Below are 72,089 nucleotides of genomic sequence, written 5' to 3'. Positions count from 1 at the left end.
GTCCAACGTTACACCACGTTGCAACAGGCCCAAACCACTGTCGAACGTTACACCACGTAGCGACAGGGTCAACCCTCTGCCCAACGTTAAATCACGTTGCGACAGACCCAAACCACTGCCAACGTTACACCACATTGCGCAGGGTCAAACCAGTTCCAACATTAATAAAATTATTAAAGAGGTTCAACTAATCCCAGTGAGTCTATCAGTTCGCCCAATAACCGCGGGCACGGCTATTCGAATAGTTTTACTCTGCAGAGGTGTACAACTTTACCCACAAGACATGGCTGCCAAGCATGTTACCATGCCCCAACGTATCACCACGATACCTCAGTACGGAAACCATGATAAGACCTTTCACCCAGCCCTCCCTAGACAATCACACCACACTTCAGGTTTCATCCCCTCCTTTACACCAAGTCGGGCAGTCCCCTCTTGTGCCTTGGTAGATCCGGAAGCAGAAGAAGCTTTCGTTACACCACGATTGCCCGTCCATACTCCATCACGCCTACCCTTGCCTGGGTACGTCGAATAGGGACAAGCTAGATTACGAGTCTCACCGTTGCCCATTCTGGCTTGTGGTTAGTACGTGTAAGACCTTCAGGGATTCCTGAGAACCGGTCCTGAATTGCCATGGGCACGACTCTCAAAACCATGCACCCACAGCCCACCAAGCAATATTTTAGTTGTATTAATCCTCAACGGGAAATTAATAATGATATAACCATTAAAGGTCTATCAAAGTTTAATCAATAATTAAATAAGAATTGGTGAGCTAGTTGAACTAAGCATGGCTAAGCATCGACTAACCCTAATTCTAGTCAAATTAACCCTGGGATGACAATAATAATGAATGAGGATCAACGGATATATAGGTAATTGCCCAATAGATAAATACAATAAATAGATTTGCATAAAACAATGCATGTTTGAATGTAAAAGCGGGGGATTTTATAAACATAGGTTCAATATGATCAAAGAAGGGTGCCACTTGCCTTGCTTAGACCCACGAGGAACTTCGGCGACGACTTCGAGAACGAACGGCGCTGCGACGGGGTCAAAACCTACGACAAACAAGGCAAAACAAACAAAACAGGCTATAAAACTACTGAAACAGAGAAAGAAACTATTTTTAATGGATTCTTGGCATTTTTGTGGATTTAATGAAACTTGAATGGACCTAAACGGAGACTAGATGAATTACTTATGAATTTTAGAAGTTTTCTGGGTTTTTTAGCTAAACAGAAAAGTCCTAAATCAATTATTGCGCAATTAATGGGGCTGCTGACGTCAGCGAGGAGAGAGGAGGCTGACGGCTGACAGGTGGGGGCCACTTGTCAGTGGGAGAGAGGGGAAGTGGGCGGCTGACACGCGGGCCCGGGGAGGAGAGAGAGGAAGGGAGGGCGTGGCGGCGGCTGACGGGTAGGACCCGCTCGTCAGCGAGGCTGGAACAGAGAGGGGGGGAGCGGGGTCCGGCCGGGAGAGGGAGAGGGGCGGCAATGCCCGGGCGGCGGTGGACGGCGACCGGCGGGGGACGGCGCCCGGCGACGAGCGGCGCGAACCGGCGGGCGGCGGCAGATGGCGACGGCAGCCGGGAAGCGGGAACGTTGGCGATGCGAGCAGCGGCGGCGGGAGCGGCGGAGACGGCGAGGGCCGAGTAGAAAGGGGAGGTGGCGATGGCGATGACCGGCGGTGCGAGGGCATCTACGTCGGCGACTTCGACCGGCGACCGAAGGGCGACCGACGGTGGTGCCGAGAACGGCGACCACGAGTCGGCGCGGAGGAGGCGGAGACAGCGACGGGGTGGCGCGGCTCGGAGCGGCGACGAGCGGCGGGAGGGAAAGACGGTGACGGACGCCGGCAGCGGGGCTTGGCGACCGTGCGACGATAGTGACGAAGGGCGGGGGTGCGACGACGAGCGCCGGCAGCGCATGACACCCAGCGACGGCGCGCGGGATCGGGTGGCGGCGGAGCGGAGCGGAGGAAGGAGAGGGCGGCTGAGCGGCGGCGGAGTCGAGCGGAGCGGGCGCGGCGGTGCTTCGACGGTGGCGGGCGCGGGGAGCGGCCATGCGGGAAGGCGCGGGTGGCGCGAGGACAGCGTGACGACGGCGGAGCTGGGCGACGGTCTGGCAGGGGCCGCCGGCGACCGGCGGAGTCCGACAACGACGGCGCGGGGGTGAGCTCGGCGGCGATGATGGAGGAAACGGGAGAGGGAGAGGGGAAACGCTCACCGGCGGCGACAGAGAAGGCGGCGCGTCGGCGAGGGCGAGGCGGAGGTGATGACGTAGACGCGCGGCGGCTGGCGACGCGCGGTGACGAGATCGGCCGACGGCGTCGAGACAACGGGCATGGCGGCGGGAGTGACGAAGGGGCGGCGACGACGCTCGGGTGCACACCGGCAGCGACGGAGGCCGGCGGGAGATCAGCGAGGTAGGGGCGGCAGTGGTGACGCGGGTGCGCGGCGACGTCCGACGGCCGGCGAGGAGATCGGCGGCTGGCGGCGACGGAGGGAAGCTTCGGGCGGAGAGGGAAAAAGTGGCGGCGGGGCGGCGGCGCGGGGATTTTATAGGGTGGCGGCGCCGGCTAGGGCGGAGCGGCCGGTGGAGACCGAGTCGACGACGCGGCGAACTCGGCGGCGGCGGTTGCGGCGGTGGTTGCAGCGGCGGCGCGGCGTCTGGAGGGGTCGGGGCGGAGGCGGACTCGGCCGGCGCGACGCGGCGCGGGCGCGGGCTGGCGCGGAGGCGGTCGCTGACAGGTGGGACCCGCCTGTCAGTGGCGCAAGGAAGGAGGGAGGCGAGGCGGACTTCGCTGCGGCGCGGGCGCGAGCGGGCGAGCTGGCGAGCTGGGCCGGGCGGCGGCACAGGCGGAGGCGCGCGCGGGCGGAGGAGGCCGGAGCCGGTCGGCTGGGCCGGCCGAGAGGAAGTGGGCCGGCCCGGGAAGGGGAAAATGAGAATGAAAAAGGAAAAAAGAAAAGGGAGGGAGGAAAATTGGACTTCGGCCCAATTTGAGAAGGAAGGGAAAAAGAAAGGAAAAAGGAGGGAAAAAGGAAAACCCCACTTTTGCCGAGTTTTAAATTAATTTGTTTGGCCAAATTTTATACTTCTGCAATTTAAATTTAAATCCAGCTAGTCGATTTGCGAACCTCGATTTAGTTAAATTAAGTTCTTTTAGAGGGATTTTTCCTGAGTTAATTAAGCCAATTGTTATTTACGAATTTCTTTTACAATTTTAGGCCTGGGATAAAACTCCGGGCGTGACAGCGTCGATGCCGCATCTCCGCCCGGCGTCGCCATCACCCCGCGGTCGCGAAGCCATCGCTGCCGGTGCCCGCTACCACCTCCACCTCCCGGCGCCATCGCCGTCGCCCCGGACCGTGCGATGCCGCCCGTCGCCTTGCGTCGCTCGTCGCCGTCACCCCTCCACCTGCCATCTTCGTCGTCGTGGTGGCTCCGCCGCCGCTGGAGCGCCGCCGAGCCCGGAGCGTTGTCGCCGCCTCTTCCCCGTGCCGGCGCCGTCCTCCGTTGCCCTCCTCTTGGTGCGGCCGCCTTCTCCGTCGTCGCCCCCGGTCGCGCCGTCGCCGTCGCGCTCGTCGCGTCGTGGCCGTGGCCGAGCCGCGCCGTCGCCGCCTGCCACCGCCGTTCGCTCATCGCCGGCGCCGCTCCCCCTCCTCTCCCCGGCCATGCTCGACGCCACCCCGGTCTCCCCTCTCCTCTTTTTCCCCGACCCTCGCGACGCCGTCACTAAGCTCCCTCCGCCCACCACCACCTTCGCCTCCGCCGACCACCAACCACCGCCCTGTTGCCGAGCCGTCGCCGGCCGTCGCTGCCCCCGCGCCGCCGTCAAGGCCGCCTCTCCTCTCCTCTGTCGCTGCCGCTTGGCCGCTCCACTTGTCTCCGCCACTGCTCAGCCGCCCTCTCCCTCCTCCGCTCCGGCCGAAGCCGTCGCCCTCCCGTCGCGCCGTCGTCGTCGTCCTCCCCGAGCCGCCGTTGTTCTCCCTTCGGCGTCGCCGCTCTTAGCGCCGTCGCCAGCTCTCGCATGGCCACCCACTGGGTCGGCGCCGTCCGCTGCATACCCGCCGGTCCGCGCCGCCGTCCGCCGGTCGTTGCCCTTCGCCATCTCCGCTGCGCCGTCGCGCCGCTCGCTGCCAGCCGCGCCCTCCTCCCCCTCTCTGTTTCCCTCTCACTGGCCAGCGGGTCCCACCCGTCAGCCCCTCCCTCTCTGTCGGGCCCGCGTGTCAGCCGCCCCCTTCCCCTCCGTCCCACCGACAGGTGGCCCCCACCTGTCAGCCGTCAGCCTCCTCTCTCCTCGCTGACGTCAGCAGCCCCATTAATTGCGCAATAAATCAATAAGGTTTTCTGTTTAGTTTAAAAACACAGTTAATCTTCTAAAATTCATAAGTAATTCATCTAGTCTCCGTTTAGGTCCATTCAAGTTTCATTAAATCCAGAAAAATGCCAAGAATCCATTAAAAATAGTTTCTTTCTCTGTTTCAGTAGTTTTATAGCCTGTTTTTCTTGTTTTGCCTTGTTTGTCGTAGGTTTTGACCCCGTCGCAGCGTCGTTCGTTCTCGAAGTCGTCGCCGAAGTTCCTCGTGGGTCTAAGCAAGGCAAGTGGCACCCTTTTTGATCATATTGAACCTATGATTATAAAATCCCCCGCTTTTACATTCAAACATGCATTGTTTTATGCAAATGTATTTATTTTATTTATCTATTGGGCATTTACCTATATACCCGTTGATCCCTGTTTATTATTATTGTCATCCCAGGGTTAATTTGACTAGAATTAGGGTTAGTCAATGCTTAGCCATGCTTAGTTCAACTAGCTCACCAATTATTACTTAATTATTGCTACAGTTTAATAGACCTTTAATGGTTGTAATCATTATTAATATCCCGTTGAGGATTAATTCAACTAAAATATTGCTTATGGTGGGCTGTGGGTGCATGGTTTTGAGAGTCGTGCCCATGGCAATTAAGGACCGGTTCTCAGGAAACCCTGAAGGTCTTACACGTACTAACCACAAGCCAGAGTGGGCAACGGTGAGACTCGTAATCTAGCTTGTCCCTATTCGACGTACCGAGGCAAGGGTAGGCGTGATGGAGTATGGACGGGCAATCGTGGTGTAACGAAAGCCTCTGCTGCTTCCGGATCTACCAAGGCACAAGAGGGGACTGCCCGACTTGGTGTAAAGGAGGGGGTGAAACCTGAAGTGTGGTGCGATTGTCTAGGGAGGGTTAGGTGAAAGGTCTTATCATGGTTTCCGTACTGAGGTATCGTGGTGATACGTTGGGGCATGGTAACATGCTTGGCAGCCATGTCTTGTGGGTAAAGTTGTACACCTCTGCAGAGTAAAACTATTCGAATAGCCATGCCCGCGGTTATTGGGCGAACTGACAGACTCACTGGGATTAGTTGAACCCCTTTAATAATTTTATTAATCTTGGAACTGGTTTGACCCTGCGCAATGTGGTGTAACGTTGGCAGTGGTTTGGGTCTGTCGCAACGTGGTTTAACGTTGGGCAGAGGGTTGACCCTGTTGCTACATGGTGTAACGTTCGACAGTGGTTTGGGCCTGTTGCAACGTGGTGTAATGTTGGACAGTGGATGTTTATTTTAAATGCTTACTTTACTTTTAGTTCAGTCTATTTTATCTTCTATTTCGCTAAATTACTGCAGCTTTGTGCAATTTAACCTGAGACTATCCTTGTTACCCTATTGCATTCATTATTCTCCCTCTCTTGGGTGTTACTTGTTGAGTACGGTGGTTTGTACTCAGCCTTGCTTACTTTTTCCTCCACCAGAGCAAGTGCCAGAGCCTGAGTTAGAAGGTTGTTCCGAAGGTTGAAGTAAGGTTCAGTCCGCCGTCGAGAGTGCCTATGGTGTGGAGCCGTCTTCGCCAGCTGAAGCTGAAGACTAGATGGTTTAGTTTGTTTTCCTTTTCCGCTGAGTTTCGATAGATAATTGTTTTTATTTATTTTTAAGTCATGGAACTGTGTATTAATTTGTCATAGTGTGTACTCGGGCTGATGCCTGGACCGAGATTTAATACATGCTATTGTTCAGAAAATTTGGTGTAAATTTCTGGGCGTGACACCAACTCGCATATTTTTCTTTAGCTCGGCTATCTCCGGATCATTTGCTTGGGATTGGCGAACTTGGTCCACCAAAGTGGGTTGTGCTTCTAGGGCTGCCACAAAACCTTCTTCTACTAAACCCAAATTTAGTCGTTCAAACTCCTGCTGTAACTGCTCACAAACTTCCGTTGATACCGCAGCATTGCAGTAATTCTTCCGGCTCAAAGCATCTGCAACTACATTTGCTTTGCCTGGATGGTAATGGAAACTTAAATCATAATCCTTGATCAATTCCAACCATCTTCGCTGGCGGAGGTTCAAATCCGGTTGTGTAAAGATATACTTTAAACTCTTATGATCCGTATACACTTCACACTTGTTACCAATTAAGTAGTGTCGCCAGCTTTTTAGGGCATGCACCACAGCTGCTAGATCCAAATCATGAGTCGGGTAGTTACCCTCATGTGGTCTCAACTAACGAGAGGCATAAGCAACCACCTTCCCTTCTTGCATTAGCACACATCCAAGTCCTGATCTTGATGCATCACAGTAAACCTGGAAGTCTTTCGTCTGATCTGGCAAAATCAACACGAGTGCTGAAACCAACCTTTGCTTGAGCTCTTCAAAACCCTTATCGCACTCTTTTGACCATTTGAACTTCTCTTCCTTTTTCAACAGCTGTGTCATTGGCTTGGCTATCTTTGAAAAATTCTCAATGAACCGGCGGTAATAGCCCGCAAGTCCTAAGAAACTCCTGATTTGGGAAACCGTCTTAGGCGGGGTCCACTTGATTACTGACTCCACATTACTGGGGTCCACTGCTACACCATGGGCATTGATCACGTGACCAAGGAACTTCACTTCGTACAGCCAGAAATCACACTTGCTGAACATGGCATACAACTAGTGTTTTCTTAGCTTCTCTAGCACAATCCGCAAATGTTGCTCCTGCTCTTCTTCTGACTTCGAGTAGATAAGAATGTCATCAATGAAGACAACCACAAACTTATCCAGGTATTCCATGAACACCTTATTCATGAGATTCATGAAGAATGTCGTGGCATTAGTAAGTCCAAACGACATTACTGTACAGTCATACAAGCCATAGCGAGTAGTGAATGCCGTCTTGGGAATATCTTCTTCCCGAATTCTCAACTGGTGATACCCTGATCTCAAATCGATCTTGGAGAAAACTTTGGCTCCCTTCAACTGATGAAACAGATCATCAATCCTTGGCAGAGGGTACATATTATTGATGGTAACATCGTTCAAAGCACGATAGTCCACACACATTCTCTTAGTTTTGTCCTTCTTCTCAACAAAAATAACCGGGGCACCCCAAGGCGAGGTACTCGGTCAGATGTAACCTTTCTGGAGCTGTTCATCCACTTGCTTCTTCACTTCTGCCATCTCATTAGCTGCCATCCTGTAGGGTCTCTTATAGATCGGTGCAGTTCCTAGTACCAAGTCGATACGGAACTCGATCTCTCTTTTTGGCGGCATTGTTGTGAGATCATCTGGAAACACCTCTGAATATTCGCAAACCACTGGTATGTCTACCAACTTCTTCGGATCTTTGACTGTTTCCGAGGGTTGCTCTTCAACTTCCATCTGATTCAAACAAGTCCTAATTGTTACTGACTCCGGTGACTGATAAGTCACCACTTCACCACCTTCACTGGTCAAGGTGACTGTACGCTTGGCACAATCAATCACCCCTTGATGCTTGGTAAGCCAGTCCATTCCCAAAATGACATCTAGGTCTTTAGATTCGAGAAGGATGAGATTGGCTAGAAAGGATGTCCCTTGGATTTCTATGGGCACATTAGGGCTATAAAGGTCCGAAAACATACTATGCCCTGGAGTACTAACCCACATCGGGTCTCTTAACTTTTCCCTTCTTAACCCAAGCAATCCCACAAACTTTCTTGAAATAAAAGTGTGTAGCACCAGAATCAAAAGTACTGTAGCAGGTACGGAGTTGACAGGAAACGTACCCAGTATTACTTCTGGCGCAGCCTGTGCTTCTTCTGCAGTGACGTGGTTAACACGAGCTTGCACAAACCTCTGTCCGCTGCGCTTCGGCTTCGGGCACTTGTCGGCAAAGTGACCTGGGTCGCCACAGTTGTAGCACACTCCTGGCTTTGCACCTGCATCCTTCCTGGCTGGGGGAGGTTGAGCTGTTGGTGGAGGAGCGTTCTGTTGTCGGGGAGCTGGTGTAGGGAGAGCACGCTGAGGTGGAGCACGCTGAGACGAGCCACCACTGTAGAAGTTGTTGGGGTTGTAGGGACGGTGTTGGTGGACAATAAAGGTCGATTGCCCGTGCTGCTGATTCTGAGGATGGGGGCTGGTGTGGAACCGAGGCTTCTGAGGAGGCGGTTGGTTAGACCTGAACTGTGAGGCCTTCCTCTTCTTATCCATCTGGAGGTGCTGGTCCTTCTGACGGATGGCCTTGGCTACCAGCCTCTCAAAATCAGCATAGTCGCCCGAAAGCAACTACTTCTTCAACTCGTCATCCAAACCTCCGAGGAATTTTTCTTGTCTTTCGGCGTCAGTGCGAACGTCCTCGGGGGCATATCGCGCTAGGCGATTGAACTCATGAAGGTACTCTGTCACCGTCTTGGTACCTTGCTGCAAAACGCGAACTCACGCTTCTTCTGGGTGACTATCCCATCAGGGATATGGGCCTTGCGGAAGTTAAGACAGAACTCTGCCCAAGTTACTTCCATGGTAGCGGTGCGGGTAACCAGGAAATTATCCCACCAAGCAGAGGCGGGACCCATCAGTTGATGTGCGGCGAAGGAGACTTTCTCTTGGTCGGTGCACTGCAGTAAGTTGAGCTTCTTCTCGATAGCATGGAGCCAACCACTTGCCTCCATGGGGTTGGTAGTGCTTGAGAAGGTCGGGGGACGAACACGGAGAAACTCTGGTAACTTGGACTGCACTTGGGGTGGTCCATGCTGTTGTTGGTTGTTCTGATTCTGGTTTAAGAGCTGCTGTAGCACTTGCTGGTGTTGCTGCTGCTGTTGTTGCAACTGCTGCATCATCCAAGCGAGCATTTGGGTCTGGCTAGCAAGAATCTGAGCAAGTGACGGGTTCTCTGGTGGAGGCGGTGGGGGCGGTCCTCCGGTGCTGGACTGGTCAGTGTCGCGGTTGCCATGGCGAGTGTTCACCATCTGCAAGAGCGGGAGGGAACAGAAAGAGAAAGAAGAAAAAGAAACGACTAAGCAAACATGGCTTTATTTAATTAATGAGCTGTAATTGTCTTGCTTAAGAAACACACTTAAAAACCACACAACTCCTGGCGGTACAACCATAACCCCACTACTGCTATGGTTCACCACTAGCCCCAAGCGAAGCAAACCTAACACACCAAAGCTAGCACACAACGACTAAGAACGAAGCTAAAGGCGACGTCTAGGGCTGTCACGCCCAGAAATTTACACCAAATTTCTGAACAATAGCATGTATTAAATCTCGGTCCAGGCATCAGCCCGAGTACACACTATAACAAATTAATACACAGTTCCACGACTTAAAAACAAATAAAAACAATTATCTATCGAAATGCAGCGGAAAAGGAAAACAAACTAAACCATCTACTCTTCAGCTTCAGCTAGCGAAGACGGCTCCACACCACAGGCATTCTTGACGGCGGACTGAACCTTACTTCAACCTTCGGAAAAACCTTCTTCTGACACAGGCTCTGGCACTTGCTCTGGTGGGGGAAAAATTAAGCAAGGCTGAGTACAAACCACCGTACTCAACAAGTAACACCCAAGAGAGGGAGAATAATGAATGCAACAGGGTATCAAGGATAGGCTAAGGTTAACTTGCACAAAAGCTGCAGTAATTTAGCAAAACAGTAAATAAAATAGACTGAAATAAAAGTAAAGTAAACATTTAAAATAATCATCCACTGTCCAACGTTACCCCACGTTGCAACAGGCCCAAACCACTGTCCAACGTTACACCACACTGCAGCAGGGTCAACCCTCTGTCCAACGTTAAACCACGTTACGACAGATCCAAACCACTGCCAACGTTACACCACGTTGCGCAGGGTCAAACCAGTTCCAACATTAATAAAATTATTAAAGAGGTTCAACTAATCCAGTGAGTCTGTCGGTTCGCCCAATAACCGCGGGCACGGCTATTCGAATAGTTTTACTCTGCAGAGGTGTACAACTTTACCCACAAGACATGGCTGCCAAGCATGTTACCATGCCCCAACGTATCACCACGATACCTCAGTACGGAAACCATGATAAGACCTTTCACCTAACCCTCCCTAGACAATCGCACCACACTTCAGGTTTCACCCCCTCCTTTACACCAAGTCGGGCAGTCCCTTCTTGTGCCTCGGTAGATCCGGAAGCAGCAGAGGCTTTCGTTACATCACGATTGCCCGTCCATACTCCATCACGCCTACCCTTGCCTGGGTACGTCGAATAGGGACAAGCTAGATTACGAGTCTCACCGTTGCCCATTCTGGCTTGTGGTTAGTACGTGTAAGACCTTCAGGGTTTCCTGAGAACCGGTCCTTAATTGCCATGGGCACGACTCTCAAAACCATGCACCCACAGCCCACCATAAGCAATATTTTAGTCGTATTAATCCACCTCGGGAAATGAATAATGATAACAACCATCGAAGGTGTACCAAAGTGCAACAATAATTAAATAATAATTGGTGAGCTAGTTGAACTAAGCATGGCTAAGCATTGACTAACCCTAATTCTAGTCAAATTAACCCTGGGATGACAATAATAAATGGGAATCAACGAATATATTGGTAAATACCCAATAGATAAATACAATAAATAGATTTGCATAAAACAATGCATGTTTGAATGTAAAAGCGGGGGATTTTATAATCATAGGTTCAATATGATCAAAGAAGGGTGCCACTTGCCTTGCTTAGACCCACGAGGAACTTCGGCGACGACTTCGAGAACGAACAGCGCTGCGACGGGGTCAAAACCTACGACAAACAAGGCAAAACAAGAAAAACGAACGGCGCTGCTGCAGGAGGGGCGAGCTTCGCACTCGTCCGGCGACGGCGCGCGACTCGGCGGCGGTCGGCCAGAAAGGGGTAGAGAGAGGGGAGGAGGGTGCGGGTGCTCACCGGCGGTGGCGCGAGCGCGGGCGGGTCGGCGAGGGCGAGGCGGAGGTGGCGACGCGGGTGGGAGCGGGAGATCGGCAACAGCGGCGGAGATCGACGGGTGACGGCGACGGGCGAGACGCGGCGGCAGAGAGGTGGGAGGAGCTACGGCGGGCGCGAGGCGTCCACCGGCGACGACGGGAGCCCGGGAAAGGTCAGCGACACCGAGGCGGAGACGATGACGCGGCTAGGCGGCGACGACCGGCGACTGGTGGCAAGATTGCGCGGCGGCGGCGAGAGGCGGCAGCGCGGTGGCGACACGAGCGACGGCGGAAAGTGGGCGACGGCGCGCGGCGGCTCGGGATTTATAGGGTGGCGGCGCCGGCTAGGACGGGCGGAGGTTGGAGACCGAGTCGGGGACGACGCGGTCTCGGCGGCGGCGGTTGCGGCGGCGGTGGTTGCGGTGGCGGCGCGGAGTCGGACTCGGCCGGCGCGGCGCGGGCGCGGGCTGGCACGGAGGCGGCGAAACGGTCACTGACAGGTGGGCCCCACCTGTCAGTGGCGCGAGAGGGGAGGGAGGCGGCGCGGACTCGCGGCGCGGGCGCGGCGCGGGAGCTGGGCCGGAGCCGCGGCCCAGGCGAGGGCGCGCGCGGACGGAGGGGAGCGGCCGGTCGGCTGGGCCGGCCGAGGGGGAGGCGGTGGGCCGGCTCGGCTGGGCCGGCCCGGGAAGGAAAAGAAAAAGAAAAAGAAAAAGAAAGAGGGAGGAAAATTGGACTTCGGCCCAATTTGAGAAGGTAGGGATAAAGAAAGGAAAAAGGAGGGAAAAAGGAAAACCCCACTTTTGCCGAGTTTTAAATTAATTGATTGGCCAATTTTTATACTTCTGCAATTTGAATTTAAGTCCTGTTAGTCGATTTGCGAGCCTCGATTTAATTGAATTAATTCCTTTTAGAGGGATTCTTCCTGAGTTAATTAAGCCAATTGTTATTTACGGATTTCTTCTTACGATTTAGGCTTAGGACGAAACTCCGGGTGTGACAGGGTTTCCCGTGAACCGGTCCTTGATTGCCATGGGTGCGACTCTCAAAACCATGCACCCACAGCCCACCATTATCAATATTTTAGTTGACATTAGCTCGAACCGGGTAATGAATCAATATCTCCACTATTCAGAACTAAGCATGATTTAATGTGATCCCATGAGCTACTTGTTCTAAGCACGGCGAAGCATTAACCTAGGCCTAACTCTAATCAAGTTACCCCTGGTCTAGCAATGAATAAAGTTGGACAAACAACGGCGTAGTAATAAGGTTTACCCGAAAATAACATACAGTAAATACTTTAATTAAAACAATGCATATTTGAATTAATAAAGCGGGGAATTTGCAATAATGGGTTCAATATGATCAAAGATGAGTGTCACTTGCCTTGCTCTGGCCCCTGGGGAACTTCGGCGACGATCTCGAAGTAAACCGGCTCTTCGGCGGGTCCGAATCTAAGCGACAAAGCACAACAATAAATAAAACAGGCACAAACTCTACGGAAACAGCAAAAGAAAGTATTTCTAATGGATTCTTGACAATTTTATGAATTTAATGAAATTTGAATGGACCTAAACGGAGACTAGATGAATTACTTATGAATTTTAGAAGTTTTCTGGGTTTTTTAGCTAAACAGAAAAGTCCTAAATCAATTATTGCGCAACTAATGGGGCTGCTGACGTCAGCGAGGAGAGAGGAAGCGCTGACGGCTGACAGGTGGGGACCATCAGTCGGTGGGAGAGAGGGGAGAGGAGAGACTGACACGCGGGTCCCACGGGAGGAGAGGCGCGGGGCAACTGACGGGTGGGTCCCGCTCGTCAGCGAGGGGGGAAACAGAGTGGGGGAGGAGAGCGCGGCCGGCGGCAAGAGCGGCGGGCGGCGCGGCGGCGGCCGAGGGACGGCGGCGCGACAGCGGCGCTAGCGGATGGCGGCGGTGCCACAACGATGGCGACCCTGCGACGCGGCGACGACCGCGCACGAATCGGCGACGCAAGGGCGCGACCGGGAGGGGAAGCGGTGGCCGGCCAACACGACGGCGACGAGCGCGCGACAGCGGCGGCACGGCGACCGCGTGGTGAAGGCGGCGACGAGGGAAATACAGCGACGGCGGAGAGGTGGCGCACGATGCCCGGTGACGGCGCGGGTGGTCCGACGGTGACGGCGAGGACAAAGGAGAGGAGGAGAGGGAGGTGGGGACGCTCACCGGCGGAGGCGAACGCGGCAGAGGGTCGCCGACGTCGATGCGGGGGTGGTGACGCAGACGAGCGGCGGCTGGCGACGCGCGGTGACGAGGTCGGCAGACAGCAGCGGGGCGACGAGGCACGGCGGTGGAGAGGATGAAGGAGCGGCGAAGGGCGCGAGGTGCCCACCGGCGGCGACGGGAGCCGGAGGAAGGTTGGCGACGTCGAGGCGGAGGCGATGACGCGGCTGGACGGCGACGACGGGCGACCGACAGCGAGATCGAACGGCGACGGCGAACGGTGGGGCACAGCGGCGGCTTGGGCGGAGAGGAAAAAGTGGGCGACGGCGCGGCGGTGGTGGCGCCGGCTAGGGCGTGGCGGAGGTTGGAGACCGAGTCAGGCGCGGCGAGGTCTCGGCGGTGGCCGTTGCGGCGGCGGCGGTTGCGGCGGCAGCGCGGACTCGGACTCGGCGCGGCGCGGCGCGGGCTGGCGAGGGCTCGGTCGCTGACAGGTGGGCCCCACCTATCAGTGACGCGAGGGAGGAGGGAGGCGGCGCGGACTACGCGGGCGAGCGCGGCGCGAGCTGCACCGGGCGGCGGCCCAGGCGGAGGGAGGAGGCGCGCGCGGGAAGAGGCCGGCTCGGCTGGGCCGGCCTGGAGGGAGTGGTGGGCCAGCTCGGCTGGGCCGGCCCGGGAAGGAGGAGAGGAAAAAGAAAATGGAAAAAGAAAAGGAAAGGGAGGAAAATTGGACTTCGGCCCAATTTTAGAAGGAAGGGAAAAGGAAAGGAAAAAGGAGGGAAAGAGGAAAACCCCACTTTTGCCGAGTTTTAAATTAATTTGTTTGGCCAAATTTTATACTTCTGCGATTTGAATTTAAATCCAGTTAGTCGATTTGCGAGCCACGATTTAATTAAATTAGGTTCTTTTAGAGGAATTCTTCCTGAGTTAATTAAGCCGATTGTTATTTACGAACTTCTTTTTACGATTTTAGGCTTAGGACAAAACTCCGGGTGTGACACCCTCGTGGTCTTGTAATAGCCTATGTCAGCTTGTTAGACCTCTTTGGATGTTTTATAACTCTTATGGTTAAATGGCTATTATTGTGAACTTATGCTATGATGGATGGTGGATGTGAGATTTATATATGTGTGACCATCTTATGCTCTTGATATCTATTGAAGTTCACATTGAATATTTATTCATGTGATTATGCTTGTTGAAATTAAGATATGCTTTAGCTCCCTATTTGTTATTCGTGATTAATATGCACTTGTTGAGGGGGAGCCTTATTGCAAAATGTTCATATGTTCTATGTTTAATTTGTGGTGTTTGTCATCAATTACCAAAAAGGGGGAGATTGAAGCATCTAGGCCCCCGTTGTTAATTTTGGTAATTAATGACAAGCGTTAATTGTGAACTAACCATTACACTTGAGATATGTGTCTCAGTTTAGATTCACTCATGTGTACCCATGGATGATTATTGATGGATTATTTTTGATGGCGCAAAGCAAAATGGAAGGAGTCGGTAAAACTAGCGTTTAAGTTTAAATTGATCGAGGTGAAGGGGCGATCAAATACTTCCTAGTTCATCTTTAGCTTTGCCGTACTATTAAGAGGGGTAATGACCTAGCAAAGAGATGATTTTAATTGCCACATTAGGTCATTTGCATAAACACTTGAAACATATTGTGATTCATGCAAAATAAATTGAAGTCGGCCTGACCAAGGTCGGTCAAACCGGGAACTGTCGGCCGGTCTGACCGCAGGCCTAATCCCGGGCTGACCGGCCACCTAGGGGCGGTCTAACCGGCCAGTAAGGCCGGTCTGACCGTGGTTCAACAGGCGGTCTGACTGGCCCCCTGGACGCCGATTTTTGGCCCCTCGGGGTGGCCGATACAGAACCGATGGAGCCGCAGTCGGTCAGACCGAGCTGATGGCGGTCTGACCGAGCTGAGGTCGGTCTGACCGGCCACTCAACACTGGTCTGACCGGCCAGGCCCCTGACACCACCTTTCAGAGCTCCAACGGCTAGTTTTCTAGCCGTTGCATAGTAGCACGGTCTGACCGGCCACGTACCTCCGGTCAGACCGGAAGTACACAGAATTGGGGCATTTCGACCCCAATGGTTAGAATTTGGTGGTAGGGGTATAAATACCGTCCCACCAGCCGCAAGGGAGCCCTCTTAGCTGCCATTTCATTTGCTCACACCCCTTGCATCTCTCTCAGACTTATTTGAGCTTATGGTTCATCCATTTAGTGTGTTTGAGGGAGTTCTAGCCAAGAGTCAAGTGCATTGCTTAATTGTAGAGCTAGTGTGGCATTTGATCATCTCCACACCGGGTTATCTCTTGTTACTCTTGGAGGTTGCCGCCTCCTAGACAGCTTGTGGAGGAGTTGCCCGGTGATCTCTCCAAGAAGTTGTGGAAGAGGCCCGGCGCCGGCTTGTGAGTGGCATGGTGTTCGCCATCTCTAGAGTGAAAGAAAAACAACCGTAGTGATTGAGGCTTGGGTAGTCCTCTCCTTGAGCTGGCTCCCGCTTTGCCCACCCCTTGACGAGGGGGGCGTGTGGTGGCTTTGTGGTTGAGTGGTGGAGTTGGACTCGCCTCAACGGGGAGTAGGAAACCGGCGAGTTTCCAAACCTCGATGAAAAATTGCTTGTCTCATTATTTCTCTTGCTTGCCACATTTATATTTGTGCGATTAACATTCCTAGAGATATACTTGTGAGCATTTCACCCTAGGAATGCAAAACAAGACTTAGGAAGTGTGTTTTACTTTTCTAGTAATATAATTGAGCCACTATCACCCTAGGATTGCAAAACTTAACTTAGTTGCGTGTGTAGTCTTGCTCCCCACCAAGCCTAGCAACTTAGGTTAGTTTTGTTTAGAGGTGATTTAATTTCAATTACCTATTCACCCCTCTAGTCGACATCTTGATCCTATAGTCGCTCGTCAAGTTGTCATCATCAGCGGCTTAGCGCACGGCGCCGGTGCTGCAGCCTGCAGCTGCAGGACTGCTGCTCGCTCTCTCCTCTCTGCCTGGCTGGCTAACTTCCTAGTGCCTCCCAGTCCCTGGTATGTACTCCATTACCTCTTGTGCTGTACTGCTGACTGCTGCGATCCCTCTCCCTCCTCTTCACTTCATGCGTTCTATCTAATCAACCTTCTTAATGATTTTATAGGAGAGACAATGGACAAGTTTTTGATTAAAAATACAGCAGCTATGAACACCACGGGAGAAAGTTCTAGTCCAAATGCATCTAGACCAATACTGAGAGAAAATTTTGCAGTGCCTCAACACATTGATTTGGACAAGCTTCCTCGGGATCCTAGTAAAAGAAATAGAATGGCAGATTATCATCCCAATCATCATGAAGATATAAGGAGAAAGTATTTAGTTTGGGGACCATATCAGCCACGTGGTGATTTTCAGTATCCATATAGGTTGATTGGGAATAAGAAGAGGCGGTTCAATCCGTCTTGGTTTGATAAATATGTTAATTGGCTAGAGTGTAGTGAAAAGGATGACAAAGCATATTGTTTATGTTGCTATTTGTTTAGGGACCACATAAAAGATAATCACCAAGGACATAATCCGAGAAGAGCTAGGGGCACGGAAGAGGTTAGGAGGCACAGGGGTGGATCTGGCATTGGGAGGGATTGTAGATGAAGGAGGGCTAAAAGTGCATCTGGGTCCCTGTAGTTTCGGACAATTGATGACAATACAAATATGGTACTAATGAACCTTAAAAGATATAAGCATAGGTTTTGTTCCAAAACATGAAAAGATGTTAGCATGGTGAACCCCAACAAGGAGAAATGGCCTTCAGGACTCAAGATGGTTTCAATTTATTTTGAATCTTTAGTTTCAATCCTAGGAAAGTTGATCTATTAAGTAGGGCTCCTAAATAGCTTAGAGGTTGTGCCAAAATGTTCTCAATAGAGTCCTTGATCCATAGTTGACAGACATAAGGCACTATACTCATAAGAAAAAATGGTTTTCACTATTTTCAGATGGTTCTGATCAATGTCATTGAAACCTCTGATCAGCCTCCTCTATCTGGCTGAAAAGCCTTACCAGAAGTTTCAGTCATGGTTGTCAGCTAATCAAAGAGGACTAATCAGAAGTTCTGATGGTTGTGATTGGAAGTTTCGATCACTCCTTAGAATCTTCCATGTCTAGTCAGAAATTCCAGTGGCCACCTTCAGAAGTTCTGCTATTTGGATCTATGAGTAATGACTAGTTTTTGAGGGGAGCAAGTATTAACTCTCCCTCTTTTGTGTTTTAGGGATTGGCTGTCACCTCATCCCAGCCTACTCCTTAGGTCATTTTCACCATTCCCACCATGACACTTGTGTCAAATCTTGTTTATGATACTAGTTTTGGGGATTTGGAGAGATTGTGAGGGTAGGTTTGTGTTGAGTACTTGGACATCAACCTCGGGGCAATGCATGGAGCCTATTACTCTTGGAGGTTGTCCTCTTAGCGGGCTAGACGTCACTCGTGAGCATCTGATTCGTTTGTGTATAGCCCTATTGAACTTCTTGTAATTTCTTCTTCCAATCCATAAGTACACGATGGAACTACAATGAATACTGCACGCACTCATATGAGATCGCTAGGTAGAGCGGATCACATTGAAGGTTAAGTGCAATGCTTGGGTTGGATCTTTAGTGCTCACATAAGAACGGCTTATATTGGTACGCATTTGAAAGACTTTCTTGTAGTTGCGAGCTCAGTAAAGCAGGGGATTGAGTGAGATCCGAATCCTTTGGACTTCCTCGATGAAGAGTAGGATATTTTATAATCCAATATTTGGTGAAAAAATCATATTTTTCCGCTCTCTCTCATGTTATCATGTGTCAGCACTATTATTTAGCTACTTCGTCCCTATCTTTGTGTATGGGTGTTGTCCTGGCTAAGTTCCTAAAGAGGAAATTAACATAGGAATCAATACTTCCGATCAGTCACGAAATGTCTATTCTATCCTTGCCGTTGATGAGGACATCACTACTTTAGATACGCACCAATACAGCTCAAGTTATTATGCAAGGTTCAATCACTGGAGCTCACACCCGCCAATCGAATTTACAGATGAGCTCGTTTGTTATTTTCATAGTTATGAGAATAGATTGCTAACTAATAATTAATATTATCATGCTTAGGAACATTGGAGATGATCATGAAGTACTTTGAGAAATTCTAGGGTACGAGAAGACCATCACACAACAGATTATAGGATTTCGTCCTATGGAATATTTTTTATGAATTGAACAAAAGCAATTGTATGCTCATATATATATGATAAAAATGAAACGGTGCATCATCCTTCCTTACTCATCTGAAGGTATGGAAGAAAAATATTTTAGGAATACACATTTTGGTCAAGCTATTGCAAAAGTACAACCAATCGATAGGTATAGTAGTCATGGTACAATTAATTTCCTCGTTCCTGACATGGCAGTGCAGATTGACTCTCTTTTCGCCTTCCGTGAACATCAAGGCTCTAGAAACTTTATGGCCAAAGCTTGTCCACATTTCGTCATGCCCCTTCATTGTGCTATGAAAATCAACCTCTACCTATCATTTCAGCAACAGAAGTCGTCAAGGCAGTTACAGCAAAGGGTTCTTTTTGGTGCAGTTAAGCCTAGTCTCTTAGCTTGTATTAAGCATAAACTAAATTGCTTATTGATGATTAAAAAGTAATTTATAGGTAAACCTTTAATATACATATTCTTACAATCTTGGTGATCTAAAAGTAATTTACTGAAAAAAATCTGAATCAACTCCAACTTTAAGTTTTAGTTAAAATTTAAAATTTATCTTTATAAGGTATAAGCGAATAGCCATTACTAAATATCAAGTGAATGGTACACTGACATACTTTTTTTTGGGGGGGGGGGGGCGTGTTATGTGCATAAGCTGAGATCTAGATCTTATCCTATAGCATATTCTTCCTCCTCTAATTGAAAGGAATGTGCATTTTGCATTGTAGAGAAACGTTGATCCAAAGTTTTTACTGTCATTATCAGTGCAAGCTTACCAAGAGTATCCGAATCTCTCATTTTAGTTTTGTTTCGTTTCAACACTTTATTTGTTAATTAGCTTCTTGTTATTTTCTGTAATTTTCTAATTTATTAATAAAACGTATTAGCTTGTTGTTATTTTCTGTAGTTTGGTTAAAAGAATTAATTGTACCAGAGTCCATGACTACTATCCCCATTAATTAGTTGTACTTGTGAGTACCTTGACTAGACTTTGTGTTCCTATTAGGATTTCTTGCATGATTTCAGACGATTAAAAAATGAGAGTACTATTTCTTTTAGTCTATAAACGTGCCCATGCAATTCAACCATGCCAATATTTGGGCATAGTTTTCCAGCGGGCAAGTATTGCACTCTCCGCACAAATAGGAACGGGAAGAAGATGTGTCTGCCTTTGGCCTCAAAGGCAGACTTTGCCGTTGCTTCAATCTGGCCACTCATTCAGCAATCCATGGCTGCATGTGTCGGCTGCATGTTAGTTTTGTATCTAAGAGGAATACCTGATTCTTCCGGTTAATTTAGTGCTAATCAATCAATTTGTTGGAGCCAACACATGCAGCCATGGATTGCTGAATGAGTGGCCAGATTGAAGCAACGGCAAAGTCTGCCTTTGAGGCCAAAGGCAGATGATACGGACCCGGGGACTTGTAGGCCTTGCCTAGTGAACACTGGTTAAACCACATGGCCCTTCCATTCCACACTCACTAGTCTCTCTCCCCCACCTGGTTGGGTGTTATCATCCTTCACACAATCAAAGCACAGACAGGACACGCGAAACTGTTCTTTTACCCTTGTGTGTATATATAATATACCATATAATGTATAGAGAGCAAGGCTATTGAATACCCCAATAGAATAACGTCAAATCTATTCGGTGCGTATGCACTGTTTAGTCTTATCACGAGACCCATTCCACAGCCGTCCGATGGTGGATCGTCCTTTGGAGTCATCCCATCATCGTCATTACCCTGCACCACAGCCCCCACTCCAAAAACAGTTTTCTCACATGATTACACCGTTAAAACTCCTAAAAATCATATGCTTAAAATACAATTTTTTCTTAAACTACTCATCCGATCTATGATTCGATTACACTGTTGTGTTCGTAACAACTAAATCTTTATAACAAGATCTCACATGATTATATTTTGATCAAAACTTACAAATTACTCTTATAATATATCTAAATTACTTTCAGATTTCAGTAAAAGTTACATTTTAAACATATAAAAATAAATTTAATACAACATAAAAGTAATTTACATATATTGTAGAAGTAACTTAAAACAAAAGAAAAGTAACTTGTCATGACATTAGAAGTACTCCGTTGTGGTTAACTATGATATGTTGATCAAATCTAATTTTTAGATAGACTTATGTTTTCACCCCACGATAGATTTCTTTTGATACCGTAAGAAGTTACTTTACTTTTATTTTAAGTTACTTCTATAATATATCTAAATTGCTTTGAGTCTTTATTAAGTTTACTTTTAGGACTAAAGAAGTAATTTAATGAAATCTAAAAGTAATTTAGATATATCATGTGATAGATAAAGTTGATTAAATTTTAAAATCTTAAGAATATCTATAGAAATTGTATAAGTATACACTAATGCTACGGCAAATAGTTATGTACTAACTTTGCAATTCCTACGTAGTAACGCTCTTGCGTTCTCGCAATCCATTGAAGCATGGTTCCGTATGGATGTCCATTAACACCAAAATATGGTAAAATTCTTTATTGGATTCGGATAAGAAAGGCGTAATTACCGATGAAATGTTATCCGGAAGAGTTCGAATCCAACAGGGAATCGTGAAGACCAAGGCATGGCAGCATAATTTTGTCTATTAATTTGAGTTGGTTTAGGATTTTTTTCCTTTATCTCTAAGAGAGTTAGAGTCCGATCACGACTTGTTTGTTTTCTTTTATCTACTAGGAAACGGTGCCGTATCTAATAGGGATTGTTTGTTTTCTTTTATCTACTAGGGAATGGTGTCGTATCTAATAGGGATTAGAGTCAGAGTCCAAATATGACTTGTTTGTTATTCCTTTTTATCTATTAGGAGTCGTATGTCATGTCCGACATGAACTACTATCCACCCGTGGGTATAAATATATATGTCCGGGGTCATTGTAAATCATCTACTTCTCAATAATATGGATCAATTACTTTTGGCACATCGCCACCCTCCTCGTTGAGGTTTCATCACCGGAGAAACTGTCACACCTGGAGTTTAATCCCAAGCCTAATTCGTAAAAGAAATCCGTAAATAATAATTGGCTTAATTAACTCAGGAAAAATCTCTCTAAAGGAATTAATTTAATTAAATCGAGGTTCCAAATTGATTAACTGGATGTAAACTCAAATTACAGAGTATAAAATTTTGCCAAACAAATTAACTTAAAATTCGGCAAAAGTGGGGCTTTCCTTTTTCCCTTCCTTCTCAAATTGGGCCGAAGTCCAATTTTCCTCCTTTCCTTTTCTTTTTCCTTTTCTCTTTTTACTCTCCTCCTCCTCGGGCCGGCCCAGCCGAGCCGGCCACCCCTCCCCACGCGCACGCACCACCCCTCCGCCTGGGCCGCTGCCACCGGCCTAGCCCGTCTGCTTCGCCTCGGCCCAGCCGCGTTCGCGCTCGCGCCCGCGCCGCCCGAAGTCCGCTCCACCTCCTTCTTGGCCGGACCAAGCCCGCGCCGCCGCCGTGGCCGAGCCAGACTCCACCGGCCGCCCGCAACCGCCGCCGCCAAATCCGCCGCCGGGGCCGACTCGGTCCCCAACTACATCCCCGCCCTAACCGCGCCACCTTCCCCTATAAATCCCCCTCTCCCGAGCACCGCCGCCATGCAGCATCACCTCGCCGCTGCCCCCCGAACTCGCGCCTCGCCGCCAGCCGCCACCGCGGAGCCCCATCACCACCGCCGCCTCGTCCTCGCCACACGACCACGCCCCTCTACCACCGGTGAGCGCCCAATCTTCCCCTCTCCCTCTCTTTCCCTTTTTCACCCGTGGCCGCCGGAGCCGTCGCCGTAGCCACCTCTTTGCGCATTCCGGCCATCGCCGGCGTGCGTCTGCCCGCCGTCACCCCCGCCTCGCCGACGCAAACGCAACCCCGCCGTCGCTGGATCGTCGCCATGCCGTCGCACTCGTCACGTCATCGTCGCCTCCCTGACCTGCCCAGCGTTCCTATCACGTCGCCGTGGTGCGCTGCGTTCCCCGCTGGGCGCTGCCCCGCTGTCACCGCCGCGCTCGTCGCGTCGTCGCCACCGCCCGCTCGTCGCCGGCGCCGTCTTCCCCTCATGGCCGAGGCCACCTCCTCTCCTCCTCTGCTTTGGGCCACTGACGAGCGGGCCCTACTCGTCAGCCGTCGGCCGCCCCTTCTCCTCTCTCCTCCCCGCGGGACCCACACGTCAGCCGCCTCCCCTATCTCCCCTCTCTCCTTCCCTCCTCGGGCCCGCGTGTCACCCTCTCTCCTTCCTCCCTCTCCTACCGATAGGGGGACCCCACCTGTCGGCGCCACCTCCCCTCCGCTGACGTCAGCGAGCTCCATTAATTGCTCAATAATTGATTTAGGACTTTTCTGTTGAGCTAAAAAAACCCAGAAAACTTCTAAAATTCATATCTAATTCATCTAGTGTTCGTTTAAGTCCATTCAAATAGCTGTTAATTGTAATTCATTACCCGATTCGGGTTAATGCCAACTAAAATGTTGATAATGGTGGGCTGTTGGTGCACGGTTTTGAGAGTTACACCCATGACAATTAAGGACCGGTTCACGGGAAAACCAGGAAGTAATTTAGCGCTAACCACATGCCGAATGGGTAAGGTGGGATTTGAAGCATGGCTTTGAACTATTTGACGTACCAAGGCAAGGGTAGGCGTGATGGAGTATGGACGGGCAATCGTGGTGTAACGAAAGCCTCTGCTGCTTCCGGATCTACCAAGGCACAAGACGGGACTGCCCGACTTGGTGTAAAGGAGGGGGTGAAACCTAAAGTACGGTGCGATTAAATAGGGACGGTTATGTGACGGGTCCTATCATGGTCTCCTTTCTGGTATGCCATGGTGGTATGTCGGCGCACGTTCAAGTGTAGTGGAGTCGTGTCTTCTAGGTACAGTAGTACACCTCTGATCAGAGTATAATCTATTCGAATAGCCGTGCCCACGGTTACGGGCGGACTCCCAGCTTCACTATGATTAGTGAACCTTTAATGACTTGGGTAAACTGGCTTTCACTTAGGACTACTGCAACGTGGTGTAATGTTGAGTAGTGGTTGGGCCTGTCGCAACGTGGTGTGACGTTGGACGGTGTTGTGGTATTTTTATAACTGTTATTTATTTACTCTTTTATTTATTTAATTATTTTTATTCAATTCAATCTCTGTTATTTATCTAAATGCCGCTTTATTGCAACTAACCCTAGCCTGTCCTTGTTCATCCTTATGCACCATTTATTGCCCTCTTTTCCATGCTGCTTGTTGAGTACGGTGGTTTGTACTCAGCCTTGCTCAATTTCCCCCTCTAGAGTTAGAAGTTGAGTCCAATGGAGGTGACTGTCAGGAGTGAGCTGGTCTGCGGTCGAAGCGCTGCCTATGGACTGGAGCCGTACCTACTAGAGCTAGTCTACCTATCTTTCCGCTGCATTTTTGTTAGAATAAGTGTTATTTTAAGTTGTTTCTAAGAACGATGGTTATGTAATCAACATTGTCTATTTGTGTACCCTGGCTGGTCCTGGACAAGGGTTTTAATACACGATTAAATTCAGAAATTCGTGTGAGGAATTTCTGGGCGTGATAGAAACTTGGCACCTGACGCGGGGTTGCATCGTCTCGATCTCCAACGAAGGGGTAAGTCGTACATTCCGCCGGCCAAGATAATCATGTCGGCTAGATTAGAACTGTCTCGGTTTAGTACAATCTTCTAATCTGGTTGTGTGGTTGCTAGTTATCGTATCAGTTTTAGCTTAGGTTACTCATGTATCTTGGGTTGATTTGGTCGACCACTTTGAGTAATTTACGTCAATTTGATATTTGTTGTTTGACATATTCAATCTCATACTGTCTCGGTTCAGTCCGATCTATTAGATTGCATTTATCAAAAAGATTATATCATATTGATGTATCTTGCTCATTGTTTATTGGAGTACCAGCCGATAAGTTATGAGCCATCGGCTCATCAGCTTGATAGCGATCTAGATCTGCTTAATATCTAGATCTCCTGATATTGCTAGGCATAATCTTAAACTGTCTCAGTTTGGTCCGATCTTCTAAGATTATTCTTAGTAAATTAGGCTAGATATTTTATAGATCATGGTCGATCGTCAGTTGTTTATAGTCGATGATCTTTGCTATTCTACATACTTATTGTTATACCAATAGAATAGCCGATTGCCTTATTTTACTACTTATATACCAATTGGCATTACTAATTTAGATCAATAGTTATTTATGTTGCATCGGCTTATGAGGATTACATGCAAGTTAGTTTTAGCCGATCGTAACAAAGTATTCATTGTTTATTTAATCATTATTCAAGTTTATTCACATTGGGTTTCTAGTCGATCCAAGCTTTCTATAGTCGATTGTTCAGCCTATCAGCTAAGTTACCTATTGGCTTGTTTTATTTTTTTATTGTCAGTTGCAGGATCAAACTGTCTAGCACACCCGCGCATTCTAAGAATTTAGGTTCTGCACTGGAGTGATCTAAGAAGGACTCTCATGCCTTCATGTGTGACATGTCAGCGTTCACATTTTGATGTCAACAATGTCACATCTACACTATCATGCATACCGAAGTAACATAATAAATTAACAATATAGTTGCTTTGATGTAATAATGCACTATACTAATATTATAATAAATTGCAGTAACACACTATGTTGACGTAAAATATGTGTATTGTTACAACATAATTGCAGTAACATCGTGATAGAATTGCAGTAACATGAGAATTGTGAATATGAGCATAACTCATTGCTAATAATACATTTTTTGCATCATATGTTACTACAAAACTTACAAGCTATTGAAGTAACACGCAGTGTGGCAGTACTAGTATGTATGGAGAACTAAAAGATTGTATCCCAATCTTTAGAGAGCAATATATCTCTTGTGTCCTATTTCATTTTTAAAACATTTTTTACCACAATGCTTAAAGAGTGTGATGTGGACTAGGGTTCCCGCCCGAAAGGTTCTGATAATCTCTTGATTTGGTGGAGTCGCGACACAACTCGATCTAGTTTATGAATGAACATGCCCATGAGCCCTGTAATCGCAACACCACGTCTCCACTGATTATCAACCGTGTCAAAACCTAGTTGACCTCGCCGAGAAGGCTAATCCCTGCTTGTGAATCGAAGAACACAAACTCATGACAAATTTGGACGTGGGTCTAGTACCAATGGAAATATTATCTTCTCAGCTTTCCGTCCGTAGAAAGAGTGCCCTAATCTGAGTTCGTATGCAACCTGGGCACCCATTTTAGTGTAGATTGATCCTGGACTCTGAACCATACACGATATGAACTTTGTTTGGCCTCCATGTTGATTTGTACGTCCTCACTAGTTCTCCATGCCTCTAAGTCCATCCCTAAGTGACTACTTGTCCTCTTCATTGCTCCTAATCATTAGATAATCATTAGAAAGCAATTTATTCTCAAAATCATACAAATTAGAAGTTAGGAATGAACTCACATGTAAATTCAATCTTCACACGCGTGCTCTTGTAATTGGACCTTGAATGGTTAATGGAGGATTGTCGTGTTTATCCGAAGGAGCGTTGTCCTCGTCAAAGTGATTTAAAAATTGTTTTCCGCTGCATTTTGGAAAGACACTATTACTTTACTTATTTCGTAAGACGATGATAATTGTTATTCAAATCTCATAATGTATATCTAGGATAGTCATGAACTAGGATTTAATTCATCGTATCGGGGATAGTCATGAAATTGGTTGAATTTCCGAGCATAACATCAATTTTACTCTATGTTATCTCGGTTCAAGTCATGAACTGGCACTGATATACCTGCCCGCTCCCTACTATTGTTGTTGGTTGAGGCCAATCAAAACCACCACTGATACTCAATGGACGGAGTAGTCTAGACCATGGTTAGGGCTGTCATGTCTAGTATTACTTAAATTACTGTTTCTTAACAAAGATAATATTTTTTCATATGAAGTCAAACATGTTAGTGATATGTCCTAGAGGTAATTATAGAGATGGTTATCACATACTATGTTTACATATTTATCATGCATTGTTATTTGAAATAGATAAGTCCTTATTAATTAATGGATATGTGATTCGTTTATGAGGCTCTTTATGTTGTAAGTTACTGTTTCACCATCGGTTCCCTGATTAAATATCAAATATGGAACAAATTTGATTAGATATTAGCACATGTATTGATTGATGATCATATCTCATGGATCATGGTATGGAGATACCAAATCGATCATATGGATACATGTTGGATACCAAGATGTTGGATAGATCCAATGGGAGACACTGCGAGAGCTATATATGATGTGCCATCAGTGTTCTAACTAAATGTTGATGTATAATCCTTTGACTTGAGATTATTATAATTGTCAACATGTGTAACGGATTGCTTGGGGACTACTTAACGCTATATCGTGATTGGATAGTTATAAAGGTAGTCTTCGAGCTTCAAACATGTAGTGAGATGTGAATAATCAATATAGAATTTTCTCCTACATTGGAGAGATATCTCTAAGCCCCTCGATGTGATAGATTATAGAAGTACATGGCCATGACAAAGGTGATTGAGGATGCAATCACAACTTAAGTAATCAATTACAGGATTGAGAGAATGATTAAGCTATTGAAAGGATGACACATGTCTAGCGTTGAGCTTAATTCATATTATGAGACAAAGGAATTAATACAGAGATACACTATAGGTTCAGCCGATGTGATATTTATGGATACTCGGTGGGTACATAAGTTCTGCTAGGGCCATTGTTGGCACGTGAGCCGAAAAGAAGCTTTTCGGTTACAGTCGAGTATCCGTAAACCTATGGATCACCCACTTGACGGGATGGAATATGGGAGTTTGATACTGATCCATATAAGCGTTGGACGCCTAATATTGAGTCTTATATATATATAAAGGCGGGTACCCAACGCCTAATATTGAGTCTTATATATATATAAAGGCGGGTAGGTTGGTTTGTGCGTGAAAACCGTAGCTATCCTCCAGTTCTCCTCTCGAGCCAAAACCCTAGTCATGCATGGATGCTAGCACATCTACGCACGATGTTCCTTCCTTATACGTGTGGATACAAAAACAGGTATCACCATATCACAGTGCTGATCGGCAAACCTGCATCATGAGGTGCATGCGTGTGGAAGAGAAGAACGAGCTGCAATGATCAACTACTTCCTCTATACCAGTGCACATCAGATCACAAATACTACTTCACCTATTTAGTGCATTCTTCCACTAGTCCAATATGCAGTGTGTCGTGCGGTAACAATCTATGAACTACTATGGTTCCTGGTTTACACGGTAGAAAAGTTCGTTTTATGCTATTGTAGCCTACCCGTATCCCATCAAGACATAGGTTAACTTTATATCAAAAGTATGGAGCTACAAGATCTTTAATTTTGTTCATATTTTTTTTATATTGTTTACATGCCTAAATATGTTTTACAAGTTCTCAAATCTATTTTGATATTTAAATTTTTTAAATTTCCGAATGAGCTTATAACAATTTTATTTTTTTATTAATTAAGAACATCCTGAGTCACAACAACATTAGGTGTTGTCACCTCCTTAGTACACGCAGTATCTTCGACTCCATGAAAGGACTATTAACACCAACTGGCTCATCCTCATTGTACACCGCATTTTGATCATCAAATTTGAGCATTCATACACCGATATTTGGCTATCTTATGTATTTCATTTGAAATTATATCTAGTTTCCTACTCCAATGAAGATATTGATTATAAAGAAATGAAACATGTATTACCGACAAGAGGAAATGACCAACCGATACAGGGACACCTGACATTCTCGTCGTATGATCCGGAAACACCATGAAACCAGTGAACTGGATGAGCACCACGCTAACTATGTGCTGCACCTTTCACAACATATTTGAAGAACCACACACTTTTGATAGATTGATCCACTTAACCACGCAAAAGTTGATCTATTGCCCCTTAATTACCTACAAGGAAAAGCAAGAACATAGAACTCCCAACCTCTCTAGTTTAGTGGCATAGGCATTGGATAAAAAAAATAGCAATAATCTGCAAATTACCTTATTAATAAATGTGGTCTAACTTCCTAGGTTGGGTACTAGAAATTGAATACAACAAACTATGGGACCTGTCTGAGGTGTGGTCGGTTTGGCATGGCCTATACGGTGAACCCTGAAGAAATTGCTTTTACGGGTCCTATCCATTGTGTCGGCCATGGTCCTTACCATAGTAGAACACCGCCCAAAACAGTCACAAAACCCATGTTCATGATTAGTGAAGTTACCTTGGCAACACCCCATAAAAAGGCGTGACATGTTTTAACTAGCAATTACCATTGATAGAGAGCTCCAAATGACGTGCAGTGGCAGGCCCTCCATTATTCGAGGGTATTCAGATGTATATCTATGATTTTCCGTCATAAGAATTTATATATACTACGTATTTCATATATGTATTTAATAAAATAGAAAAACATATATATTTCAGTCAAGAAAACCAAAAACTAGGCAGTGGGTTGTCTCCCTACTCCCTTTCCATTTGGCCCATTTCTTAACACCTAGCTAAAGCCCAATCTTTTCTACGACCTAGGGGATGATTGGGCATGGCGGAGCCGTGGTCTGAGAGATTTACAAACATGACATTCCAAACATGTGACATTTATAATTTTGACACTCGGAGTGGATGTCACGCCCGGAGTTTTATCCCAAGCCTAAAATCGTAAAAAGAAATTCGTAAATAACAATTGGCGTAATTAACTCAGGAAAAATCTCTCTAAAAGGAATTAATTTAATTAAATCGAGGTTCCAAATTAATTAACAGGATTTAAACTCAAATTGCAGAAGTATAAAATTTGGCCAAACAAATTAATTTAAAACTGGGCAAAAATGGGATTTTCCTTTTTCCCTCCTTTTTCCTTTCTTTTTCCCCTCCTTCTCAAATTAGGCCGAAGTCCAATTTTCCTCCCCTTCCTTTTCTTTTTCCTTTTTCTTTTTCCTCTCCCCCTTCCCGGGCCGGCCCAGCCGAGCCGGCCCAACCCCCCCGGCCGGCCCAGCCGAGCCAGGCCTCCCGCCCCTCCCGCGCGCGCTCCCCTCCGCCTGGGCCGTCGGCCCAACTCGCCCGCTCCCGTGCCCGCGCCGCGGCGAAGTCCGTCTCGCCTCCCTCCTCCCTTGTGCCACTGACAGGCGGGCCTCGCCTGTCAGCGACCGAACCCGGGCGCCGGCCTTCGTCGCCACCGGTGGTCGCCGAGCTTCCTCGCCCCCTCCTCGCCCTTTTCGCCGTCGTGCCCGACTTCATCGTCCACGCGTCGCCGTCCGCGCTCGCGACATCGCCGCCCCGCTCCGTTCGCCATCGCCCGTTCCTCCTCCTCGCCGTCGTGCTGCCGCCTTCCATCACCGCTGGTGAGCTCTCCTCTCCTCACTCCCTCTTTCTTCCCTCTTCGCCGCCGCTGCCGACCTCCCCGTGCCGTCGGTAAGCGCCAGGAGCCACGCGCCGCCGGGTCGCCGCCCGACGTCGTCGCCGTCACGCTGTCGTTGCCGAGCCGTTCGCCGTCACCGCCGTGCGCCACTGCTCCGGTTGCGCTGCCGTAGTGCGCCGCCGCTCCGGTCGCATCCGCCGCTCGGCTGCCAAGCTGCGTCGCTGCTTGGTCGACGCCACCTCGCTCCACCCTCGTGCTCCCGTCTAGCTCCTCTGGTCGCACCCATGGAAATTAAGGACCGGTTCACGGGAAACCCTGGAAGTAATTAAGTGCTAACCACATGCCGAAATGGGTAAGGTGGGATTTAAAGCATGACTTCGAACTATTTGACGTACCGAGGCAATGGTAGGCATGATGGAGTATGGACGGGCAATCGTGGTGTAACGAAAGCCTCTGCTGCTTCCGGATCTACCAAGGCACAAGAGGGGACTGCCCGACTTGGTGTAAAGGAGGGGGTGAAACCTGAAGTGTGGTGCGATTGTCTAGGGAGGGTTAGGTGAAAGGTCTTATCATGGTATCCGTACTGAGGTATCGTGGTGATACGTTGGAGCATGGTTACATGCTTGGCAGCCATGTCTTGTGGGTAAAGTTGTACACCTCTGTAGAGTAAAACTACTCGAATAGCCGTGCCCGCGGTTATTGGGCGAACTGACAGACTCACTGGGATTAGTTGAACCCCTTTATTAATTTTATTAATCTTGGAACTGGTTTGACCCTGCGCAACGTGGTGTAACGTTGGCAGTGGTTTGGGTCTGTCGCAATGTGGTTTAACGTTGGACAGAGGGTTGACCCTGTTGCAGTGTGGTGTAACGCTGGACAGTGGTTTGGGCCTGTTGCAACGTGGTGTAACGTTGGACAGCGGATGTTTATTTTAAATGTTTACTTTACTTTTATTTCAGTCTATTTTATTTACTATTTTGCTAAATTACTGCAGCTTTGTGCAATTTAATCTTAGCCTATCCTTGTTACCCCATTGCATTCATTATTCTCCCTCTCTTGGGTGTTACTTGTTGAGTACGGTGGTTTGTACTCAGTCTTGCTTAATTTTTCCCCCACCAGAGCAAGTGCCAGAGTTCCAGTCAGAAGGTTGTTCCCAAGGTTGAAGTGAGGTTCAGTCCGCCATCGAGAATGCCTGTGGTGTGGAGCCGTCATCGCCAGCTGAAGCTGAAGATTAGATGGTCTAGTCTTGTTTTTCTTTTTCCGCTGTATTTCGATAGATAATTGTTTTTATTTGTTCTTAAGTCGTGGAACTGTGTATTGATTTGTCATAGTGTGTACTCGGGCTGATGCCTGGACCGAGATTTAATACATACTATTGTTCAGAAATTTGGTGTAAATTTCTGGGCGTGACAAGTTGGTATCAGAGCCAATCTTGACCGTAGGATGAGCCAAATGGAGACCCTAGGAGCCTTCTGTCATATGCATTAGGTTTTGCAAAATTTGAGTTGTTTTGAAAAAAGAAAAAGGTGTCGAGTCTTTTGGGTTTAAAAATTTAGTCAAGCATACTTGCTTCTCAAACCTTGACCTCTCTATATGTGTGTCATCCCACCAACGAGCCCGTGCCTTCGTCGTAGCAGTCGTCAGCAACCCCTTCCGATCAAGCGTCAAGACCGAAGAGTCAAGCTTCGCTCTTCCGTCGTCGCTGTCGTTCCAAGCCGTAGACGTTACCCTAGCATCGTCTCTTAGTCGTTGCTTGGTAGTTTTTGTGTGTGTAGGTTTGTGTTGGGGTTAGCGGTTCATCATAACAAGTACTGGTGTTATGGTCGTACCACCAGGAGTTGAGTGCTCTTTTAAGTGTTTTAATCAAGATCAGAAAATTTCAATCGAGTAATTCAGAAAAGCCCTTTGCTTAGTTTTCTCCTCTGCCTTTGTTTTCTCCTTCTGCTCTGAAGATGGTGAACACAAGGAACGGTAACCGCAACAACATTGGAGCAACTGGAAGTCAAGAAAACCGTGAAGGTTTGCGCAATGGATCACCACCGTCGCAACAAGAGGACCCGACGATTGCCCAAGTTCTAGCCAACCAGGCTCAGATGATGACCATGATGATGCAACAGATGCAACAACAACACCAACAGATGATGCAGTTTTTGATGAATCAGCAGCAGAATCAACACCAAGGACCACCGCCAGCACAGTCAAAGTTATCAGAGTTTCTTCGAGTTCGACCGCCGACGTTTGCGAGCACAACCAACCCGATGGAAGCAAATGACTGGCTACATGCAATCGAAAAGAAGCTGAATCTTTTGGAGTGCAGTGATCAAGAGAAGGTCGCTTTCGCGACTCACCAACTGATGGGACCCGCCTCCGTTTGGTGGGATAACCTTTTGGCTACTCGGACTGCCACTACAGATATCACTTGGGACGAGTTCTGCAACAGTTTTCGGAAAGCCCATGTGCCAGATGGAATAGTGGCACAAAAGAAGCGTGAGTTTCGTGATCTAAAACAAGGGGACATGACAGTCACAGAGTATCTCCACGAGTTCAACCGCCTTGCACGTTATGCCCCGGAAGATGTGCGCACCGATGCTGAAAGACAAGAGAAGTTTCTTGAAGGATTGGATGATGACCTGACCAAGCAGCTGATCTCAAGAGATTTTACGGACTTTGAGAAGTTAGTAGACAAAGCAATCTGCTAGGAGGACCAATGCAACCAGATGGATCGCAAGAGAAAAGCGGAACAAGTCAACACAGGAAAGAACCAGAAGCCACGTTTGCACTTTGGACAACAGCAGGAGTCTTCGACACTGATTGTTCGTCAACACCGACCTTTCAACTGTCACGCCCAGAAATTTACACCAAATTTCTGAACAATAGCATGTATTAAATCTCGGTCCAGGCATCAGCCCGAGTACACACTATGACAAATTAATACACAGTTCCACGACTTAAAAACAAATAAAAACAATTATCTATCGAAATGCAGCGGAAAGAGGAAAACAAGACTAGACCATCTAATCTTCAGCTTCAGCTTGCGAAGACGGCTCCACACCACAGGCACTCTCGACGGCGGACTGAACCTTACTTCAACCTTCGGAACAACCTTCTTCTGACACCGGCTCTGGCGCTTGCTCTGGTGGGGGAAAATTAAGCAAGGCTGAGTACAAACCACCGTACTCAACAAGTAACACCCAAGAGAGGGAGAATAATGAATGCAACAGGGTATCAAGGATAGGCTAAGGTTAACTTGCACAAAAGCTGCAGTAATTTAGCAAAACAGTAGATAAAATAGACTGAAATAAAAGTAAAGTAACATTTAAAATAAACATCCACTGTCCAACGTTACACCACGCTGCAACAGGCCCAAACCACTGTCGAACGTTACACCACGTAGCGACAGGGTCAACCCTCTGTCCAACGTTAAACCACGTTGCGACAGACCCAAACCACTGCCAACGTTACACCACATTGCGCAGGGTCAAACCAATTCCAAGATTAATAAAATTATTAAAGGGGGTTCAACTAATCCCAGTGAGTCTGTCGGTTCGCCCAATAACCGCGGGCACGGCTATTCGAATAGTTTTACTCTGCAGAGGTGTACAACTTTACCCACAAGACATGGCTGCCAAGCATGTTACCATGCCCCAACGTATCACCACGATACCTCAGTACGGAAACCATGATAAGACCTTTCACCTAGCCCTCCCTAGACAATCGCACCACACTTCAGGTTTCACCCCCTCCTTTACACCAATTCGGGCAGTCCCCTCTTGTGCCTTGGTAGATCCGGAAGCAGGAGAAGCTTTCGTTACACCACGATTGCCCGTCCATACTCCATCACGCCTACCCTTGCCTGGGTACGTCGAATAGGGACAAGCTAGATTACGAGTCTCACCGTTGCCCATTCTGGCTTGTGGTTAGTACGTGTAAGACCTTCAGGGTTTCCTGAGAACCGGTCCTTAATTGCTATGGGTGCGACTCTCAAAACCATGCACCCACAGCCCACCATAAGCAATATTTTAGTTGTATTAATCCATCTCGGGAAATGAATAATGATAACAACCATTGAAGGTGTACCAAAGTGCAACAATAATTAAATAATAATTGGTGAGCTAGTTGAACTAAGCATGGCTAAGCATTGACTAATCCTAATTCTAGTCAAATTAACCCTGGGATGACAATAATAAATGGGAATCAACGGATATATAAGTAATTGCCCAATAGATAAATACAATAAATAGATTTGCATAAAACAATGCATGTTTGAATGTGAAAGCGGGGGATTTTATAAACATAGGTTCAATATGATCAATGAAGGGTGCCACTTGCCTTGCTTAGACCCACGAGGAACTTCGGCGACGACTTCGAGAACGAACGGCGCTGCGACGGGGTCAAAACCTACGACAAACAAGGCAAAACAAACAAAACAGGCTAAAAAACTACTGAAACAGAGAAAGAAACTATTTTTAATGGATTCTTGGCATTTTTGAAACTATTTTTAATGGATTCTTGGCATTTTTCTGGATTTAATGAAACTTGACTGGACCTAAACGGAGACTAGATGAATTACTTATGAATTTTAGAAGTTTTCTGGGTTTTTTAGCTAAACAGAAAAGTCCTAAATCAATTATTGCGCAATTAATGGGGCTGCTGACGTCAGCGAGGAGAGAGGGTACTGACGGCTGACAGGTGGGGACCACCTGTTAGTGGGAAAGAGAGGGGAATGGGCGGCTGACACGCGGGCCCGGGGAGGAGAGAGAGGAGGCGGCTGGCGGGGTGGCGACGGGCGGGTGGGACCCGTCGGTCGGCGACCGTGGAACAGAGAGGAGGGGAGCGGGGTCTGGCCGGGATAGGGAGAGGGGCGGCGACGTCCGACGGCGGTGGACGGCGACCGGCGGAGGACGGCGCCCGGCGACGAGCGGCGCGAACCGGCGGGCGGCGGCGAACGGCGACGGCAGCCGGGAAGCGGCGGAGACGGCGAGGGCCGAGGAGAAAGGGGAGGTGGCGATGGCGAACGGCACGGCAACAACGGCGTGACGACGACGATGAGAAGGCGACAAGGGGGCGACGCGGCGGACGGCGACCGGCACTTACCGATTGCACGGGGAGGTCGGCAGCGGCGGCGAAGAGGGAAGAAAGAGGGAGAGAGGAGCGGAGCGCTCACCAGTGGCGACGGGGAGCGGCAGCAGGTCGGCGAGGATGAGGCAGAGGTGGAGACGCGGACGAGCGACGGCTTGCGACGTTCGGGGGCGAGATCGGCCGACGGCGTCGAGACGACGGGGCACGGCGGCGGAAGGGACGAAGGGGCGGCGACGAAGCTCGGCGACCACCGGTGGCGACGAAGGCCGGCGGGAGGTCAGCGAAGACGAGGCGGAGGTGGTGACGCGGGTGGGCGGCGACGTCCAACGGCCGACGGGGAAATCGGCAGCTGACGGCGACGGAGGGGAGCTTCGGGCGGAGAGGGAGCGCGCGGCGCTGGGGATGTCCACCGGCGACGACGGGGGCGGCAATCCGACGGCGACGGCGGCGCGGAGATGGTGACGCAGCGGGACGGCGACGACCAGCGGCTGGCGGCGAGATTGCGCGGCGGCGGCGAACGGCGGCAGCGAGGCGGCGACTCGAGCGATGACGGAAAGCGAGCGACGGCGCGCGGCGGCTCGGGATTTATAGGGTGGCGGCACCGGCTAGGGCGGGCGGACGTTGGAGACCGAGTCGGCGACGGCGCGGTCTCGGCGGCGGCGGTTGCGGCGGCGGCGGTTGCGGCGCGGCGCGGCGGAGGACTCGGGGCGGCGGCGGACTCGGCTGGCGCGACGTGGCGCGGGCGCGGGCTAGCGCGGAGACGGGGTTTCGGTCGCTGACAGGTGGGCCCCACCTGTCAGTGGCGCGAGAGAGAGGAGGGAGGCGGCGCAGACTCGCGGCGAGCGCGGGCGCGGACGCGCGAGCGAGCTGGGCCGAGGCGGCCCGGCCGGGAGGAGGCGCGCGCGCGGGGACGGAGCGGAAGGCCGGCTCGGCTGGGCCGGCCGGGCGAGGAAAGGTGGGCCGGCTCGGCTGGGCCGGCCCGGGAAGGAGGAGAGGAAAAAGAAAAAGGAAAAAGAAAGGAAGGGAGGAAAATTGGACTTCGGCCCAATTTGGGAAGGAAGGGAAAAAGAAAGGAAAAAGGAGGGAAAAAGAGAAACCCCATTTTTGCCGAATTTTAAATTATTTTGTTTGGCCAAATTTTATACTTCTGCAATTTAAATATAAATCCTGTTAATCATTTAAAATGCTTTCGGGACATTTTTAGAATATCCGAAAAGCTTCCAATTAACTAAATTAATTTATTACACTGAGTTTTCTCCTGAACTTTAATTAATAAATTATTTTTAATGCATTATTTAATTATTTCTTGGCTAGGGTAAAACTCAGGGCGTGACAAATCTTCCCCCCTTAAACAGAATCTCGTCCCCGAGATTCGGAGGAGCTGTTAAAGAGGTGCAGACAAGCAGCCTAGAGTTGGAAGAACACCTTGGTTTTCTTCACTTCCAGTTGCACCGGTGTCGTTGCGGTCGTTGCCGTTCCTAGTGTTCACCATCTTCAGAGCAGAAGGAGAGAACAAAGGGAGAGGAGAAAATCAAAGGGGCTTTTCTTGAATTACTTGACTGTAATTTTCTGATCTGGATTAAAACACTTAAAAGAGCACTCAACTCCTGGTGGTACAACCATAACGCCTCCACTTGTTATGGTGAACCGCTAACCCCAAAACAAACCTACACACACAAAAACTACCAAGCAACGACTAAAAGACGATGCTAGGGTAACGTCTACGGCTCGAAACGGCTGCGACGACTGAAGAAGCAACGCTTGACTCTTGAACGACTTGTCTTCATCTTGAGAGCGACGCTTGGAGTAGCGCAGACCTGACTCCTCACTGCTGGAAGAACTTGACTCTTCGGTCTTGACACTTGATCGGCTGAAGTCGCTGACGACTGCTGCGACGAAGGCACGGGCTCGTCGGTGGGATGACACACATCTAGAGAGATCAAGGTTTGAGAAGCAAGTATGCTCACTAAGTTTTCAAAACCAAAAGACTCGACTCTTTTTTTTTTGCAAACGACTCAAATTTTTCAAAACCTAATGCATATGACAGAAGGCTCCTAGGGTTTCCATTTGGCTCATCCTACGGTCAAGATTGGCTCTGATACCAACTTGTCACGCCCAGAAATTTACACCAAATTTCTGAACAATAGCATGTATTAAATCTCGGTCCAGGCATCAGCCCGAGTACACACTATGACAAATTAATACACAGTTCCACGACTTAAAAACAAATAAAAACAATTATCTATCGAAATGCAGCGGAAAGAGGAAAACAAGACTAGACCATCTAATCTTCAGCTTCAGCTTGCGAAGACGGCTCCACACCACAGGCACTCTCGACGGCGGACTGAACCTTACTTCAACCTTCGGAACAACCTTCTTCTGACACCGGCTCTGGCGCTTGCTCTGGTGGGGGAAAATTAAGCAAGGCTGAGTACAAACCACCGTACTCAACAAGTAACACCCAAGAGAGGGAGAATAATGAATGCAACAGGGTATCAAGGATAGGCTAAGGTTAACTTGCACAAAAGCTGCAGTAATTTAGCAAAACAGTAGATAAAATAGACTGAAATAAAAGTAAAGTAACATTTAAAATAAACATCCACTGTCCAACGTTACACCACGCTGCAACAGGCCCAAACCACTGTCGAACGTTACACCACGTAGCGACAGGGTCAACCCTCTGTCCAACGTTAAACCACGTTGCGACAGACCCAAACCACTGCCAACGTTACACCACATTGCGCAGGATCAAACCAATTCCAAGATTAATAAAATTATTAAAGGGGGTTCAACTAATCCCAGTGAGTCTGTCGGTTCGCCCAATAACCGCGGGCACGACTATTCGAATAGTTTTACTCTGCAGAGGTGTACAACTTTACCCACAAGACATGGCTGCCAAGCATGTTACCATGCCCCAACGTATCACCACGATACCTCAGTACGGAAACCATGATAAGACCTTTCACCTAGCCCTCCCTAGACAATCGCACCACACTTCAGGTTTCACCCCCTCCTTTACACCAATTCGGGCAGTCCCCTCTTGTGCCTTGGTAGATCCGGAAGCAGGAGAAGCTTTCGTTACACCACGATTGCCCGTCCATACTCCATCACGCCTACCCTTGCCTGGGTACGTCGAATAGGGACAAGCTAGATTACGAGTCTCACCGTTGCCCATTCTGGCTTGTGGTTAGTACGTGTAAGACCTTCAGGGTTTCCTGAGAACCGGTCCTTAATTGCTATGGGTGCGACTCTCAAAACCATGCACCCACAGCCCACCATAAGCAATATTTTAGTTGTATTAATCCATCTCGGGAAATGAATAATGATAACAACCATTGAAGGTGTACCAAAGTGCAACAATAATTAAATAATAATTGGTGAGCTAGTTGAACTAAGCATGGCTAAGCATTGACTAATCCTAATTCTAGTCAAATTAACCCTGGGATGACAATAATAAATGGGAATCAACGGATATATAAGTAATTGCCCAATAGATAAATACAATAAATAGATTTGCATAAAACAATTCATGTTTGAATGTGAAAGCGGGGGATTTTATAAACATAGGTTCAATATGATCAATGAAGGGTGCCACTTGCCTTGCTTAGACCCACGAGGAACTTCGGCGACGACTTCGAGAACGAACGGCGCTGCGACGGGGTCAAAACCTACGACAAACAAGGCAAAACAAACAAAACAGGCTAAAAAACTACTGAAACAGAGAAAGAAACTATTTTTAATGGATTCTTGGCATTTTTCTGGATTTAATGAAACTTGACTGGACCTAAACGGAGACTAGATGAATTACTTATGAATTTTAGAAGTTTTCTGGGTTTTTTAGCTAAACAGAAAAGTCCTAAATCAATTATTGCGCAATTAATGGGGCTGCTGACGTCAGCGAGGAGAGAGGGTACTGACGGCTGACAGGTGGGGACCACCTGTCAGTGGGAGAGAGAGGGGAATGGGCGGCTGACACGCGGGCCCGGGGAGGAGAGAGAGGAGGCGGCTGGCGGGGTGGCGACGGGCGGGTGGGACCCGTCGGTCGGCGACCGTGGAACAGAGAGGAGGGGAGCGGGGTCTGGCCGGGAGAGGGAGAGGGGCGGCGACGTCCGACGGCGGTGGACGGCGACCGGCGGAGGACGGCGCCCGGCGACGAGCGGCGCGAACCGGCGGGCGGCGGCGAACGGCGACGGCAGCCGGGAAGCGGCGGAGACGGCGAGGGCCGAGGAGAAAGGGGAGGTGGCGATGGCGAACGGCACGGCAACAACGGCGTGACGACGACGATGAGAAGGCGACAAGGGGGCGACGCGGCGGACGGCGACCGGCACTTACCGATTGCACGGGGAGGTCGGCAGCGGCGGCGAAGAGGGAAGAAAGAGGGAGAGAGGAGCGGAGCGCTCACCAGTGGCGACGGGGAGCGGCAGCAGGTCGGCGAGGATGAGGCAGAGGTGGAGACGCGGACGAGCGACGGCTTGCGACGTTCGGGGGCGAGATCGGCCGACGGCGTCGAGACGACGGGGCACGGCGGCGGAAGGGACGAAGGGGCGGCGACGAAGCTCGGCGACCACCGGTGGCGACGAAGGCCGGCGGGAGGTCAGCGAAGACGAGGCGGAGGTGGTGACGCGGGTGGGCGGCGACGTCCAACGGCCGACGGGGAAATCGGCAGCTGACGGCGACGGAGGGGAGCTTCGGGCGGAGAGGGAGCGCGCGGCGCTGGGGATGTCCACCGGCGACGACGGGGGCGGCAATCCGACGGCGACGGCGGCGCGGAGATGGTGACACAGCGGGACGGCGACGACCAGCGGCTGGCGGCGAGATTGCGCGGCGGCGGCGAACGGCGGCAGCGAGGCGGCGACTCGAGCGACGACGGAAAGCGAGCGACGGCGCGCGGCGGCTCGGGATTTATAGGGTGGCGGCACCGGCTAGGGCGGGCGGACGTTGGAGACCGAGTCGGCGACGGCGCGGTCTCGGCGGCGGCGGTTGCGGCGGCGGCGGTTGCGGCGCGGCGCGGCGGAGGACTCGGGGCGGCGGCGGACTCGGCTGGCGCGACGTGGCGCGGGCGCGGGCTGGCGCGGAGACGGGGTTTCGGTCGCTGACAGGTGGGCCCCACCTATCAGTGGCGCGAGAGAGAGGAGGGAGGCGGCGCAGACTCGCGGCGAGCGCGGGCGCGGACGCGCGAGCGAGCTGGGCCGAGGCGGCCCGGCCGGGAGGAGGCGCGCGCGCGCGGGGACGGAGCGGAAGGCCGGCTCGGCTGGGCCGGCCGGGCGAGGAAAGGTGGGCCGGCTCGGCTGGGCCGGCCCGGGAAGGAGGAGAGGAAAAAGAAAAAGGAAAAAGAAAGGAAGGGAGGAAAATTGGACTTCGGCCCAATTTGGGAAGGAAGGGAAAAAGAAAGGAAAAAGGAGGGAAAAAGAGAAACCCCATTTTTGCCAAATTTTAAATTATTTTGTTTGGCCAAATTTTATACTTCTGCAATTTAAATATAAATCCTGTTAATCATTTAAAATGCTTTCGGGACATTTTTAGAATATCCGAAAAGCTTCCAATTAACTAAATTAATTTATTACACTGAGTTTTCTCCTGAACTTTAATTAATAAATTATTTTTAATGCATTATTTAATTATTTCTTGGCTAGGGTAAAACTCAGGGCGTGACATCAACCCAAGCAACTACAACCCCCATGACAACAACAATGGAGGACAACTGCAGCCCTTATCAGCACTGCCACCGCCAAGCCAGACAACACCAGCTCAGAAGCCAGGGGTTTGTTTCAACTGCAACAAACCGGGTCACTTCGCCAAGGAGTGTCCATAGCCAAGACGCAACAAACCAGGATTCATGCAAGCCCAAGTCAACCAAGTCTCAGCCAAGGAAACTCAAACCCCACCCGAGTTTGTTCCAGGTAAGTTCTGCCAACTCTAGGCTGCTTATCTGCACCTCTTTAACAGCTCCTCTGAATCTCGGGGACGAGATTCTGTTAAGGGGGGTGGATTTGTCACGCCCGGAGTTTTATCCCAAGCCTAAAATCGTAAAAAGAAATTCGTAAATAACAATTGGCGTAATTAACTCAGGAAAAATCCCTCTAAAAGGAATTAATTTAATTAAATCGAGGTTCCAAATCAATTAACAGGATTTAAACTCAAATTGCAGAAGTATAAAATTTGGCCAAACAAATTAATTTAAAACACGGCAAAAATGGGGTTTTCCTTTTTCCCTCCTTTTTCCTTTCTTTTTCCCCTCCTTCTCAAATTGGGCCGAAGTCCAATTTTCCTCCCCTTCCATTTCTTTTTCCTTTTTCTTTTTCCTCTCCTCCTTCCCGGGCCGGCCTAGCCGAGCCGGCCCACCCCCCCGGCCGGCCCAGCCGAGCCAGGCCTCCCGCCCCTCCCGCGCGCTCTCCCCTCCGCCTATGCCGTCGGTCCAGCTCGCCCGCTCCCGCGCCCGCGCCGCGGCGAAGTCCGTCTCGCCTCCCTCCTCCCTTGCGCCACTGACAGGCATGCCCCGCCTGTCAGCGACCGAACCCGGGCGCCGGCCGAGTCCGCCTCCGCCCCGACTCCTCCGGACACCGCGCCGCCGCTGCAACCACCGCCGCAACCGCCGCCGCCGAGTCCGCCGCGACGTCGACTCGGTCTCCACCGGCCGCTCCGCCCTAGCCGGCGCCGCCACCCTATAAAGCCCCTACCTCTCCGCCCCACCGCCACTTTTTGCCTCCTCCGTGCACCGCCGCTTCCTCGCCGCCGTCGATCAACTCCGCTCGCCGGACGCCATTCGTTGCCGCGGGACCGCGTCGCCACCGCCGCCTCGCCTTTGCCAACCTTCCGCTGGCCTTCGTCGCCACCGGTGGTCGCCGAGCTTCCTCGCCGCCTCCTCGCCCTTTTCGCCGTCATGCCTGACTTCGTCGTCCGCGCGTCGCCGTCCGCGCTCGCGACGTCGCCGCCCCGCTCCGTTCGCCATTGCCCATTCCTCCTCCTCGCCGTCGTGCTGCCACCTTCCATCTCCGCTGGTGAGCTCTCCTCTCCTCTCTCCCTCTTTCTTCCCTCTTCGCCGCCGCTGCCGACCTCCCCGTGCCATCGGTAAGCGCCAGGAGCCACGCGCCGCCGCCGCCGAGTCGCCGCTCAACGTCATCGCCGTCACGTTGTCGTTGCCGAGCCGTTCGCCGTCACCGCCGTGCGGCACTGCTCCGGTTGCGCCGCCGTCGTGCGCCGCCGCTCCGGTCGCGTCCGCCGCTCGGCTGCCAAGCTGCGTCGCTGCTTGGTCGACGCCACCTCGCTCCTCCCTCGTGCTCCCGTCTAGCTCCTCTGGTCGCACCCATGGAAATTAAGGACCGATTCACGGGAAACCCTGGAAGTAATTAAGTGCTAACCACATGCCGAAATGGGTAAGGTGGGATTTAAAGCATGACTTCGAACTATTTGACGTACCGAGGCAAGGGTAGGCGTGATGGAGTATGGACGGGCAATCGTGGTGTAACGAAAGCCTCTGCTGCTTCCGGATCTACCAAGGCACAAGAGGGGACTGCCCGACTTGGTGTAAAGGAGGGGGTGAAACCTGAAGTGTGGTGCGATTGTCTAGGGAGGGTTAGGTGAAAGGTCTTATCATGGTTTCCGTACTAAGGTATCGTGGTGATACGTTGGGGCGTGGTAACATGCTTGGCAGCCATGTCTTGTGGGTAAAGTTGTACACCTCTGCAGAGTAAAACTATTCGAATAGCCGTGCCCGCGGTTATTGGGCGAACTGACAGACTCACTAGGATTAGTTGAACCCCTTTAATAATTTTATTAATCTTGGAACTGGTTTGACCCTGCGCAACGTGGTGTAACGTTGCCAGTGGTTTGGGTTTGTCGCAACGTGGTTTAACGTTGGACAGAGGGTTGACCCTGTTGCAGTGTGTTGTAACGCTGGACAGTGGTTTGGGCATGTTGCAACGTGGTGTAATGTTGGACAGCGGATGTTTATTTTAAATGTTTACTTTACTTTTATTTCAGTCTATTTTATTTGCTAAATTACTATAGCTTTGTGCAATTTAACCTTAGCCTATCCTTGTTACCCTATTGCATTCATTATTCTCCCTCTCTTGGGTGTTACTTGTTGAGTACGGTGGTTTGTACTCAGCCTTGCTTAATTTTTCTTCCACCAGAGCAAGTGCCAGAGTTCCAGTCAGAAGGTTGTTCCCAAGGTTGAAGTGAGGTTCAGTCCGCCGTCGAGAATGGCTGTGGTGTGGAGCCGTCATCGCCAGCTGAAGCTGAAGATTAGATGGTCTAGTCTTGTTTTTCTTTTTCCGCTGCATTTCGATAGATAATTGTTTTTATTTGTTCTTAAGTCGTGGAACTGTGTATTGATTTGTCATAGTGTGTACTCGGGCTGATGCCTGGACCGAGATTTAATACATGCTATTGTTCAGAAATTTGGTGTAAATTTCTGGGCGTGACAGTGGATGACATGTCGGTCTATCTGTGTCTATAAAATATGGGCCTAGTGTCAAAATTGCCAAACACACGATTGGGAGTGTCATTTTTGCAATTTTCTCCCGACGGTGGCGGGGCCACGGTGCAAATGAGATTCTCCCTCACAAAAGTCAGAGGTGTATAGTACTGTGATTTTTGGAGTATTTTCAGTCATCCAATTTGCAACCAACAGATGAGATTGATCGCTACGGCACCGACGAACAGTGAATATGCTACCGTGCTTTTTACTGTTTTCATTGGTTTTCTACCGTGTTTATAGTCGCAGTACCGTGGCACAAGAATCATTTCACTAGGCATTGTTGTGACTTTTCTGTGAATGAAGACAATCCGGGTTGCACTGGGTGCGGCTGCCGGCGGGCCGCGTGCGGCTGGCTTGCCACCGATGATGTGGTGTTTGGTCCGTTCGAAAGCAAACTTGATTGTCTTACCAAATATGCAAGGCATGCATGCACGCTTTAAAGCCATTGAGTCAATGCAAAATTTGTCTTTAACTTCACCAATAGAATCAAAGCTGATCTTCACCGTGTCCGTGTGTGTCGCTATCTCCTGCTAGACCACATGTTTGTGCAAGACCAAAGTTATCAGTATACAAACTTGATTTACTCATTCGATACATTCAACTGCTGAAATCATTTGCATCAAATTGGACTGTCCACGTTCCATCTACCCTCGTATTTACCGACTCCCAAAATCACGCGCACTTTCCATCTATCAACGTGTCATCAAATTTAATGCATTAAATCTCGGTCAAATATACATACAAAATTCAACATATCATAAAGGCCGGAGGGAGTATTACAAATACCACCATGTCAGATCTCAGTCAAATCTTCATATAATCATTCGTGTTTTTCAAAGTTTTTATGCAAACATAGAATTTTATAAATCATTCTTATACTACATTTACTAATAATGAAACAAATTCATAAATAAATATGTTATATATATATATATATCAACATGAATAGTTAACCTTATACTCCTAAATCAATGGCGTTAAATAAAAATAGACCGGATATTAATTAAATGATGTATTATTTATATGTACGTTCAAGTTGATAATATTAAATAACGAGACTTTTTACAATGTGGTATTTGTAATATTCACTGGGTATTTTTTTTCATATGTATATATCAACAATGTCAGATGAATCAATAGTGTTAAATAAAAAAGAAATGAGTATAAAATAAATTTTGTAATATATACATACATATATTATTTAAATTATAAACATGTGTGTTTAGATTGACTCATAGGTAATTGTGGGAGCTATTTTTTTGGCACTGTAGTATTTGTTCTACTGTGTCTGGTTTTTTTAGACGCCGTTAAATTTTAGACCTATGGTATATTTTCCAAATTTTATTGCAAATATACAAAATCACAAGTCATTCATAAAATAACTAAACAAATTGTTTGGTTCCAAACTAAATTATTTATTTAATATATATGCGTATGTATCATCTAATCTACACTACAGTGATAAATTATATTAGAAACTTTTTATAAAATATAAACTTGTATTAGAAACTTTTGAAAGTGCATCTAGCCCCTAAACGAGGTATTAGATGATTAATGACAATGTTAGCCAAGCATGTGTGTGCTAATGAGTTGTGATTGCAGAGAAGTTAAAGGGATAAAAATTCAATTGCAGGATTACGCGACCCACTTGGAGCATGAGTGACCCGAAGCGAGAGTTTTAGGGAGATGAAATGTTCAAAGATAATTTCTACTTTTCATTTTGAGTCATAGGAACTCCGTACAATCAACAGGGGTCACTAAGAGCTCAGCATGCATCCAAGGGTATTACGGTTGAGTTTAAGTTAAGCGGAGGCTTGTTGCTGTTTTTCACAAGCAGCAGGGACCGGACGGTCCGGGCCCCTGGCCGGACAGTCCGGTGGCAGGATGGTCTGGAACTTGGTTCAGCCCCTGCTCTAAGTGAGTGTGCTAAGTGTCAGTCAGACGGTCCGGCCCCCTAGCCGGACAGTCCGGTTTGGTTTCTTTTCCAACTGCTAAGTGACGTCTGCCAGCCTATATAAGGCTCTCTTGAGATCTAGCTATTGGTGAGGCTTTCTGTTCAAATTCACTGGTTGCTAGGATAAGTTTAGCAGCGACTAGGACAGAATGCAGCACCGCAGAACGCCCTGGCAAAAGTCACCTCATACTGTTGACCTACTATAATTTACTAGGTCCTTCGGTAGGCACTCTCTATATATTTTTATATGACAAATATGACGTCGTTGACTTTTACATCACATTTGACTATTCATTTTATTTAAAATTTATATCCAAATATAAAAAATATAATGCATAATTAAAGTTTCTACAATAATAAATCATATTATAACAAAATAATTAATAATTATATAATTTTTTAATAAGACGAATGATTAAACGTGAATCTAAAAGTCAACAGCGTCACATAAAAAATATATGGAGAGTTCCTACCGAAGGACCCAGTAAAGTGGACGAATAATACCTACATAATGACCCACGACTTGAACGAGTGGTTAAAGCCGCAAATATCACCGGTCACGTGACGCACAAAACTGAGCCAGCAATTTTGCAAACATTTTTTACAAGATCATACATGCAGAAACAATAGATCTCTTAATGCATATCGCAAACCAAACATGTTCCTGCCATGCGTATGACCTAGACAAAACTCGTAGTTATAAGATACACCAGGTATGGATTCAGATAATGAAATCGTGTTAAGGCTATCTGTAGCAATTTAAGTTGATTAACTACAAACTATTCGGTACATGATAAACACATTCACGAGATCATGAATTTAGTGCTAAAATTTTCCTAACCTGACTAAGGAAATTATCTAATATTCCCAACTACTAATTACAATTATCTCACCTCTGAAGATAATACGTTTAGTCATGCCGTGTTCCCGACGAATTTCCATATTAGAATACACCAAGAATGCGTGCCAAGAAGATCTGTAATCCTTTCCGGCATTTCCCATTTTTGGCCCATACCAACAGCAATCAAAATGGAAGCAGAAAGGCAAGATAACGATGTCTTGAAAAGTTTAGTCAACTACTATAATTCAGAATACCTATTTATTCATCCACTTCAACTAGTCGCCCACGTACCCACCTCATTTTAGACTTCTGCTCTGGTGAGGTGCCATCTTCTTCTTCCTGTGGCTCATCGGGATAATTTTCTGCTGCTTCAGATGCAATTTGGTCAATTGTTATTGATTCATCCACCATTAATTGATGGGCATTAAAATCTTTAATCCTGCGATTTCCATTCACATCTTGAATAGCTGAAGAAGCGGAAGGAAGAAGATAGGCTCTTTCCATGGAATTTTCTATTCTCTGATAATCTCTAAGATGATTTGTTTCATTGAGAGTCGACACATCAAAATAGAAATCCGTGCCATTGATATTGCTTGGAGGAAGTTTCATCCCATTGATTGGTTTATTCTCTTGCTTGATCACGTCATTTTGATTTGCCAAGTCATGGTTGTGCAATTCACACATACCTGTGCCTTGTGATGCATCATCAGAAATATCTGCAGGACCTTCATCATCAACTTGTTGTAGAGATAATCTAGCCTCTGTAACAAGCTTTCTAGCTTCTATAAGTGATGCGTGAGCAAAAGGGCTTGTAGACGCGACAGTTTCAAGAGCATTTGCAGCCTTCTCAGCTTCTGCAATGAGTGACCTAATGGGAAAGAATGTAAACAGAAGTTACTTTAGTGACAGAATTAAATATTTCAAGAGCAACACAAATCCAAAATTAAGGCATTATCTATACTCGTTTAAAAAATAGTCATGGTGCTAAGTCGTGAATCTGCCACCACCCAACCATCAACTCCACAAAATTCGAACATATGGGACTACTGTCCATCCTCTCTCCAAATCAAACATACAGTAGAACAGTAATCATCCTTCCACGCTAACAATAAATCGAGGTTTTTCTGTACAGGACTGAAAATTAGCAAGCAAAAACCTATAATTAATTTTACAATCAAGCTCTAAAATTCAAAACAGATTTGCTCTTTCCAATGTGCCAATGTGATTGTTCAATTCCATAACAACATACCGGCATTTTGCCAGTGTCTCTAAAAACATATGCTTCAATGTACAGATAGCATGCATAGTTTTCTGCTCAGCAAATAGTATACTGAAATATATTCGAGTCTTAATTATCAGTAGCTTTAGATTTGTTAAGATATTTAGAGTCATTCGTTTTAGAGCTTTTGACTCTTTCCTAAACTACTTATCATGTGTATGTCTTTGTTATCACCTGCAAAAAATCATAATTGATGCATTTGAACAAGATGAGCAAACAAAAGAAAATACACTTTCTACGAAAAACTTTTTCCGCATAAGAGACAGTAAGCATCAATCGTCAGAGAAATAAGACAAAAGAAATACTACTATATTGCAAAAAATTCACCACGTGTGCAAAAATTTTGATCTCGCGTAAAGTTGAAGTGTTGAACTATGGAATAAGCTGAGGTACCTAGCCCTGTTAATAGCTTCTTTCCTTTCTATTTCCACTGCTGCCCTTTGAGCCCGAATCTTCGTTATCATCTCTAGTTTTTCAACAGCCATTGGATCTTTGTATGGAGTTGCACTCTTCTTTCTCTTAACTGTTGGAGCTATTACATATTCATCCTCTAACCCAGCAGATCTGGATTGAATAGGTTTCTTTCTCGTGGTATCTCTCTTAGCACCAGGTTCTCTGGAAGACCTTGGTTTTCGTGGTACTTTAGTTCCAGAAGATGATCCATGGTAGCTAGCAATTCCACTGCATACGCGTTCACGGTATTCCTACAAGAAAACAGAGAAGGCACTCAGAAAATCAGATGTTTCTCACATATGCCAAGCTGGTGTATAATCCATATATTCTTATCTATCTAGCAAGCTATATTGACTATTTATTCCATTTAGAAAACCTACATGGAACAGTGTAAGATCAGTTCAGTTCTGCAAACATTCAAAATGATATGATAAGAAACATGTACAAGGATTGTTACTCTTACTTTATCAAGCCACTTCGCAGCAATGGCTTCTGCAATTTTCCTCCTCTGTTCAGGAGATTTTGGTGCTCGTCTATTACCTGTTGGCCGAGGCATTGATCTCCTTTTCTGAAGCTTTTCCACCCACTCCTGCCGCATCTGCTCTGTCAAGATTTTATATGAATTCCATTGGAGGGAGATTCCACCAGCAAAGCCCTTCCTAGCTGCATCTGCTATCATGTCTCGCCACTCCACAAAGCAACCATCCTGAATCATTAACTTCTGTAAACGCAAATTCCATCCTCGCCTCACTCCCATAGATATCTTTATTCTTGTCTCCTCACTATATTAAGAAGAAACATAAATTATTAGGAATGCAGATATGATTCCCAAGAGCTATCACATATACAGGTTGATATGGTCAATGGAAAATTGCAGAACAGTACAAGCAAAGGACAGCTGTGTTAGAAAGCAGCAAACATAATGTGCAAACTGCCAAATAAATTTTGGGTTAATCAAACCATAAAATGTAGATTTACAAAAAGCATGCAATTAGTTGAGATCAAAATTTATCCTCCAATATAATGGGAGGGATATCTCTGGAGCTCTAAATGTGGTTTGAAGAGTAAACATAGTGATACATATCTCCTTTTGAGTTCAATGTCGTTTATGGTACAGTGATCGGTACCTAAATAACTTGTATATGTTCATCCGATATGATTCTTGTGTAACCATTATTAACCTATGGATCATGCTGTTTTTGAATCAAGTCTAAGAAAACATATAATCCATTAGGCCACATGCTTAATATTTTAGAACAAGTGATTCTACAGTCCTTAACAAAGGTAACAGGACTAGGTAACATTGGAATGCTTCCTGGTACCTCCAGTAAGAATGTTCAATATTAGCTCCTGGTACCCCAATATTACCAAGGTACCTTTCGATGCCTCATTATACACCATAAATAATCTCCTAGAACAACCTAGTTCCCATCTAATCTGTTTCTGACTTATCATAGTGCATGTTCAGTAACCTGTTAGAATGCTAATGTAGGTTCATCAAGAATAATTACATGCCAATAGGAATCAAAGAACCATAACAGTGTCAATTACTCAGGCATGTCCAGCATACGTTAATGCTTAGGCTTCTGCCCTTACATTGCCCAAAATCGAAAAATTAGTTTCTATGGTCCTCAAGATTTATATGGAACTCCCAAGTATCAAAATCTAGACCATGGAATGTAAGATTGGCTTCCACCGAGCAGCATGGGCCCCAAGAGAGGATTCATGTTGCCTCAGATGAAGAAATCCAGCTTGGTGCACTAGAATATGAGGTGTGTTGCGGTGGCCCAGTCATCCAAGCCAAAGTACGTGCACAGAGGCAATGTCATGGGCCCATAGGAGACAAGTAGGAAGTGCAGCCACCAGGACCCAGCCCAAGTTTAGGACGATAGAATAAGATATAAACTATTGGGAGAATAACGTAATGAAACTATTTGGATGAGTTGTTGGCTGGTGATTAATCTATAAAGCCTATCATAAAGTTGTCACAAAGGTAACAAAGAAAAAAAACAACCTAATTGTACCAAAAAAAAAAACATATACACACACATTATGGCTGACAGGCAAGCCCTAGCATTCCGCAAAAGAATAATGAAGCACAAGCAAGTAAAGTAGCAGGTGGCGACATTGCCAGTATGGCAGTGGCCAGCTGAGACAGACAAGCTAGATCTATACAAGAGTGGATTTGAAGTCTGGATGGGCGTATTCCTCAGTGTTGTCTAGATCAATAACATCCAAGCATTTAATGTGAGTAATCTGGCTGTATCACATTAGTGCAATTTGACATGTCCTTAATTTACCTTTGCATTTTATACTATCAATTGAGCTGTCCAAGTGTGGAATGTTGTTATACAGAATCCCAAAAATGTGTTGGACATGATCTCCTATTGTCAACTAGAGTTAATTATGTTTGATTATAATATGGCCAAGGTATAGCGGTACTGAAACTATCAGATGTAATAAATATTTAGCTGCTGTTGAAGTGTGGCGTAAGCTTCAGTAGTTACTGATTCTTCTACGTACTACCTTCTTCACATGTTTGCATACAGATTATAGTTGTTTGCTCCAATTAGTAACATGTGGTAATGTGCTTGTAATACAATACTTTGTTTATTCTGGCGAATCAACCAAACCTACAACCTAGTGCTCGGTTTGCCACTGGGTATTGCTATTTTCTACCAAATAGAACACGTGCTAAACAATGTAGTTATACTTACAGAAGAATAGTGAATCCTTCACATTGGTAGGTCGAAGTGTAATATAACTTCAGTTCAACAGTAATAGCTTTTCAAATTAAAAGGAACACATATAACTTAAAAATAGTATCCTACCTCTGTGCATGTCCCAGATTCATCAACTTTTTCTTAACCTGCACATCAAACTCTTTAGACAAGCTAAACCATTGAATAAACAATTTATGAAGAAATATAGTCAACTATAATAAATATACAAAAAATAAAATTGACAATAGTGATCCCAACAAACAGTCATATTGATAAGCATGGTTTAAAGCAGAACACAGGATTGTTGTTGGTGCACTCATGAATTGTACCACAGAAACTAATTTGGTATGAACCTTTGCACTTGGACTACTTATGTTCACTTATAATAACCCTGTTTGGGTGCATCACACTACGACATCTTTTGTCTGGGCACTCAACTAGCTACCCTTTCTTAAAAGGAAAAAAAAAATCCACTAACCTTGGAGGAACTAGGTGGTTTTTTTAATTAATAAAGTATTGGCACCCAAATTCACCTCAACAAAGACTTGAACTCAGGTGGTCTGTACGTACATTCATATAAATCTACACTCTGTTCCTGCCATCCTGCTACCCTTTCTTAAGAAATTGGAAATAATTGTGTTACTGCATTAAAAGACTATGGTATAAAATGTTTAGGGCCAATCTTCAGGATAAAATTTAATTTAGAGTAAAGTACATGACCGGTCCTTAAACTTGTGACACCGTACCAGTTAGGTCCATAAACTTAGAAAATACACGTTTAGGTCCATGAACTCGTTTTAACGTCTAAAATAATGGACCTAGATGGTACATTAAAACGAGTTAATGGACCTGAATGGTACATTAAAACAAGTTCATGAACCTGAATGATATATTAAAATAAGTTCATGAACCTAAACGTATATTCTCTAAGTTTATAAACCTAAGTGGTACCGCGCCACAAGTTTAAAAACCGACCATGTACTTTACTCTTTAATTTAACTACTTCACTCTAATTAATCACAGCCACACTGTGCTTAATATTACCTTCGTTTGTGATTTTCGTATGTAAAATAATCCAGATTGCCAAGTATCAGAAAATTAAACAGCAAAAAATTAGATAGGGGTGTTGTAGCCAGAGGGAATGTCAGATGGTGGGGTGGTATAGGCACAGGGAATATCAGATGGTGGGGTGGTGTAGGCCGAGGAAATGTCAGATGGAGGTGCAAGTACTGCAACTATGTTGGCTTTAATAGCTATAGACTTGCTAAGTTATATTTTCGTTGCTTGCAGCACATTATTTTTTTCATTTTGGTGACAAACAATTGAGAATTTGAAACAAAAATACATATGTACTATTTATATTAAAAATATGTAGCCATGTTGTCATATCGGCATTTTTTAGAAACTGACAAATCCCCGTATCCATGTCAGGATGCATCATGTTGACATATCCGTGTCTGTGCATCATAGATTCCTGCTACCCTTTCTTAAGAAATTGGAAATAATTGTAACGCTGCATTAGAAAACTACAATATAAAATGTCATATGGCCAATCTTCAGGTAAAATCTAATTTAACTACTTTACTCTAATTAACCACAGCCACATTGTGCTTAAAATTACCTTCGTTCGTGATTGCTGTCTGTAAAATATTCCAGATGCACCTAATCTGGCATCATATGTTAGTTGTATGCAACATAAGTTGCTTAGCATGGTAACCACTAGCAATGAAAAACCAAGCATTTTTAAATTTTAAAAGATTGAATGAAAACTTCCAGGCATTATCTATTCTACTCGGACCTTGGAAATTTAATAGTTGCTTAGCACCATAAGCCTAATAGTTACATAAAAGTCCAACAGCAGTCACTCACTACAGCACAATGTGAGAGAAACTCAACCGCAAGACTAGAAATGTTTTGCTTGTAAAATAATAACATAGTAGAAATTTGGACCTGTCAACCTCATTTGAGATATTTACAGCTAGAAGCCTAACTTGCTTTGGAATGGAATTATGTCGTCATATCTAATCAATCAAATATATGCTAATCATGTGTGCTCATAGGAAGTTAAGTCTTGTTTAGGCCAACCTTTTGTTAAGGTTACCATCAAAATTCCTAGATTTATGAAACTTTGTGCAATTACTGCAATTGTTATGTCAAGTCAACAATACAGTAAATGCATGACACTACTAAACAATAATAATAAAATCTTACATGACTTCACCTTGGGGTCCTGCATCGCAATCCTCGTTCTCTCCCGAATCCTCTGCAGCGTCTCTGCGCATGAAATTAAATTCAAATAAGACCAGTATAGTTTATTCAGTTAAACATCCACAGATAGCACTCTACGTGGAAAATTTCACTTGACTCCCACTCTATTTCATGACGCAACTTCGCCATTGTGAATCTCCCCTTTGTTATGAAAGGGGGTGGCATTGCAAATCTTCATCCTTGCAGTTATTTAGTTTTGTTTCTACAATAGTGCATCCCACCATATTAAGCCATGAACCACGTTTAAGACCTTACGTTGCTCACAAAGTGCATAGATTACGCCTATTCCGTACTCAGTTTGCTAACAATTCAATCAAGCATTCGTCGACAAACAAAAAAAGGACAGGGAATAAAGAGCACATAAGCTAATCTCGAGAGTGTAGAGGTATACCTGGGCTGTGCTTCCTGCCCTTGTTCCACGGCGTGTTCCCCTTGTTCGCCTTGGAGATCCGCATCCGCCTCAACCTCTCCCTCTCGTCCACAGCTTCCTCCTCATCCTCCTCCTGCCGCCGATGCCCCGGAACCCCCTCCAGATCCGCCGCAAAAAACCGCACGTGTTCCTTTGCCCCCGCGACGCGGCCCTCCGGGCCCAGGGCCAGGGACGGAGCAGCCTCCGCGACCACCCGGACAGCCACGCACCGGCGCTGCGGCGGCAGGAGGCGTAGCGCCCGTCGCCTCTGCGTGTGGGAGGAGTAGGAGGCGACGCAGGGCCAGGGGGGCAGCCGCGGGAGGCGGGGCCAGGAGGAGACCGCGTAGCAGCCGCCCTGCAGCTGCGGCGCCATTCGAGCGAGTGCCCCACGGATCGGACGCCGCCGGCGAGGTCGACGCGGAAGAGGTGGACGGTGGCGGCGAGGCGAGGCGAAGGGTTGGGCTCCTCCGGCGCCCGGGGAAGGGGTGAAAATGGTGGAATGTGGTGTGTGGGGCGCAGGTGGAGCGGAGCAGGGATAAGACGAGGGGAGAGAGAAGGGGGACTGTGAGGGTTTAACGCCTCTAAGCTGCTACTCGAAATCCACTGGATTTTACGCGAAAAAATCGGTTATGTTATCCACCGTTTTTTTTTCACTCGGAAAAAAAAAAGGACTGCAAGGGTTGGTTTTCTTTTTAACTGCTTGGTTGGTATCATGCCGTTTTATATTATAAGATTTTTTGAGTTTACCTATATTCATCTACTATCTCCGTTTCTTATCGTAAGATTTTCTAGACTTTTCTAAATTTATCAATTGATAAATGTATATAATTAATATATATGTCTAGATTCATTAGTATCCATATGAATATAGGCAACGCTAGAAAGTCTTATATTGGCAAACGAAGGAAATATGGCTCCCTTCTAGCATGCGAAGCGATGGAAAATTACGGTTTTGGTTTCTTAGACAATGGATTTGGGCGCCCCCTCCTCCTCGTGATGGTTAGGGAGTTTAGCTTCTACCGATCACCAAAACCGATCACCAAAAAGAGACTCCTCTTTATCTCTTATCTATTTTCATTTCTTATTAGGGAAGGACACGCTAATGTAACAGTCACGATGAATTTAATCTCCCTATCCCTGTCTACCTAAATTTTGTTTTATATGGTATTTTACCGAAAAATCAACCAGCTTGTTTCCCTCCATTTAAAGGTTTAGCAAATGAGTAAACTTAAACAAAATAGGTACCCAAGTCAATGGGTCACAAAAACATCTTGCGTTATTGAGACTACCAGAACAATAGTTTACTATATTGCTCAAATAAACTCAACCTTAGCTTAATAGGAGGTTGATTGAAAAAAATTATGCCCCTTATCTAGGATCTTATTATAGTATGGATTCATAATAATAACAACTTATTATTAATTATTATTAATTCGATACTAGAACATACATGTCTTTCACAACATGGTTCATATGTTGTTACTCGAAACATAAATCCTATATTATTACTCAATACATAGGAGTGTGGCTAAATAATGGCATAACTTAATAATCCTATTTAATCATCATATGCATTTATAATAATCATCACACAAACATTAAATATGATTTGTCGAAGGCAATACCGACAACTCAATTAAAATTAACTTAACATTGTTTCAAAAAAACAACCAACACAATAGACATTGTTTAACTCCGCTAATGTTCCTCTCTTAATAGTAGAGTGAATAAAGAATAAATATAATCTTCTATGGAGTCTAAACGTGAAGTCTTCAACATCCTTCACTTCAAAATCTACATTTGACTAGCTATTCATTGTTGTTTGGATTTTCACTCCCCTTCTTACTGCCACTTAGACATTGCTCAATTCTTGTGATGAGCCATTAAGATGCACAATGGTAATTGAATTAGCTCATCAAATATTAAGGGAAAAATAAATAGCTAATTAGGAAATCAAACAATATTAGTTATACATTTCTTAGCTAACCACGCCTTGAAGCATGATAAGCTCCTTTGCCGAACTTGCAGTATGGATTCTGATCAGAGGGGTCAGCTGAAGTAAAACCATTATTTTCTCCTTTCTTCTGAGAATTGTAAATGCCGCATCTCATGTTGTTGGAACTTTCTTTTGCCTTTATTAGAAGAACGAGTGAGGTTGACTTGGTCTTGAAACTTTTGCTTTTTAGTTTTCTAGCACTCTTATTCCTCCACATATGAGATGAGTTCTTCTATAGTCGACTTATCCTTCTGAGTATTGTAGTTAATCTTAAAGAGACCATAGTTAGGACCAAGGAATCTCGTAATAAAATGCACTAACAATAGGTTAGTTCCACACATATCCATAGACTTAAAGATGATATGCTATGTGACTCATCACCATTACGTGCTTACTTATACCACCTTTGCCATCATAATTGTTGATTGTTGGTGATCGTCTTACAAATTAATGCACTGGCATAAGCTTTAGAAGATGATTTAATTTTCTTCGATATTAGCTATGTATGTCTTAGCATTATCAGAGTTAATAATCACTCCAATAATTCCTAGAGCAATATTATTCTTAATATACATTAAGGACATTCTAGTCCCAAGCTTCTAATTTCTCTTCATAAACCCACTTAAGGTTGACATATTGCTCTTTAATCATTTGATCAGTCCATTCAAGCTCCTGGAAGAGTCCTCTCTTAAGGCTAAGCTTCTCCAATTAGTTCTAAGTTTATAAGTGAAAGTGCATCTAGCCCCTAAACGAAGTTTTGGATGATTAATGACAATACTAGCCAAGAATGTGTGCCCTAATGAGTTGTGATTGCAGAGAAGTTTAAGGGATCAATTCGATTGAAGGATTACGCGACTTATTGATGCATGTGTGACCCGGAGCGACGGTTCTATGAAGACAAAGGGGCTCGAAGAATATTTTATTTTTTCGTTTTGAGTCGTAGGAACTCCGTACTATGAAGAGGGGTCACTAGAAGCTCAGCATCCATCCAAGAGTAGTTAGGGTTGAGTCTAAGTCAAGCGAAGGCTCGCTGCTATTTTTCACAAGCAGCAGGGACCGGACGGTCTGGGCTCCTGGCCGGACAATCCGGTGGCAGGACGGTCCAGACCTTGGTCTGGCCCCCTAGCCGGATAGTCCGGTTAGGTTTCTTTTCCAACGGCTAAGTGACGTCTGCCAGCCTATATAAGGCCCCCTTGAGATCTAGCCGTTGGTGAGGCTTTCTGTTCGAATTCTCTAGTTGCTAGGGCAAGTTTAGCACCTCTCAAGCCTTACTAACCCAAAACACTTCCTAGAGAGATTAATCATTGGATCATGTCTTAGAGAGAGTTTAGGTTAGTGAGTGATAGAGTGTTCGTTCTTGGCGTTGATGGATGCATGCGGAGTTAAGGTGGCCTATTACTCTTGAAGATTGATCTCTTAGACTGATAGGCGTCATCCACGAGCCTCTGATTCTTGTGGATCGCCCGGGAGCAAGTTATGAAGGTTGGTGCCTGTCACGCCCAGAAATTTACACCAATTTCTGAACAATAGCATATATTAAATCTCGGTCCAGGAATCAGGCCGAGTACTGTCACGCCCGGAGTTTTGTCCTAAGCCTAAAATCGTAAGAAGAAATTCGTAAACAACAATTGGCTTAATTAACTCAGGAAAAATCCCTCTAAAAGAACTTAATTCAATTAAATCGAGGCTCGCAAATCGACTAACTAGATTTAAATTCAAATTGCAGAAGTATAAAATTTGGCCTAACAATTTAATTTAAAACTCGGCAAAAGTGGGGCTTTCCTTTTTCCCTCCTTTTTCCTTTCTTTTTCCCTTCCTTCTCAAATTGGGCCGAAGTCCAATTTTCCTCCCTTTCCTTTTCTTTTTCCTTTTTCTTTTACCCCTCCTCCTTCCCGGGCCGGCCCAGCCGAGCCAGCCCACCACCACCACCTCCTCCTCCGGGCCGGCCCCGCCCAGCCGACCGGCCTCCTCCTCGCGCGCGCGCCTTCCCTCCACCTGGGCCGCCGCTCGGCCCAGCTCGCGCGCCGCGCTCGCCCGAGCTCGCCCACGAAGTCCATTGTCGCTCCCTCCTCCCTCACGCCACTGACAGGTGAGGCCCACCTGTTAGCGACCGAGCCCCCGCCAGCTCGCGCACCTGCGCCACGCCGCGCCGCGCCGAGTCTGAGTCCGCGCCGCCGCCGTAACCGCCGCCGCCACAACGGCCGCCGCCGAGACCTCGCCGCGCCCGACTCGGTCTCCAACCTCCGCCCCGCCCTAGCCGGCGCCACCACCCTATAAATCCCTACCGCCGCCGCGCCGTCGCCCCCTTTTCCTCTCCGCCCTAGTCACCGTCGCGCCGTCGCCGTTCGCTGCCGCCGTTCGATCTCGCTGCCGGCCGCCTGTCGTCGCCGTCCAGCCGCGCCATCGCCTCCGCCTCGGCGTCGCCAACCCTCCTCCGGCTCCCGTCGCCGCCGGTGGACACCCCGCGCCCTTCGCCGCCCCTTTATCCCCACCGCCGCCGCGCCACGTCGCCTCGCCGCCGTCCGCGGATTTTGCCACCGCGCGTCGCCAGCCGCCGCTCGTCTGCGTCACCACCTCCGCCTTGACCTCGCCGACTCACCTGCTCGGTCGCCGCCGCTGGTGAGCGTCCCCTTCCTCCTCACCTCTCTCTTTTCCTTCCCGGTCTACCGCCACCGAGCCGCACGCTGTCGCTGGACGTGTGCGGAGCTCGTCGTTGCCGGCGCTCGCCGCTGTCGTCGTTGACTTCGTGCCGCCGTCATCAAGCCACCGTCACCCGCGCCCGTGCGTGCTCGCGCTCGTCGCCCGGTTGTCGTCGCCGCGCCAGTCCGTCGCCACCACTTTGCCCGGCTGCGCCGCGTGCGCCGCCGCCTCGGTCGCGCGCCGTCGCCGGACGTCGGTCGTCGCCGTCGCGCCGTCGTCGCTGTCGTCGTGCGCCGCCGCTGTCACCGCCGCCGGCTGCCGCCGTCCGCCCGAGCTGCTCTCCCCGCTCCCCTCTCTGTTTCCCCTCTCGCCGACCGACGGGTCCCACCCATCAGTTGCCTCGCACCCCTCCTCCCTCTCTCCTCCCGTGGGACCCGCGTGTCAGTCTCTCCTTCCCCCTCTCCCTCACCGACAGGTGGTCCCCACCTGTCAGCCGTCAGCGCCTCCTCTCTCCTTGCTGACGTCAGCAGCCCCATTAGTTGGGCAATAATTGATTTAGGACTTTTCTATTTAGCTAAAGAACCCAGAAAACTTCTAAAATTCATAAGTAATTCATCTAGTCTTCGTTTAGGTCCATTCAAATTTCATTAAATTCATAAAATTGTCAAGAATCCATTAAAAATAGTTTCTTTTGCTGTTTCAGTAGAGTTTGTGCCTGTTTTATTTATTTTTGTGCTTTGTCGCTTAGATTCGGACCCCGTCGAAGAGCCAGTTTACTTCGAGATCGTCGTCGAAGTTCCCCAGGGGCCAGAGCAAGGCAAGTGACACTCATCTTTGATCATATTGAACCCATAATTGCAAATTCCCCGCTTTGTTCATTCAAATATGCATTGTTTTAATTAAAGTATTTACTGTATGTCATTTTTCGGGTAAACCTCATTATTATGCCGTTGTTTATCCAACTTTATTCATGATGGACCAAGGGTAACTTGATTAATGTTAGGCCTAGGTTAATGCTTAGCCGTGCTTAGAACAAGTAGCTCATGGGATCACATTTAATCATGCTTAGTTCTGAATAGCTGAGATATTGGTTCATTACCCGGTTCGGGCTAATGTCAACTAAAATATTGATAATGGTGGGCTGTGGGTGCATGGTTTTGAGAGTCGCACCCATGGCAATTAAGGACCGGTTCACGGGAAACCCTGGAAGTAATTAAGTGCTAACCACATGCCGAAATGGGTAAGGTGGGATTTGGAGCATGACTTCGAACTATTTGACGTACCGAGGCAAGGGTAGGTGTGATGGAGTATGGACGGGCAATCGTGGTGTAACGAAAGCCTCTACTGCTTCCGGATCTACCAAGGCACAAGATGGGACTGCCCGACTTGGTGTAAAGGAGGGGGTGAAACCTTAAGTGTGGTGCGATTAAATAGGGAGGGTTATGTGACGGGTCCTATCACGGTCTCCTTTCCGGTATGCCGTGGTGGTATGTCGGCGCATGTTCAAGTGTAGTGGAGTCGTGTCTTGTGGGTACAGTAGTACACCTCTGATCAGAGTATAAACTATTTGAATAGCCGTGCCCACGGTTACGGGCGAGCTCCCACCTTCACTGTGATTAGTGAACCTCTAATAACTTGAGAAAACTGGTTTTTCGCTTGGGACTACTGCAACGTGGGGTAACGTTGAGTAGTGGTTGGGCCTGTTGCAACGTGGTGTAACGTTGGACAGTGTTGTGGTATTTTACAACTGTTATTTACTTATCCTTTACTGTATTCAATTACCTGTATTCTTTTTAATCTCTGTTATTTGTTTAACTGCTGCTTTATCGCAACTAACCCTAGCCTGCCCTTGATAATCCTTATGCATCATTTATTGCTCACTTGTCCGTGTCACTTGTTGAGTACGGTGGTTTGTACTCACTTTGTATCCACTTCGTACTCAGCCTTGCTTAACTTTCCCCACCAGAGCTAGAAGTTGAGTCCGATGGAGGTGTCTCTCAGGAGTGAGCTGATCTGCCGTCGAAGCTTTGCCTGTGGACTGGAGCCGTACCCACTGGAGCTAGTCTACCTTTTTCTTTCCGCTGCATTTCCGCTAGAATAAGTGTAATTTTCAGTTGTTTCTAAGAACGATGGTTATGTAATCAACATTGTCTTTTGTGTACCCTGGCTGGTCCTGGACAGGGATTTAATACACAATTAAGTTCAGAAATTCGTGTGAGGAATTTCTGGGCGTGACAAGTTGGTATCAGAGCCAGGTTTGACTGTAGGATCAGCCCAATGGAAACCCTTAGAGCCCTCTGCTTTTCATGTTTGTGCATGGTTTGCGAAAGTTAGAGTGTTTTGAAAATGGGTTAGTGCTTTTCAAAAGCGTGAGTGATTTAAAAGGACAAAACCCCTTTGGTTGAAAAGCGCGAGTAAATCGATTTATGGGTAAAACTTTATTTATTTTGTTTCTTTTATGATTTATTTATCTTGAAATAAAATTTTGCATCTATTGATTGCAAATCCTTGTGTTCTTTAGACGGCTGACCACCCCTTGTATCACCGTGGAAACGGAATGGCTGGATTTGTGGCAGAGTTGGCAAGAGTCTCGTTCACGGCAGGATACCCCTATGAGCCAGAGTACACCACGATCCACCCTCTTGAAGGCGAGTTTCCCCACCGAGTTAAATTGGAGCTACACGGAATCCCCGGTTTCCTCCCTAACTTGGAAGCAGAAGGAGCTGGAGGTTCGCATGAGCATGCCTGCCAGGAAGCTGCTTACAGTCTGATGACAACGCTCAGGGCTAGGCATGACCTGACGTTTCGGCATTCGGCTTACCGGTATCACCCTGGTCGTGGACCCAATTCCATGGTCAGTAGGTTTCGGTCTACCCGAAGTGAGCAAGACCCTACCTTCGGTAGGATGTGCACGGTGCTACAAGGCCTCGACCAGATGTATCACGACCTCCACGAAGCGTCCAAGGCCTTGAACGACGCCAAGCTCACTCAGATCGTCCGCCTGCAGGATGAGATCGACCGGTTGAAGAAGGAGAACGCTAGGCTCAAAGGACTCCTAGAGCCCGATGGTGCAAGGCTTCGCACCACGGCAAGGAAGCGAACCCGTGGGCCGTCAAGAGTTCAGTCTTACCCCGGTGCCCCGGATGAACCAAGACCACTGATGCAGATGGTGCCAACCTCTCCGACCCTAGTGCCCGAGGAAGGTGTCTCCCCTTTCGACGCTGCAAGGAACCGCAATGGCGCCGTCACAGTCTCTAGCAGCAGTGAGTCCGCTTCTGGTGAAGGTGAAGATGGTCTCCCCAGCAACTCCCGGAGCCGTTCTGAAGACGAGGAAGAAGATCCGTCCCCTGTCGTCGATCGTCGCTCTCCTTCCATGCCCTAGACGTCACCTTTAGTTTCGTCCTTAGTTGTTGTGTGCTAGTTTTGGTGTGTTAGGCTTGCTTCGCTTGGGGCTAGTGGTGAACCATAGCAGTAGTGGGGTTATGGTTGTACCGCCAGGAGTTGTGTGGTTTTTAAGTGTGTTTCTTAAGCAAGACAATTACAGTTCATTAATTAAATAAAGCCCTGTTTGCTTAGCCGTTTCTTTTTCTTCTTTCTCTTTCTGTTCCCTCCCGCTCCCGCAGATGGTGAACACCCGCCACGGCAACCGCGACACCGACCAGTCCAGCACCGGAGGACCGCCCCCACCGCCTCCACCAGAGAACCCGTCACTTGCTCAGATTCTTGCTAGCCAGACCCAAATGCTCGCTTGGATGATGCAGCAGATGCAACAACAGCAGCAGCAACACCAGCAAGTGTTACAACAGCTTTTAAACCAGAATCAGAACAACCAACAACAGCATGGACCACCCCCAGTGCAGTCCAAGTTGCCAGAGTTTCTCCATGTTCGTCCCCCGACCTTCTCAAGCAGTACCAACCCCATGGAGGCAAGTGATTGGCTCCATGCTATCGAGAAGAAGCTCAACTTATTGCGGTGCACCGACCAAAAGAAAGTCTCCTTCGCCGCACATCAACTGATGGGTCCCGCCTCTGCTTGGTGGGATAATTTCCTGGTTACCCGCACCGCTACCACGGAAGTAACTTGGGCGGAGTTCTGTCTCAACTTCCACAAGGCTCATATCCCTGATGGGATAGTCACCCAGAAGAAGCGTGAGTTCCGTGCTCTGCAGCAAGGTACCAAGACAGTGACAGAGTACCTTCATGAGTTTAATCGCCTAGCGCGATATGCCCCCGAGGATGTTCGCACTGATGCCGAAAGGCAAGAAAAATTCCTCGGAGGTTTGGATGATGAGTTGAAGAAGCAGTTGCTTTCGGGCGACTATGCTGACTTTGAAAGACTAGTGGACAAGGCCATCCGCCAAGAGGACCAGCACCTCCAGATGGATAAGAAAAGGAAGGCCTCCCAGTTCAGGTCCAACCAGCCGCCTCCTCAGAAGCCCCGGTTCGACACCGGCCCCCATCCTCAGAATCAGCAGCACGGGCAATCGACCTTTATTGTCCGCCAACACCGTCCCTACAACCCGAACAACCTCTCCAGTGGCTCGTCCCAGCGTGCTCCACCTCAGCGTGCTCTCCCTGCACCAGCTCCCCGACAACAGAACGCTCCTCCACCAACAGCTCAACCTCCTCCAGCCAGGAAGGATGCAGGTGCAAAGCCTGGAGTGCGCTACAACTGTGGCGACCCAGGTCACTTTGCTGACAAGTGCCCGAAGCCAAAGCGTAGCGGGCAGAGATTCGTGCAAGCTCGCGTGAACCATGTCACTGCCGAAGAAGCACAGGCTGCGCCAGAAGTAATACTGGGTACGTTTCATGTCAACTCCGTACCTGCTACAGTACTTTTTTATTCTGGTGCTACACACTCTTTTATTTCAAGAAAGTTTGTGGGAATGCTTGGGTTAAGAAGGGAAAAGTTAAGAAACCCGATGCGGGTTAGTACTCCAGGGCATAGTATGTTTTCGGACCTTTATAGCCCTAATGTGCCCATAGAAATCCAAGGAACATGTCACGCCCAGAAATTTCTCACACGAATTTCTGAACTTAATTGTGTATTAAATCCCTGTCCAGGACCAGCCAGGGTATACAAAAAGACAATGTTGATTACATAACCATCGTTCTTAGAAACAACTGAAAATTACACTTATTCTAGCGGAAATGCAGCGGAAAGAAAGAAAAAAAAAGGTAGACTAGCTCCAGCGGGTACGGCTCCAGTCCACAGGCAAAGCTTCGACGGCAGAACAGCTCACTCCTTAGAGGCACCTCCATCGGACTCAACTTCCAACTCTGGGGGAAAGTTAAGCAAGGCTGAGTACAAACCACCGTACTCAACAAGTGACACGGACAAGAGAGTAATAAATGATGCATAGGGATCAACAAAGACAGGCTAGGGCTAGTTGCAGTAAAGCAGCAGTTAAACAAATAACAGAGATTAAAAAGAGTACGGGTAATTGAATACAGTAAAGGATAAGTAAATAACAGTTGTAAAATACCACAACACTGTCCAACGTTACACCACGTTGCAACAGGCCCAACCACTACTCAACGTTACACCACGTTGCAGTAGTCCCGAGTAATAACCAGTTTACTCAAGTTATTAAAGGTTCACTAATCACAGTGAAGCTAGGAGCTCGCCCGTAACCATGGGCACGGCTATTCGAATAGATTATACTCTGATCAGAGATGCACTACTGTACCCACAAGACACGACTCCACTACACTTGAACGTGCGCCGACATACCACCATGGTATACCGGAAAGAAGACCGTGATAGGACCCGTCACATAACCCTCCCTATTTAATCGCACCACACTTCAGGTTTCACCCCCTCCTTTACACCAAGTCGGGCAGTCCCCTCTTGTGCCTTGGTAGATCCGGAAGCAGCAGAGACTTTCGTTACACCACGATTGCCCGTGCATACTCCATCACGCCTACCCTTGCCTCGGTACGTCAAATAGTTCGAAGTCATGCTCCAAATCCCACCTTACCCATTTCGGCATGTGGTTAGCACTTAATTACTTCCAGGGTTTCCTGTGAACCGGTCCTTGATTGCTATGGGTGCGACTCTCAAAACCATGCACCCACAGCCCACCATTAGCAATATTTTAGTTGACATTAACCCGAACCGGGTAATGAATCATTATCTCAGCTATTCAGAACTAAGCATGATTAAATGTGATCCTAGGAGCTATTTGTTCTAAGCACGGCTAAGCATTAACCTAAGCCTAACCCTAATCAAGTTACCCCTGGTCCAGCAATGAATAAAGTTGGGTAATCAATGGCATAATAATAAGGTTTACCCGAAGAAAATAAATACAGTAAATACTTTAATTAAAACAATGCATATTTGAATAAATAAAGCAGGGAATTTGCAATAATGGGTTCAATATGATCAAAGATGAGTGTCACTTGCCTTGCTCTGGCCCCTGGGGAACTTCGGCGACGATCTCGAAGTAAACTGGCTCTCCGGCGGGGTCCGAATCTAAGCGACAAAGCATAAAAATAAATAAACAGGCACAAACTCTACTGAAACAGCAAAAGAAACTATTTTTAATGGATTCTTGACAATTTTATGAATTTAATGAAATTTGAATGGACCTAAACGGAGACTAGATGAATTACTTATGAATTTTAGAAGTTTTCTGGGTTTTTTAGCTAAACAGAAAAGTCCTAAATCAATTATTGCGCAATTAATGGGGTTGCTGACGTCAGTGAGGAGAGAGGAGGCGCTGACGGGTGGGGTCCACTTGTCGGTGGGAGAGAGGGGAGAGGAGAGACTGACTAGCGGGTCCCACGGGAGGAGAGAGGGAGGAGAGGCGCGGGGTGACTGACGGGTGGGCCCCGTCGGTCGGCGAGAGGGGAACAGAGAGGGGAGCAGCGGCTCGGGCGGACGGCGGTAGCCGGCGGTGGCGCACGGCGACGGCGGCGGCGGCGCGACGGCGACGACCGGTGTCTGGCGATGGCACGTGGCGCGCGACCGAGGCGACGGCGCAACCGGGCAAAGCAGCGGCGACGGCTGGCGCGGCGACGACGAGCGAGCGACGAGTGCGGGCACGCATGGGCGCGGGTGGCGTCCGCTTGACGACGGCGTCGCGAAGGCGACGACGACAGCAGCGGGCGGCGGCGAGGACGAGCTCCGCACACGTCCGACGACGGCGTGCGGCTCGGCGGCGGTCGGCCGGGAAGGGAGAGGGAGAGGGGAGGAGAACGGAGACTCTCACCGGCGGCGGCGACTGTGCGGGCGAGTCGGCGAGATCGAAGCGGAGGTGGTGACGCAGACGAGCGGCGGCTGGCGACACGCGGTGGCGAGTTCCGCGGACGGCGGCGAGGACGTGGCGCGGCAGTGGAGAGGATGAAGGGGCAGCGAAGGGCGCGGGGTGTCTACCGGCGGCGACGGGAGCCGGAGGAGGGTCGGCGATGCTGAGGCGGAGGCGATGGCGCAGCTAGACGGCGACGACGGGCGGCCAGCAGCGAGATCGAACGGCGGCGGAGCGACGGGACAGCGCGGCGGCGGCTCGGGTGGAGAGGAAAAAGTGAGCGGCAGCGCGGCGATGGGGGGAATTTATAGGGTGGCGGCGCCGGCTACGGCGGGGTGGAGGTTGGAGACCGAGTCGGGCGCGGCGAGGTCTCGGTGGCGGCCCTTGCAGCGGCGACGGTTGCGGTGGCAGCGCGGACTCAAACTCGGCGCGGCGCGGCGCGCGAGCTGGCGAGAGCGTGGTCACTAACATGTGGGCCCCACCTGTCAGTGGCGCGAGGGAGGAGGGAGGCGACGCGGACTACGCGGGCGTGGCGCGGGCGAGCGAGCGAGCTGGGCCGAGGCGGCGGCCCAGGCGGAGGGGAAGGCAGCACGCGCGTGGGAGGGCGGTCGGCTGGGCCGGTCGAGGGGAGATGGGCCGGCTCGGGTGGGCCGGCCCGGGAAGGAGGGGAGGAAAAAAAAGGAAAAAGAAAAGGGAGGGAGGAAAATTGGACTTCGGCCCAATTTGAGAAGGAAGGGAAAAAGAAAGGAAAAAGGAGGGAAAAAGGAAAGCCCCACTTTTGCCGAGTTTTAAATTAATTTGTTTGGCCAAATTTTATACTTCTGCAATTTGAATTTAAATCCAGTTAGTCGATTTGCGAGCCTCGATTTAATTGGATTAATTTCTTTTAGAGGGATTTTTCCTGAGTTAATTAAGCCAATTGTTATTTACGGATTTCTTTTTACGATTTTAGGCTTAGGACAAAACTCCGGGTGTGACAGAACATCCTTTCTAGCCAAGCTCATCCTTCTCGAATTTAAAGACCTAGATGTCATTTTGGGAATGGACTGGCTTACCAAGCATCAAGGAGTGATTGATTGTGCCAAGCGTACGATCACCTTGACCAGTGAAGGTGGTGATGTGGTGACTTATCAGTCACCGGAATCAGTGACAATTTGGACTTGTTTGAATCAGATGGAAGCCGAAGAGCAACCCTCGGAAATAGTCAAAGATCCGAAGAAGTTGGAAGACATACCAGTGGTTTGTGAGTATCCGGAGGTGTTTCCAGATGATCTCACAACGATGCCGCCAGAAAGAGAGATCGAGTTCCGTATCGATTTGGTACCAGGGACTGCACCGATCTATAAGAGACCCTACAGGATGGCCGCTAATGAGATGGCAGAAGTGAAGAAGCAAGTGGATGAATAGCTCCAGAAAGGTTACATCCGACCGAGTACCTCGCCTTGGGGTGCCCCGGTTATTTTTGTTGAGAAGAAGGACAAAACTAAGAGAATGTGTGTGGACTATCGCGCTTTAAACGATGTTACCATCAAGAATAAGTACCCTTTGCCAAGGATTGACGATCTGTTTGATCAGTTGAAGGGAGCCAAAGTTTTCTCCAAGATCGATTTGAGATCAGGGTATCACCAGTTGAGAATTCGGGAAGAAGATATTCCCAAGACGGCATTCACTACTCGCTATGGCTTGTATGAGTGTACGGTAATGTTGTCTGGACTTACTAATGCCCCGGCATTCTTCATGAATCTCATGAATAAGGTGTTCATGGAGTACCTGGATAAGTTTGTGGTTGTCTTCATTGATGACATTCTTATCTACTCCAAGTCAGAAGAAGAGCACGGGCAACACTTGCGGATTGTGCTAGAGAAACTAAGAGAACACCAGTTGTATGCCAAGTTCAGCAAGTGTGATTTCTGGCTGCATGAAGTGAAGTTCCTTGACCATGTGATCAATGCCCATGGTGTAGCAGTGGACCCCAGTAATGTGGAGTCAGTAATCAAGTGGACCCCACCCAAGACGGTTACCCAGGTTAGAAGTTTCTTAGGACTTGCGGGCTATTACCGCCGGTTCATTGAGAATTTCTCGAAGATAGCTAAGCCAATGACACACTTGTTGAAAAAGGAAGAGAAGTTCAAATGGTCAAAAGAGTGCGATAAGAGTTTTGAAGAGCTCAAGCAAAGGTTGGGTTCAGCACCCGTGTTGATTTTGCCAGATCAAATGAAAGACTTCCAGGTTTACTGTGATGCATCCAGATCAGGACTTGGATGTGTGCTAATGCAAGAAGGAAAGGTGGTTGCTTACGCCTCTCGTCAATTGAGACCACACGAGGGTAACTACCCGACTCATGATTTGGAACTAGCAGCTATAGTGCATGCCCTAAAAATTTGGCGACACTACTTAATTGGTAACAAGTGTGAAGTGTATACGGATCATAAGAGTTTAAAGTATATCTTTACACAACCGGATTTGAACCTCCGCTAGCGAAGATGGTTGGAATTGATCAAGGATTATGATTTAAGTATCCATTACCATCCAGGCAAAGTAAATGTAGTTGTAGATGCTTTGAGCCGGAAGAATTACTGCAATGCTACGGTATCAACGGAAGTCTGTGAGCAGTTACAACAGGAGTTTGAACGACTAAATTTGGGATTAGTCGAAGAAGGTTTTGTAGCAGCCCTAGAAGCGCAGCCCACTTTGGTGGATCAAGTTCGCCAATCCCAACCAAATGATCCGGAGATAGCCGAGCTAAAGAAAAATATGCGAGTTGGTAAAGTCCGAGATTTCTCAGAAGATGAACATGGGACAATCTGGATGGGAAACAGGTTGTGTGTACCAGATGACAAGGAGTTAAAGGAGTTAATACTCCAAGAAGCTCATCAAAGCCAGTACTCTATTCACCCCGGGAGTACCAAGATGTATCAGGACCTCAAAGAAAAGTTTTGGTGGGTCAGTATGACGAGAGAAATTGCAGAATATGTCGCCTTGTGCGATGTTTGTCAACGAGTCAAAGCAGAACACCAAAGGCCAGCAGGACTGTTGCAACCTCTCTAGATTCCAGAATGGAAATGGGAAGAAATCGGGATGGATTTCATCACTGGTTTACCAAGGACCGCTACCGGTCATGACTCGATTTGGGTGATCGTTGATCGATTGACAAAGGTTGCTCATTTCATACCAGTTCATACTACCTACTCCAGGAAAAGATTAGCTGAGATTTACTTGGCTAGGATCATGTGTCTACATGGAGTACCTAAAAAGATCGTTTCTGACCGAGGAAGTAAGTTTACTTCAAAGTTTTGGCAGAAGCTACAGGAAGAATTGGGAACCCGACTAAATTTCAGTACAGCTTATCATCCACAGACAGATGGTCAGACGGAAAGGGTAAATCAGATTTTGAAGACATGCTCAGAGCTTGTGCTCTTGACTTTGGTGGAACTTGGGATAAGAATTTACCGTATGCAGAGTTCTCATACAACAACAGTTATCAAGCCAGTTTGCAGATGACACCTTTTGAAGCATTGTATGAGCGGAAGTGTCGTACACCCCTCTTCTGGGATCAAACAGGAGAACATCAAGTTTTTGGGAGTGAAGTTTTAAGTCAGCCGGAAGAAAAAGTCAGAATAATCCGTGAAAGGTTGAAAACAGCCCAAACCAGACAGAAGAGTTATGCAGATAATCGTCGAAGCGACTTAGCCTTCGAGGCAGGAGACTACGTGTACCTCCGCGTCACCCTTTGCGAGGAGTACACCGGTTTCAGACCAAAGGAAAGTTGGCACCACGTTTCGTGGGACCATACCGGATAGTGAAACGCAGGGGAGAAGTTGCGTATCAGTTAGAACTCCCCGCTAACATGGCCGGAATCCGTGACGTGTTCCATGTGTCGCAGCTCAAGAAGTGTCTCCGTGTGCCTGAAGAACAGACCAACTCCGAGCACATCGATCTACAGGAAGATCTGACGTATGTGGAGAAACCAGCACGAATTCTAGAAACCAGGGAAAGGAAGACTCGGAACCGTGTGATCAGATTCTGCAGAGTTCAGTGGAGTTACCACTCAGAAGAAGAAGCGACATATGAAAGAGAAGATGAGCTCAAGGCCGCCCATCCGCACCTCTTCGCCAGTACCTTCGAATCTCGGGGTCGAGATTCCGTTTAAGGGGGTAGGTTTATCACGCCCGGAGTTTTGTCCTAAGCCTAAAATCATAAGAAGAAATTCGTAAACAACAATTGGCTTAATTAACTCACGAAAAATCCCTCTAAAAGAACTTAATTCATTTAAATCGAGGCTCGCAAATCGACTAACTAGATTTAAGTACAAATTGCAGAAGTATAAAATTTGGCCTAACAATTTAATTTAAAACTCGGCAAAAGTGGGGCTCTCCTTTTTCCCTCCTTTTTCCTTTCTTTTTCCCTTCCTTCTCAAATTGGGCCGAAGTCCAATTTTCCTCCCTTTCCTTTTCTTTTTCCTTTTTCTTTTTCCCCTCCTCCTTCCCGGGCCGACCCAGCTGAGCCGGCCCACCACCACCACCTCCTCCTCTAGGCCGGCCCAGCCCAGCCGATCGGCCTCCTCCTCGCGCGCGCCTTCCCTCCACCTGGGCCGCCGCTCGGCCCAACTCGCGTGCCGCACTCGCCCGTGCTCGCCCGCGAAGTCCGTTGCCGCTCCCTCCTCCCTCGCGCCACTGACAGGTGGGGCCCACTTGTCAGCGACCGAGCCCCCGCCAGCTCGCGCGCCCGCGCCGCGCCGAGTTTGAGTCCGCGCCGCCGCCGCAACCGCTGCCGTCGCAACGGCCGCCGCCGAGACCTCGCCGCGCCCGACTCGGTCTCCAACCTCCACCCCGCCCTAGCCGGCGCCGCCACCATATAAATCCCCACCGCCGTCGTGCGGTCGCCCACTTTTCCTCTCCGCCCTAGTCGCCGTCGCGCCGTCGCCGTTCGCCGCCGCCGTTCGATCTCGCTGCCGGCCGCCTGTCGTCGCCGTCCAGCCGCGCCATCGCCTCCACCTCGGCGTCGCCAACCCTCCTCCGGCTCCTGTCGCCGCCGGTGGACACCCCGCGCCCTTTGCCGCCCCTTCATCCCCACCGCCGCCGCGCCACGTCGCCTCACCGCCGTCCGCGGATTTCGCCACCGCGCGTCGCCAGCCGCCGCTCGTCTGCGTCACCACCTCTGCCTCGACCTCGCCGACTCACCTGCTCGGTCGCTGCCGCCGGTGAGCGTCCCCTTCCTCCTCCCCTCTCTCTTTTCCTTCCCGGTCTACCGCCACCGAGCCGCACGCTGTCGCCGGACGTGTGCGGAGCTCGTCGTCGCCGCTGCTCGCCGCTGTCGTCGTCGCCTTCGCGATGCCGTCATCAAGCCACCGCCACCCGTGCCCGTGCATGCCCGCGCTTGTCGCCCGGTTGTCGTCGCCGCACCACTCCATCGCCGCCGCTTTGCCCGGTTGCACCGCTTGCCGCCGCCTCGGTTGCACGCCGTCGTCGCCGTCGCCGTGTGCCGCCGCTGTCGCCGCCACCGGCTGCCGCCGTCCGCCCGAGCCGCTCTCCCCACTCCCCTCTCTGTTTCCCCTCTTGCCGACCGACGGGTCCCACTCGTCAGTTGCCCCGCGCCCCTCCTCCCTCTCTCCTCCCGTGGGACCCGCGTGTCAGTCTCTCCTTTCCCCTCTCCCTCACCGACAGGTGGTCCCCACCTGTCAACCGTCAGCGCCTCCTCTCTCCTCGCTGACGTCAGCAGCCCCATTAATTGTGCAATAATTGATTTAGGACTTTTCTGTTTAGCTAAACAACCCAGAAAACTTCTAAAATTCATAAGTAATTCATCTAGTCTCCATTTAGGTCCATTCAAATTTCATTAAATTCATAAAATTGTCAAGAATCCATTAAAAATAGTTTCTTTTGCTGTTCCAGTAGAGTTTGTGCCTGTTTTATTTATTTTTGTGCTTTGTCGCTTAGATTCGGACCCTGTCGAAGAGCCAGTTTACTTCGAGATCGTCGCCGAAGTTCCCCAGGGGCCCGAGCAAGGCAAGTGACACTCATCTTTGATCATATTGAACCCATTATTGCAAATTCCCCGCTTTGTTCATTCAAATATGCATTGTTTTAATTAAAGTATTTACTGTATGTTATTTTTCGGGTAAACCTCATTATTATACCGTTGTTTATCCAACTTTATTCATGATGGACCAAGGGTAACTTGATTAATGTTAGGCCTAGGTTAATGCTTAGCCGTGCTTAGAACAAGTAGCTCATGGGATCACATTTAATCATGCTTAGTTCTGAATAGCTAAGATATTGGTTCATTACCCGGTTCGGGCTAATGTCAACTAAAATATTGATAATGGTGGGCTGTGGGTGCATGGTTTTGAGAGTCGCACCCATGGCAATTAAGGACCGGTTCACGGGAAACCCTGGAAGTAATTAAGTGCTAACCACATGCCGAAATGGGTAAGGTGGGATTTGGAGCATGACTTCGAACTATTTGACGTACCGAGGCAAGGGTAGGTGTGATGGAGTATGGACGGGCAATCGTGGTGTAACGAAAGCCTCTGCTGCTTCCGGATCTACCAAGGCACAAGATGGGACAGCCCGACTTGGTGTAAAGGAGGGGGTGAAACCTGAAGTGTGGTGCGATTAAATAGGGTGGGTT

The 72,089-nt window shown here is 48.1% G+C and overlaps 1 protein-coding gene across 3 annotated transcripts; it reads right to left on the bottom strand.

The window, feature by feature from the left end:
• Positions 1-46,245: 46,245 nt before the first annotated feature.
• On the bottom strand, positions 46,246-54,138 carry LOC102702249. 3 transcript variants are annotated; one of them, XM_006665033.3, is made up of 6 exons: positions 53,556-54,127; positions 53,118-53,170; positions 51,005-51,042; positions 48,637-48,955; positions 48,114-48,424; positions 46,246-47,309 (listed from the first exon to the last, which is right to left on the bottom strand). In XM_006665033.3, exons 1-6 carry the CDS (start codon positions 53,944-53,946, stop codon positions 46,700-46,702), a joined length of 1,722 nt encoding a protein of 573 aa, XP_006665096.1. In that variant the 5' UTR covers positions 53,947-54,127; the 3' UTR covers positions 46,246-46,699. The 3 variants fall into 3 exon arrangements, with proteins under 3 accessions (XP_006665096.1, XP_040384346.1, XP_040384347.1); XM_040528412.1 differs by having other exon boundaries at positions 46,254-47,309; positions 53,108-53,170; positions 53,556-53,656; XM_040528413.1 differs by lacking the exon at positions 46,246-47,309 and having other exon boundaries at positions 48,341-48,424; positions 53,108-53,170; positions 53,556-54,138.
• Positions 54,139-72,089: the final 17,951 nt, after the last annotated feature.

The sequence above is a fragment of the Oryza brachyantha genome, chromosome 10 (genome assembly GCF_000231095.2).
Source record: "Oryza brachyantha chromosome 10, ObraRS2, whole genome shotgun sequence".
NCBI lineage: Eukaryota > Viridiplantae > Streptophyta > Magnoliopsida > Poales > Poaceae > Oryza > Oryza brachyantha.
This window is presented reverse-complemented; position numbering and strand designations above follow the sequence as displayed.

Bases quoted from the DNA above. Each gene is read 5' to 3' on its own strand.
- LOC102702249 (XM_006665033.3), bottom strand. From the start codon at position 53,946: ATGGCGCCGCAGCTGCAGGGCGGCTGCTACGCGGTCTCCTCCTGGCCC. The intron at 53,171-53,555 runs GTATACCTCTAC...TTTCATGCGCAG, and splicing joins GGGCAGGAAGCACAGCCCAG to AGACGCTGCAGAGGATTCGG. The intron at 47,310-48,113 runs GTACCTCAGCTT...CTTTCCCATTAG, and splicing joins GAAGCTATTAACAGGGCTAG to GTCACTCATTGCAGAAGCTG.